Source organism: Nicotiana tabacum, chromosome 4, assembly GCF_000715075.1.
Source record: "Nicotiana tabacum cultivar K326 chromosome 4, ASM71507v2, whole genome shotgun sequence".
Taxonomy (NCBI): Eukaryota; Viridiplantae; Streptophyta; class Magnoliopsida; order Solanales; family Solanaceae; genus Nicotiana; species Nicotiana tabacum.
Genome location: NC_134083.1, coordinates 51,525,785 through 51,597,873, shown reverse-complemented (window position 1 = coordinate 51,597,873; position 72,089 = coordinate 51,525,785). Strand labels below are relative to the sequence as shown.

General features: G+C 37.3%; 3 protein-coding genes across 8 annotated transcripts in view; 2 read left to right on the top strand and 1 right to left on the bottom strand.

Annotated features, from left to right (window-relative positions):
* The first annotated feature begins 34,994 nt into the window (after nt 1–34,994).
* Nucleotides 34,995–43,424, top strand: LOC107823040 (uncharacterized). Of its 5 annotated transcripts, none has more exons than XM_016649627.2 (14): nt 35,000–35,198; nt 35,306–35,363; nt 35,446–35,538; nt 36,810–36,907; nt 38,679–38,762; nt 38,872–39,005; nt 39,230–39,302; nt 39,380–39,425; nt 39,697–39,806; nt 40,058–40,165; nt 40,237–40,280; nt 41,237–41,326; nt 42,581–42,890; nt 43,091–43,424. In XM_016649627.2, exons 1-14 carry the CDS (start codon nt 35,130–35,132, stop codon nt 43,298–43,300), a joined length of 1,527 nt encoding a protein of 508 aa, XP_016505113.1. In that variant the 5' UTR covers nt 35,000–35,129; the 3' UTR covers nt 43,301–43,424. The 5 variants fall into 5 exon arrangements, with proteins under 5 accessions (XP_075107946.1, XP_016505113.1, XP_016505112.1 ...); XM_016649626.2 differs by having other exon boundaries at nt 35,437–35,538; XM_016649628.2 differs by having other exon boundaries at nt 35,437–35,538; nt 40,237–40,296; nt 41,237–41,298.
* Nucleotides 43,425–43,548: 124 nt separating this feature from the next.
* Nucleotides 43,549–46,023, bottom strand: LOC107823043 (mitochondrial phosphate carrier protein 3, mitochondrial). Its single transcript, XM_075250810.1, has 7 exons — nt 45,449–46,023; nt 45,373–45,388; nt 44,771–45,132; nt 44,641–44,684; nt 44,124–44,338; nt 43,923–44,047; nt 43,549–43,808 (listed from the first exon to the last, which is right to left on the bottom strand). Exons 1-7 carry the CDS (start codon nt 45,712–45,714, stop codon nt 43,769–43,771), a joined length of 1,068 nt encoding a protein of 355 aa, XP_075106911.1. The 5' UTR covers nt 45,715–46,023; the 3' UTR covers nt 43,549–43,768.
* Nucleotides 46,024–70,257: 24,234 nt separating this feature from the next.
* LOC107804484 (pentatricopeptide repeat-containing protein At5g16860-like) overlaps nt 70,258–72,089 on the top strand; it is a 4,507-nt gene continuing 2,675 nt past the window's right edge. For both annotated transcript variants that reach the window (XM_016628386.2, XM_016628385.2), the window contains exon 1: nt 70,258–72,089. This exon is cut by the window's right edge. In XM_016628386.2, coding sequence (XP_016483872.1) covers nt 70,388–72,089 — 1,702 coding nt within the window. In that variant the 5' untranslated portion in view covers nt 70,258–70,387.

The following is a 72,089-nucleotide window of genomic DNA, read 5'->3' as shown; positions in this document are numbered from 1 at the left end:
GATAGCACAACTTGCACCTGCCTACTCCATGGCGTGTTATTTGTACTAGTCCAGGAGCATGAGAATCATAATTCATTTATCATATACATGTGTACTTATTTGATCGCTCATGTATGATATGCTTGGGCTGGAGGCTTGTGACCATGCCCCACGGATTATATTATTGGCACGTGAATTGTCTGTGTGGATCCATATACTGATATTATTGGCACGTGAGTTGTCCGTACGGGTCCAGATATTGATATTATAGCACGTGAGTTGTCCGTGCGAGTGATGATAATGTGAGCTCTAGAAGAGCTGGCTACTCTTATTAAATTCGTGTGTCTTGGTTCTACTATATATAATGAGCTTATAGCATTGCAGTTGTGGTGGTGCTTGTTGAACTTGCAATACGGTTTTCTACTTTGAGACATCTTCCATTTTGGATACAAGGTTGCGCAATTGTGGCTTGAGTTGTATTGGTGTAGCATGTCAGTGGGATAGTTGTGTTTAATAATATATGGTCATTGGACCTAGAATGGGTACTATCAGATTTTATTACGGTATATTGGGAGAATAATATTAAAAGTCATCTTAGAAGGACACTATGATTCTGGTTAGGGTAAGAAAGCTCCATGACTTGTTGATTTAATAAGGGGTTATGAGATACCACGTGTTTCTTTCATTATCAACAGTGTACGAAGGTTTTGGAATGAGGTTTGGCTTAGTATAGTGTTAAATACTATTACCGAGTTAGTTTGGAGTAGTTACTGTGATCGAAAGTGGTGTTGCAAATATGCGAGTTGTGTAGTATGTTAAGGGATTATATCTGGGTCTATGGTTATGGCTTGATACAGCTTGTTCAGACTCATACAGCGTGTTGATGTGAGATCCAGGTCTTGAAAAGAAATTCTGAATGTTGGAAATTGAATTCCAACGTTTATGGGCTAAGGTTGAAGTTGTGTTGTCAGGTCTATACAATTTACACAGAATAGGGTGCCGTGGGATCAGCCCCGGGTATGTGAGTGGTAAAGAGAATAGTGATGTGATGGCTTGGAAACAACTCTTCGCACATTCGAGGACGAACATATGTTTAAGTGGAGAAGAATGTAACGACTCAACCAGTTATTTTGAGTATTATAACCCCGTTCTCCCATTTACAGCTCAAGTTATTCTTTACATTTGTTTTATAACTTACCGGGTTAGTTGGTTCGGGTCCGTATGGATTTCAAAGTGAAATGAGACACTTTGTCTCATAATTAAAAACTTAAGTTCGAAAAATTGACCAGATATTGACTTATGCGTAAACGATCTCGGATTCGAATTCTGATGAATCCAATAACTCCGTATGGTGATTTTGGACTTAGGACCGTGTCCGGAAAATATTTTGGAAGTCGTAGTGGAATTTGACCGGGGAGTTAACTTTTTGATATCGGGATCGAAATCCGATTCTGAAAATTTTAATAGGTCTCTTATGTCATTTATGACTTGTGTGCAAAATTTGAGATCAATCGGACTGGATTTGATAGGTTCCGGTGTCGTTTGTGGAAACTTGAAATTTCAAAGTTCATTAGGCTTGAATTGATGTATGATTCGTGGTTCTAGCGTTGTTTGGCGTAATTTGAAGTTTCGACTAAGTTCGTATGATGTTTTAGGACTTGTTGGTATGATTTGACGGGTCCCGAGGGGCTTGGGTGTATTTTTTTGGATCATTGGTTGAGAAACTAGTAAAGTTAAGAAATTTGGGAGTTTGACCATGGTCAATATCGGGTCAAGACGACCTCTTTTCAGTATTTTTCAGGTCCGTAGCGTGTTTTATGATTGAAATTCATATATGGCTTTTGTCCGGGAGGTTTCGGGTGAGTTTCGGATGGTTAACGGATAAAAATTTGGACTTAAACAGCTGCTGGAAATTTCTGCTGCTGGAAAAATATAGGTCATGAAAATCGAGGTCATGAAAAATAGAAGTCATGAAAATCAAGGTCATGAAAATCGAGGCCAGGAAATCAAGGTTATGAAAATCGAGGCTAGGCCTCGGCAGAAACTTTAAGTTACAAAACGGGGGTTTCGTCCCATTTTTTCCATTTTTTGACAAATTAGAGCTTGGGGAGAGGCGATATTTGAGAGATTTTCAAGGGAAAACATCGAGGGTAAATGATTCTAACTCGGATTTGGTTAATATACACGAATATATCAATATTTTCAGAATTTTATTAGTGTTTTGAGATGGAAATTTGGGAAAAATGAACAAGAATTTTTGGGCTAGAATTTTGAGGTTTTGAATGGGATTTTGTTATTGAATTTGAGTAAATTTGGTATGGTTAGACTCGTGAGTGAATGAGCTTTCGGGTTTTGTGACTTTTGTTGGATTTCGAGACGTGGGCCCGGGGGCCAGGTTTGAGCTGATTTCGGATTTTTGGCTATAACTTCATATTTTCTTATGGAATTGATTCCTTTAGCCTATATTGATTGTATTGTACTGCTTGTGGCTAGATTCGGGACGTTTGGAGACCAATTTAAGAGGCAAAGGCATTTTGGAGTAGAGTTTTACTCGGATTAAGGTAAGTAACACTTCTAAACTTGGTTCTGAGGGTATGAATCCCCGAATTGGTGTTATATAAATTGTTTGGAAGTAACGCACACGATAGTTGACGAGCGTGTGGACGTGCACCATTGAAATTGTGACTTGAATAAATTATGTGGAGTTGAAAAATTAAAGAATCATGTTACTATCTGAACATTTCCCCACGTGTTCGAGAAATTGAGATGAGTCTCTTATTAAAGATCATGTTTAGGCTACGTGCCAATATTTTGGGACCCATGGGGTCGTGTTGCTGTTGAATTAATTAATTTAAAAATGTTCATTTCACACTTAGTCATATTCGTCCATTGTGAGGATATTTATGGGATCGAGTTGCGCGTCGCAGCAGGCCAAAATGGCTTTATACATTATTATTGTTCTGGATCGGGGCTGCCCGCCTGCAACAGACCTTATTGGTTTTACTATTTTATGGATCGGGGATGCCCGCCTGCAGCAGGCCTTATAGGCTTTATTATTATACGGATCGGGACTGCCCGCCTGTAGTAGGCTATAAAGGCTTTATATCACGCTTGGGTTGAAGGAGCCCCTCCGGAGTCTGTACACACCCCTAGTGAGCGTAGATGATTATACATATTCGGGATGGATTTTCCAAGGCATGGACTTGCCGTACTTATTTATATTATAATGAATTTACTTGGACATGGATCTTGTCCGTATCATTTACATCTGGGGATAAATTAGCCCAGGGCTGGATTGGCCTTATACGGTACTGAGTAACTGACTGACTGTCGATGTGTATTTATATACGGGTTGGAACACCCCTAGGCTGGATTGTCCATAAACTATACCGAGTGACCGAATAATTTGTGACCAGTATTTACATGAGGTCTTTCTACTAAGATGTCATATTCCTCATATTATGCAGTATTGATCTATTTCACTTGTACTGAGTTTTACTGTTGAACTTGAAAGCATGGCTATATTTTTATACCATTATTTATACTAGACTGTACTTGCGGAGCTCGTCACTGCTTACATCCCAGAGGTTGGTCTTGTTACTTATTGAGTTGGTTGTACTCATACTACATTCTACACCTTGTGTGCAGATCCAGGTGTTTCCGGACACGGCGGCTGTTAGACCTCAGTGTGATACCAGTTGGAGACTATCAAGATAGCTGCCTGGCATCCGCTGACCTTGTCTCTCTTTCCTTCAGTTATTGTACTGTTCTATACTTTCAGACAGTGGTTTTTTTTATCAGTCAAACATTGTATTCATATTAGATGCTCATGTACTCCGTTTCACCAGGTTTTGGGAGTGTTATATTTGTATTTGTGAGATTTCTTCCGCTGAATTTAATTATTTTGTTTTCAAATTTAATAGATATGGTGGTTTATTAAGATTGTGGGCTTGCCTAGTATTGAGATAGGCGTCATCACGACTGGTGAGATTTTGGGTCGTGACACTTTGGTCACCAATTGTTACTTGGCCACCAAGACTAGTTACTTGGTCACCAAACAACTCTCTTATTAATAGAAGACTCCCCTACTCATTTATATATAATATCATCAAGAAAAGTTTATTAATTATCTCCCTCTAAATTCCTCTTGTTTTACTTTATTTCATAACAAAAACCCATAAATTTTAAATTTTAATTGTGCCTCATGCGTTTATTAGGTTCATTTGGCTTCTTTCCTTAGCATCTTAACTCAACCGATCAGAGACCCGTGAAGGATTGCGCTACGACTATAAACTAGCGCTGAGAAATAACAACGGGAGATATGCAAATTAGGTTCAATAAATTGTCGGTCAATTTTCTTAGCTATTTTTTGAAAATTCTCCGAGGATCACAAATGAAGTACTGGAATACTCTTTTTCAATTTTAAAAGAGAATACTAAAATGATAAGTTCCATAAATTTACATTGTACTTTTATAAATAATAGAAATTCAGAATTGAACAACATATTGTAGAAAAATACTTCATGACCTGCCTGGTATAGGTTGAAGTTTCATGTACTATCCATATGGAGGATTTTCGCAAATCCCATGTCTAAATTAAAGGTAATTAAATCTCTCATTTTAACCTTTTCCAAGATCTGGTTCTAGAGTCAAAGAAGCATATAAAAACTATAACGTTAATCAAGCTATAAGGAGCACAATCAACTCATTTATTGACTATATTTAGTGATTATATATAAACAAAACATGGTATAAAAATAGATTTGTCCATTTAGCTGAAACTGAAATAGAGATGCGAGTATTTTTCAAAAATCAATATACTTTATTCCTTATTATTATATTTACCTCTCCTTTTGCAATATTCGGATTTAAATTTGTTTTGGTAATACCAAATAAACAACTTGAGAAGACGAGGACAAGAGAATTTATAGGGGGTAAACATGCACCAAACTGAAATAACGTTCTGTATTTACGCAAAACGACGCAATCAAAATCTAAAAAGAAAATCTCCATTCACGCCCATTAATTATCTACTGGTCGCCAAAATCTGCGCCTTCCAAATCCAAATACACGTACGTCAACTTCAAAAGGTCTCCTTTTTCTTCACATTTTCCTCTGGGAATGGACGGACTACGAGGAGAGAATAGAAAGGTCTATTTTATGAGTCTTACAAATATTCTTTTAGTTATATGATTTTTCCATTGGAGATCTCTAAAATATCACGCAAGAGATTTATAAATAATATACATGAGATTTTTTTAGAATCATTTCTTTCTATTCAATGCTAACTAGCTAGCTAGTAATAGGAGATCATTTCTTTCCGAGAACATTTACCTACTTTAAAATTTTAATTGCAAAATATGTACTTTTTGTTGCTATTCACGAATAGGGATAATGTTGGGACTACGATAAGAAGATTTTGAGTCATAACCGTCCACCCTTCTATATATGCAAGTAAAGATAAAAATTGATAGAGAAATCAGAATAAAATTCTACAACATAACGAGACAAATAATGACGGGGGAAAACAATGAAGCTATCGGTTTGATGTGGAATAAACCTCGCCCTTATTGACGCTCAACAGTATATGTTCCTCCTTTATTCGGGTTTAAGTCCGAATAATGGATATATGCACAGCAAGTTTATTACCCGTGTTTGAGCTATTTTATCTCTTCACATGACGAAAGTTGTCTCTACAAAAAATAAAAGAATTAAATTTTGAGTCTATATACAGAGTTTACGTCTGTATTACTGTTATGTATATGCAGAAATGAGTAGCACCGAGAGTATAGGTCAAGATATGGAACAACTACTTGTTAGTAATCTCTATTTGTAAAATAATTCTGGAAACAGAAATAAGAAATGTAGAAGAAACATAAATTAATCCAAGCCCACTGAATTCACAGTGTTTCTTATGGAACTTAATCCTCTCCTAGTACCCGATGTTATGGATTATTTCCTTTCAAGATAGAACATATTACACACTAGTGTATCGGTACTTCAAACCCCAATGTTTCAGCGAACACAAATGGCGGTGGCAATCACACTAAGGGAATGGCCTGATATTTATATCCAACCGGTTGGGTTCAAATGAAGAAGTGCAACTCTTCCAGATGATTGTTCGCGTAAAATGGTTACGCAAACGGTTGTTTGGATTAAGAATATTAATTTAAATTTACTATTTAACAAATAAATTGAATCCAAAAACTTAATCAATCAAATTATTATTTGATGGAAACAAGAGCCGAGCCAAATGACGTCGAAGCAAGACTTGCCTTCTTCTCGGTTCTTTAAGAGCTAGAAGAAGTATATATGCTTTTATCCTCCAATATAAGACAATATTCAAAATCAAAATTTTATTTTCCCTTCCATCTCAATTTTAACTAAAAACCCAACACTACTACTAGTTGTTTTCATGAGAAACTTCAATCCACATCCTTCTAATTTTGTTACAGTTGATCTCTTCTGATATATATATAAAGAAACAAACTAAACGGAAATTTCCACTATTAGCGTTTCTTCTGAACTACGAAATTCTACAAAACCATGCAAAAGCAACAGCTCTGATAATCAAGTTTTCTTCAAGAGGTCAAACCATATTTGAACACTCCGATCCGTAGGAATCACTTTCATATACTTATCCATTTACGCGGAGATTAATTAAAGCGTGACTCCAAATTGCATGCAAACATACAAAAACGCGCAGAAACCATAAAGAAATGTCAATTTTGTGTCTGATATGTCTCATCGATGAGGTGAAAGAAAGAAAGATTTAATCATCAAAACTCAAAAGTAGTGTCTCAAGGGAAAAAAACACAAAAAGGGATTGCCGTGATTTTGTAAGAGTACTAAGAGCACGTTTGGACATAATAATTTTTTTCTTTTTTTTAAAGAAAAAATTCAAAACAATGTTTGATTATAAAAATTTTACATTTTTTCAAATCCAACTTGAAAATGCATTTTCGAATTTGAAAAAATTGTTGAGAACCAGTTTTTCAATTGAAAAATTGGAAAGTTAGTATTTTAAGTTTTACAAATTTATCATATATTTCTGAAATTTATAAAAGGACCTCAATCGGTTATTAAACCTAGGTAACAACTACAACTACACACCATTTGATTGAGTGGTCTTGAATTATATTTTGATATCAACGGTTGAGATCTACAATTTATAATTTTACCTAAAGGAGTCTCTACAACTTCTATTTGAAATTGTTCGTACAGTTAAACAATCTGCATGTTTGATTGTTTGTTTCAAGTAGGATAATCAAGTCGGGGTGGTTTTGATATTTTTTACAAATTGTGGGGTATAAATTATGTTTCAGGATTTTGAAAAAAGTACATCCAAATATGTTGCAAAAATTATAACCAAACACAAATTAAACTTCATCTTCAAATCAAATTTTAGTGAAATTCCAATTTTGAAAAAAAAATCTTGGAATTTATGTCCAAACGCCTAGTAAGTTTCCAAAACGAATAGCGACTACTATATATCTGTCATATAATATTGGACAAATGAAGAGGTCTCCATCATTACTGTTGTAGGTTTCTGCACTGAGAAATTACAATTGAGAGAGACAGTAGCAGCTCAAAATTGCAGTACAGTTACGTACTTCATTTGTTTATCAGCTGGATCGGAGCATGATGTTGAGCTAGCTGCTTGTAATAAATTAATTAGCTGCTAGTTGATGTGAAGTAAGCTTTTTCTTCAATTAGTAATGCCGTGATAAGGTTGAAGTCTTTGCTATTTACTCAACTAGGGCAGTGTTTTGTGGATACATATATTTTATAAAGTGGAGTGTAAATGCGAATGTGACTTTATAAGAAATTGAAAAAGATAGTACTACTAGTTCCCTTAAGTCTTACTCCGTTAACAAACAAAATCCATCTTTCTATGGTGTCTTTCCAGCTGCCATACTTGCACTTGTTTTATGAATCAAAACAATAAAATAACAATTACTATATCTCAATCTCAAATTAGTTGGGTTATTTGGTCATACGAATTGCCTTTATTATCATAGTATATTCACCAAGATAGATAAAAGAAAGAGATATTCACCATTGAAATTGTTTGCTTTTAAGACTAGGAAAAAGGAGAAGAAAAATTACATCCACATCAAACACATACACTGTATTTATCATTCGTAGTTATACTTTCAAAAAATTTACAATTTGTAGCTATATTTGAATTTTATAGCAAACTCATATGTAGTACTGAAATAAGAGATCAAATGATTTGAATTGAGACAAGAGAGCAATAAGCTTTCATAGCTCAGTTGGTTAGAGCGCTCGCTTAGTAAGGAGGTTTTGAGTTCAACTCAATAAGAACATTCTATTTTTCTGTATTTTATCTTTATTGTATTCGTTGCGCGGACGAATACAAATATAGCTACTAGAGTTTAAAATTCCTCAATAAATATTGGTGAATTTAATCGTCTCATCTTATCTTAGGCGTATACCACGTATAGGCAAACTTCTACAGTACTACTTTTCAACAATGTAAAGAATGTGAAAATGTGAAATGGAAACACCGATGAGTATTCGTTGGACGGACTTCCTTTTAAGGCCATATATTTAGGAGGAAGACCGGAACCATTATTTCTGAACTGGCTTGCGTAAAGCCCAACTATGAAAACCCAACTAATCATATTTGGGATTGTTACACAAATAGCCGACCAGATTTAATCTTTATTTTTTCTAGTCGGTATACGTACATAAGCTGTACATTGATTATACATAGATATACATATATTTTACATGAATTATACATATATTATATATCTGTTGGCTATTTTAAGTTTAAGAGATTAGGTAGACGGCTATTTGGGTTAAATCTTCATCATATTTTAGTGAAAATAGTACAGGCTAGCCAGTTTCGATCGGACTGGTAATTGCAAAATAGTCAACATTTGTAAAGTCATTGAAAAATAACCAATATTTTGATGTAACACGGAAAGTTTCAGCATAATATACTAGAGATTGGTGCACTTGTGTATGAACTTCTAGCATATTATGCTGAAATTTCAGCACACGGAAAGTTCCAGCATAATATACTGGAGATTGGAACACATGTGTATGAACTTCCAGCATATTATACTGGAACCCCAGTATATTATGTTGGAACTCCAGTATATTATACTGGAACTCCAGTATATTATGTTGGAAGTTTACATGTAAAAAATTCGAACTCCAATATATTATGCTAGAATATTTTCCGAATTTTGAACAGTGTTTTCATTCAGATTTATCTTTACATGAAAAGTAGCTAAATTTTAATTACTTTTAAAATTACGGCTATTTTTCAATTACCACTTGTAAATCTGACTATTTTTGAATTTCACTCCATATTTTATTGATTTTGGGCTTTGGCAATGGAAATGGAGAAATGATGGGAAATTATGTACGCAAGTCTCAATCTGAATGCGGCGGTGCATTGTTTAATTTTTTGAGATCCATGAATTTTCTGTTTCCTTTATCATTTAGTATTACATTGAGAAACTGTGTTTGAGTTATTAAATTGCTTCTGATTATTTAAGATTTGGAGAACTAATTAATAATTAGTTTAACAAGGATAAGCAGTTAATAATTAGCTCTAGAAATTAATCTCTTAGATAGAAACAATACTTGTGAATATAAAAAATACTTTAATCATAAAATTGGTTGAATCAGATTAAACAACTCAAACCAAACAGTTACAACATCAATAAAACTCGCATGATACAACAACAAATATGCCTCAACTCCAAATAAAATCGAGACCGACAATATGAATTCTCACTTCTTTCTTTAAGCTTAACTAATATCATTATCATGCCAAACTCGTATAATACAAGTATCTTTAATTCTCATAACGAGTTGAAGTTGAATGAGAGAAATGATAAGGGGCCTACTATGAGAGGCATGAGGGGGAAGTGCGCAATTAGCCACTAATTAGAGTTGTATTTACTCTTAAGTCATCATTTAAAATGTATTTACTCTTTAACTACTACTTTAATAAACTTTTACCCATTCGGACGAAAATACCCCTGTGCTAGACATGGTGTCCTTGACTTCATAAGTGTTGTGTAAATATTAAGGATAAAGCGTCCTGAATTAGCACCTTCTGTTTTAAACTTTAGGACATCTTGTCCTTAACTTCATATGTGCAATATAAATGTTAAGGACACAGTGTCCTTAACTTCATGAGTGATGTGTAAATATTAAGGACATGGTATCCTTAACTTCATGAGTGTTGTGTAAATATTAAGGACAAAGCGTCATGTATTTGCACCTTTTGTTGTTAAACTTTAGGACATCATGTCCTTAACTTCATATGTGCAAACTGCAGTATAAATGTTAAGGACATGGTGTCCTTAACTTTATGTGTGCAGTGTAAATGTTAAGGACGTAATGTCCTTAACTTCATGAGTATTGTATAAATATTAAGGATATGATGTCCTTAACTTCATGAGTGTTGTGTAAATATTAAGGACAAAGTATTTTGTATTTGCACATTCTCTTGTTAAACTTTAGGATATCATGTACTTAACTTCATGAGTGTTGTGTAAATATTAAGGATAAAATATCCTTAATAGTTACAAAACACTCATGAAGTTAAGGACACCATGTCCTTAATATTTACACACACTCATGAAGGAAGAGTAAAACCATCTTTTCGTATTAATTTTAATAGAGTAGTGGCTACTTGTGCTTAGCATTGAAAATGCTGGATAAAAATTAAATACCACATTAAAAAATGGCTACCCCACGCCATTTCTACGAGGGAAGTGCACAGTTAGCCACTAATTAGAGATGCCACTATTTAAAGTGTATTTATTCTTTTTAATAATTTTTTACCCGTCCGGACGAAAATACCCCTGTGCTAGACATGGTATCCTTAACTTCATGAGTGTTGTATAAATATTAAGGACAAAGTGTTCTGAATTAGCACCTTTTTGTTTCAAACTTTAGGACATCATGTCCTTAACTTCATATGTGCAGAGTAAATATTAAGGACATGGTGTCCTTAACTTTATGAGTGGTGTGTAAATATTAAGGACATGGTGTCCTTATCTTCATGAGTGATATGTAAATATTAAGGACAAAGTGTCATGTATTTGCACCTTATGTTGTTAAACTTTAGGACATCTTATCCTTAACTTCATATGTGTAGTGTAAATGTTAAGGACATGGTGTCCTTAACTTCATATGTGTTGTGTAAAAACTAAATACATTGTGTCCTTAACTTCATGAGAATTGTGTAAATATCTACACAACACTCATGAAGTTAAGGACACCATGTCCTTAATATTTACACAACACTCATGAAGAAAGGGTAAACCAATCTATTCGTATTAATTTTAATAGAGTAGTGTCTATTTTTGCTTAGCATTAAAAATGTTGGATAAAAACTAAATACCACATTAAAAAATGGATACCCCGCGCTATTTTTACGAGGCCTGAGGCTTCGGCCCAGCCCTGTATATCCAAAAAGCCCAATCATTTGATGTAGAAATGGCATGGGATAGCCACTTTTTAATGTGGTATTTAATTTTTATATAGCATTTTTAATGCTGAGCAAAAATAGCCACTACTCTATTAAAATTAATACAAAAAGATGATTTTACCCTTTCTTCATGAGTGTTGTGTAAATATTAAGGACATAGTGTCCTTAATATTTACACAACACTCATGAAGTTAAGGACGTGGTGTCCTAAAGTTTAACAATAGAAGATGCAAATACAGGAAACTTTGTCCTTAATATTTATAAAGCACTCATGAAGTTAAGGACACCATGTCCTTAATTTTTACACAACACTCATGAAGTTAAGGACGTTATATCCTTGATATTTACACTACACATATGAATTTAAGGATACCATGTCCTTAACATTTACACTGCACATATGAAGTTAAGGACATGATGTCCTAAAGTTTTAACAACAGAAGGTGCAAATACAAGACACTTTGTCGTTAATATTTACACAGCACTCATGAAGTTAAGAATACCATGTCCTTAACATTTACACTACACATATGAAGTTAAAGACAAGATGTTCTAAAGTTTAAAACAGAAGGTGTTAATTCAGGACACTTTGTCCTTAATATTTACACAACACTCATGAAGTTAAGGACACCGTGTCAAGCATATGAGTATTTTTGTCCGGGTGAATAAAAAATTATTAAAGCAGTGGCTAAAGAATAAATATATTTTAAACAGTGGTTTAAGAGTAAATACAACTCTAATTAGTGGCTAATCGTGCACTTCCCCTCATTTGAATAGAGGACTTGACACTGTTTAACAATGCTTAACTATAATTGGCATTATATTGGCCTTAAATTACTTTGGCAGTAGTAGCCCAAAAAAATTGGCATTAAATAGCCTAATCCCAACAGACACGATTATATAACCCCCTCAAATATAGGGGGGATTTTTAAAATTCTGTCCACCCTTCATGCTTGCAAGATGTATCCCTTCAGAAGCGTTACTACCCAGTCGACCCAAATAAAATCAAATGCATAAACTATATTTCTTTCACAAATCAAAAGGAGTGCGAAGTTTTTTTAACAATCATGGCAGCTGAATATCAATTTTCAGAATTCAGATTCAATAACTAGTGCTTTCTTCAAGAACAAAATTCTTTATTTTTGTAGTTTAAAGAAATCGGTTGAAGAAGGTTTTCAATCTCTCTATATAGAAGAACATATTCAATGACTACTTTGCCGATTTTGATACAGCATGGTGGATACTGGGATAGCAATAATCGATTTGTGGATTACTCAGTTGAAGGCGTGGTGATTAGTACAGATATTAAATTTGGTGATTTTATTTCTAGAATTTCAAAACAATTGATGGTTGATACCACAATTAATTTGCTTGAAATCAAGTACAAATGCGATGATGATTCACCACCAATGATGATACACAATGATATGGGATTGCGTGTATATATCGAGTTGAAGAAGAAAAATTATGCATTTAATGTATATCCATTGTGTTTAACAGTGAAAGAGAGAGATATGCACGCTTTTAATCGAAATGAGAAAAATACATCTGTCTGCCTACAAATTGCCGGTACATATGATGTACAAAACGGTAATACACTGCAGTTGATTGGGTTTGATAACGTAGATGATCCTGAAGTTGTAGATTTTGATAAAACTCTAATAATAGATGGTCCTCTAAATAGTACTGTTGCGGAAGGCCAACTTTACAAGGACAAGGAGACACCAATGATTGTGTTGAAAAACTACGCTATTCGAAAACAATTTAAGTTTAAGGTTGGTCGGTCAAGTCCATGAAGGTATGAATGTATATCTAACTTTAATAATTGTATACAATCATGAATTTTTTATATTAATGATGCATGATAGTTTATCTAAATTTAATTAATATTGTGTAAATTTAGATATTGTTAGATACTTTCTGGTATGTGTCAATAACCGTTGCGCGTGGTTTTTCAAGTCTTCGTCTCTAAACAAGTCCAAAATATTTAGGATTAGAAAATTCAGTAAGGATCACACATGTTCGGCGAGAGATAGATTGTTTACACAACGTGTATCTATTGCTCTTGTTATTGAAAGAATTATTTGTGATAAATATGCTGATCCTAAAATAATATACACTGCAAAGGACTTAATGAAAGACGTGAAAAAATATTATGGTATTGACTTAAGCTACTAGAAGGCAAATAGGTCAAAGCAAAAGGCACTTCAGTTTTTGAGAGGAGACCCAAGTGAGTCGTATGCAAAGTTGCCGAGCTACTTATATATATATTGATACATTCCAACCCCAGGTCAGTTTTGAGTTTGAGAAAATCGGATGAAGGATACTTCATGTATGCTTTTATCGCATTATATGCATCAATTAAGGAATGAGAATTTTACAAACCTATTGTTGTGGTTGATGGAAGCTTTCTTAAAGCAACATACAGAGAAATGTTACTCACAACTTGCTCGCAAGATGCTGGAGGTTTGTTTTAGAAAAACTCTATTGTATTTCATTATCATATTCATGTATATCCATGTATTCCATTATATATTAGAGTCTCCTTATATGTGTCAAAATATATAAAAGTAAACATATAGAAAATTAAGGGGAGTCAATACATAATATATATACATATCGATTACGGTGAGTAGTTAAATATTTTGAACAGTAAATTACAAAATGTTAGATATTGCATACTGATGTGTGCATATACTAGACACTTAATAAATAGTATATATTTATAATAAGCACTTTGTTGAATAAATATAATTAATACATTGTAAACAGGCAAGATTTTACCCACTTGCATATGTAATTGTTGATTCGGAGAATGATGCCTCATGGGGGTGGTTCTTCGAAAGGTTCAAAGAAGCGTTCAGTGACAGAGATGACATGTGCATTGTATCGGACAAGAATGAGAGCATAGCGAAGGCAGCTTCAATAGTGTATCCACAAGTTTCTCATTGTGTTTGTATATGACATCTATGGAATAACATAAAAGACAGATATAAGAGGAGCCAAGAAGAGCTAAGAGAGATGTTTTTTGCTACGACATGAGCATATACGATTCAAGAGTTTAATCACCATATGACAAAGATAGAACAAATAGATGGAAGAGTGAATGATTACTTATTTGATATTGGGTGTCACAGGTGGTGTAGAACGCATGCAAAAGCCAACAGAACAATGACAATGACTTCCAATATTGCAGAGTCATTAAATTCAACAACTAAGGAAGCGAGGGAACTTCCTGTACAACAATTACTGGAAGAAATTCAAATTTTGATCAAGAGGTGAAACTACACAAATCGAAACACTACACAAGTGACATTTACAAAGCTTACCATAAAATACAATGCTATACTAGATAAAAATCTTGATGCATCACAACATATGATCGTATGTTTATATTATATAACATGTTCCTTATTTCATATTTATGTTTGTCTACAAACACACTCAACAAGCTATTGGGTTAATCTTTTGTATTAGTTACATAAAGTTTTAACTAATATTGCTTTTCTACAAAATATAGGTGAGGCCATCAACTGAAAACTTACATTCAGTTATTGACAATGAGAGGTTGTTCATTGTTTGCCTTAGGGAAAGGACATGTAGTTGTAGAAGGTTTTAGTTAGATCAAATACCGTGTCCGCATGCGTGGGCAGTGTTGAGGTCAAAACACTTAGAGGGTGAATATTACTGCTCTATGTACTACAACTGTCACGACCCAAAATTTCAACTTGTCGTGATGGCGCCTATCTCGATACTAGGCAAGCCGAAAATCTCGATAAACCACAATTTTTCTTAAGTTTGAAAATATAATAATTTAATACAATATAAAATCTCACAAATACTAACATGAACACTCCCCAAAACCTTGTGTCACTGAGTACATGAGCATCTAATATGGATACAAATCTGGAACTTAAGGTCTATAATAGTATAAGACCAAAATACAGTAAACAGGGAGATAGGGAAAGAGAGACAAGGTTTGCGAAACATGGCAGCTACCTCTGAATCTCCTGAAAATCAATTGCACGAAATAATCAACACCCGCTATGTCCGAAAATACCTGGATCTGCACACGAAGTGCAGGGTGTAGTATGAGTACAACCAACTCAGGAAGTAATAATAATAACTAAGGAAGTGAAGATAATGACGAGCTACACAGTTTTAGTTCACTTTCAATAATTCCTGCAAAGAATAGACATACTTTCAAATCCGGCAATTAAGTCAAATCAATTTTATACAGTTCAATTTCATATAATCCGGATATAAAATCTTTCAGAGAATTTCACAACAATGACAGATAGCAATTAAGTGCAACAACAAATCAAAGCAAGTGCAACCTCTCAGGCAACAATCACTCAACTCATCACCACAACTCAACCACTCGGCTCTCATCCCTCAACACTCACACTCAATGGGTACCCACGCTCACTGGGGGTGTGTGCAGACTCCGGAGGGGCTCCTACAGCCCAAGCGCCATAATCTACACGGACAAGTCAAGTGCTGCACGGACAACTCACGTGCTATAATATCCTGCACAGACAACTCATGTGCAATAATATCCTTACCTCACCTGACAGGCCCTCGGCCTTACTCAGTCCTCAACCTCTCTAGTCTCTCGGGCTCTCAAAAATCACAAAGATCAGCCCAAACAAAGATAACATAGTGTATCAACAAATATCAAGAAAGACTGAGGTATAATACGCAAGGAAAATCACGACTGAGTACAAGACAAAAATTAGCAAATAATTCAACAAGTACATGACCTCTGCGGGTCCCAACAGTACTATAACATAGCCTAAGCATGATTTGTAACACGATTTAGAGTCAAATTTCTTCAACACATAGAGAGCATATAGCTAACAATAAATTATTCAACTATACAGTCTCCACGGGACAGACCAAGTCACAATCCCCTCGGTGCACGCCCATACGCCTGTCACCTAGCATGTGCGTCACCTCCAAAATAATCACATGACACAAAATTCTGGGGTTTCATACCCTCAGGACCAGATTTATAACTGTTACTTACCTCAAAACGTGAAATTCTTTACTCTGCTATGACTTTGCCTCGCAAATCGGCCTCCGAATGCCTTGAATCTAGTCACAAATAATTCGTTTCAGTCAATAAAAATTGTTAGAATTAATTCCATAAGAAAATACTAATTTTTCATAAATATTTAAAATTTAGCTCAAAAATTGCCTGTGGGACCCACGTTTCGGAACCCGACAAAAGTTACAAAATCCGGAAGCCCATTCAACCACGAGTCTAACCATACCAATTTTACCAAAATCCGACCCCAACTCAATCCTCAAATCTACAAATCTTATTTCCAAATTTCTAAGTTCCAATCTCCGATTTACACCTCAAAATCATGTAATCTAGTTGGATTATTCAGTGATAATTCAATATTATGGAGTAGAAATGATCACAAGGTACTTACCTCAAGTTTTCCTTGAAAAATCTTTCAAAAATCGCCTCTTCTCAAGCTCCAATTTATCAAAAATGGTGAATGGGACGAAGTCCCTGTTTTTATAATTCTGCCCAGACTGCCTCGGTTCTGCCTCGATTTTGGCCTTCGATCTTGGACTTCGATCTCGGCCTTCGATCGAGGTCCTCGATCCTGGCCCTCGATCATGGCCCTCGACCCTGGCCTTCGATCATGTCTTCGGCCCTAGTCTTCGACCCTGCCTTCGATCATGGCCCTCGTCCCTGGGATCGATCGTGGCTTCGATCCTGATCCTCGACCATGCCTTCGATCGTGGCCCTAGACCCTGGGCTCGGTCATGGCTTGATTCTGGGCTCGCATCTGGGCTCGATTCTGGCAGAAGAAATTTCCAACATAAGGAAATTGCAGCAACTGTTGTAGTTTAATTTTTTGATCTGTTAACCATCCGAAACTCACCTGAGTCCCTTGGGACCTCAACCAAATATACCAACAAGTCCTAAAACATCATACGAACTTAGTTGAATCCCCAAATTACCTCAAACAATGCTAAACCCATGAATTACACCACAATTCAAGCCTAATAAACTTTGAAATCTCTAATTTCTACAAATGATTCCGGAACCTATCAAATCACGTCCGATTGACCTCAAATTTTGCACACAAGTCATAAATGACATAACAGAGGTATTCTAATTTTCATAATTGTATTCCGACCCCGATATCAAAAAGTCACCCCCCCCCCCCGATCAAACTTCTCAAAAATTTAACTTTCGGCATTTCAAGCCTAATTCCACTACGGACCTCTAAATAATTTTCTGGACACGCTCCTAGGTCCAAAATCACCATACGGAGCTATTAGGATCATCAAAATTAAAATCCGAGGTCGTTTACACATAGGTCCATATCCGATCCACTTTTCTAACTTAAATTTCAAATTATGAGACTAAGTGTCTCATTTCACTTCGAATTCTTTTCGTACCCGAACCCACTAACCCGGTAAGTCATAAAACAATAATAAAGCATAAATTGAGCAGTAAATAGGGGAAAGAGATTATAATACTCAAAACGACCGGCCGGGTCGTTACATTCTCCCCCTCTTAAACTAACGTTCGTTCTCAAATGGGTTTAGAATAATACCTGGAGTCTCAATTAAGTGTGGATATTTTCTCCGCATCTCCTGCTCAATCTCCCAAGTAGATTCTCCGGCGGGCTGGCCTCTCCACTGCACCTTTAATGATGTTATGTTCTTTGACCTCACCTTTCGAACTTGCCGGTCTAAAATAGCCACCGGCTCCACATCATAAGTCAAATTACCGTCCAACTGTATTGTACTGAAATACAAAATGTGAGACGGATCCCCGACATACTTTCGGAGCATGGATACATGGAACACTGGATGAACACCTGATAGACTAGGTGGCAAAGCAAGTTCATAAGCCACCTCCCCAATTTTCTTAAGTGTCTCAAAAGGCCCAATATACCGAGGGCTCAACTTGCCTTTATTCCCGAACCTCAACACACCCTTCATGAGTGAAATCTTGAGCAGAACCTTCTCCCCAACCATGTGAACAATATCACGAACCTTCCTGTCAGCATAACTCTTCTGTCTAGACTGTGCTGTGCGAAGCCGTTCTTGAATTACTTTGACCTTCTCTAAAGAATCCTGAACCAAGTCAGTACCCAATAGTCGAACCTCACCCAACTCAAACCAACCCACCGGAAACCGACACCGACTCCCATATAAAGCTTCATACGGAGCCATCTGAATGCTTGACTGGTAGCTATTATTGTAAGCAAACTTCGCGAGGGGTAAAAATTGATCCCAAGAACCCCCAAAATCAATGAGACAAGCGCGTAGCATATCCTCCAATATCTAAATAGTACGCTCGGACTGTCCGTTCGTCTGAGGGTGAAATGTTGTACTCAACTGAACCTGTGTGCACAATTCTCGCTGCACTGCCCTCCAAAACTATGAGGTAAACTGCGTACCCCAATCTGAAATAATAGATACCGACACAACGTGTAGGTGAACAATCTCGCGAATATAAATCCCAGCCAACCGCTCCGAAGAATAATTAGTACCAACTAGAATAAAATGTGCGGACTTGGTTAACCGATCTACAATCACCCAAATAGCATCAAACTTTCTCAAGGTCCGTGGGAGCCCAACTACGAAGTCCATGGTAATACGCTCCCACTTCCACTCCGGAATTTCAAGTCTCTGAAGCAATCCTCCTAGCCTCTGATGTTCATACTTTACCTGTTGACAATTTAAACACCGAGATACAAACCCAACTATATCTTTCTTCATCCGTCTCCACCAATTGTGCTGCCTCAAATCCTGATACATCTTTGCGGCGCCTGGATGAATAGAGTATCGTGAACTGTGAGCTTCCTGGAGAATCATCTCACGCAAACAACCTACATTAGGCGCATATAGCATGTCATGCATACGTAATATACCGCCATCTCCAGTAGTGACTTCCTTGGCATCATTGTGCTAAATCGTGTCCTTAAGGACAAGGAGATGTGGATCATCATACTGGCATTCTCTGATGCGATCATATAAAGAAGATCGAGCTACCACACAGGCCAAAACTCGATTCGGCCCGAAAACATCCAATCTAATAAACCGATTAGCCAAGGCCTGAACATCCAAGGCTAAAGACCTCTCTGCTACCGGTAAGTATGCTAAGCTGCCCAAACTCTCCGCCTTACGACTCAAGGCATCGGCCACCACATTGGCTTTTCCGGGATGATAGAGAATGGTGATATCATAATCCTTAAGCAACTCCAATCATCTTCGCTGCCGCAAGTTAAGATCCTTCTATTTAAACAAATGTTGTAGACTCTGATGATCGGTATATACCTCATACTGGACACCGTATAAGTAATGCCGCCAAATTTTCAAGGCATGAATAATAGCTGCTAACTCAAGATCGTGGACTGGATAATTCTTCTCATGTACCTTTAATTGGCTGGACGCATAAGCAATCACCCTACTGCTTTGCATCAGCACTGCGCCGAGACCAATATGCGACGCGTCACAATACATAGTATAAGACTCTGAACATGTAGGAAACACCAATACTGGAGCTGTAGTCAAAGCTGTCTTGAGCTTCTGCAAGCTCTCTTCACATTCATCCGACCACCTGAACGGAGCACCTTTCTGGGTTAATTTAGTCATAGGCGATGCAATAGATGAGAATTCCTCCACAAAGCGACGATAATAACCGGCCAAGCCAAGAAAACTTTGAATCTTAGTAACTGAAGATGGTCTGGGCCAATTCTGAACTGCCTCTATTTTCTTCGGATCCATCTTAATTCCTTCACTGGACACTATATATCCCAAGAATGCCACTGAACTAAGCCAGAACTCACACTTAGAGAATTTGGCATAAAGTTTCTCCTCCCTCGGCCTCTGTAATACAATACCCAAGTGTTGCGCATGTTCCTCCTGGCTACGTGAGTACACCAGAATATCATCAATAAATACCACTACAAATAAATCAAGATATGACTGGAATACACTATTCATCAAATGCATAAATGTTGTTGGGGTATTGGTTAGCCCAAAAGACATTACAAGAAATTCGTAGTGGCCATAACGAGTTCTGAATGTCATCTTCAGAATATCTGAATCCCGAATCTTCAACTGGTGATACCCAGATATCAAATCAATTTTGGAGAACACCCTCGCTCCCTAAAGCTGGTCAAATAAATCATCAATACGTGGCAAGGAATATTTATTTTTGATTGTAACTTTGTTCAACTGCCTATAATCGATGCACATCCTCATAGTGCCATCTTTCATTTTCACAAACAAAATCGGTGCACCCCAAGGTGACACACTAGGCCTAATTAAACCCTTTTCAAGGAGTTCCTAAAGTTGTTCTTTCAATTCTTTTAACTCAGCTGGTGCCATACGATACGGAGGAATAGAAATAGGCTGAGTACCCTGCACCAAGTCAATACTGAAATCAATATCCCTGTCGGGTGGCATACCCGGCAGGTCTGCAGGAAATACATCCGGAAAGTCTCACACGACCGGTACTGAATAAATAATAGGAGTATCAACATCAACATCTCTCACAAATGCCAAATATTACAGACATCACTTTCCAACCATACGTTGGGCCTTCAAATAAGAAATTACCCTGCTAGGAAAAACATTTAGAGAACCTCTCAATTAAACCTTTGGCAACTCCGACATCGTCAATATCATAATTTTTACGTGACAGTCCAGAATAGCATGACATGGAGACAACCAATCCATACCCAAGATTATATCAAAATCAACCATACCGAGTAATAAGAGATCAAATCTGGTCTCCAGTTCCCCAATAGTTACCACACATGACCGATACACACGATCCATAATAATAATATCGCCCACCGGTGTAGATACACAAACAGGTGAAACTAAGGACTCACGGGGCATATCCAGATAATGAGCAAAATATGATGATACATATGAATAAGTGGAACCAGGGTCAAATAATATAGAAGCCTCCATGTGGCACACTGAAACAATACTTGTGATAACTGCATCTGAGGCAACAACATCTCGCTTGGCAGGAAAAGCATAGAATTGAGCCTGCCCGCCACTTGATCGGCCCCCCTCTTGGGCGACCCCTAGCTGCTTGACCCCCACCCCGAGCTAGCTGGGCAGGTGATGTAACTGATGGTGTTGGTGCTGTTGGTCGAGAACTCTGCTGTGGAGCCCCACTCAATAACCTAGGACAATCTCTCTTGAAATGACCCAATTCTCCGCACTCGAAACAACCCCTCCTCTGACGGAACTACTGCTCATGATAACCCGAAGAATTACATGTAGAAGCCTGAGCGGATGAGGCATGATGAGAACTCTGCGCTGATAGTGCACTGAGTGAAGACTCGCCTGAGTGAGCACCGTAAGAACCATGGCTAGCTGATGCACCATGATGAGCTGGACGACCCGCCTGAGCGTGTATGTAAGAACGGCCCCTACTGCGGTAAAACTGACCCCCTGAAGGAACACCGCTGAAATCACCGGAACCCCGAGGCCTCTTAGCCTCCCTCTCAACCTACTCCTGGCTGCGGACTATCTCAATCTGACGAGCAATGTCAACAACCTCATCGAAAGTATCACCACACACTCTCTCTCTAGTCATGAGTAACCGCAGCTGAAAAGTGAGGCCATCTATGAATCTCCTCATCCTTTCCCCGTCTGTGGGACCAACCAGATAGCATGACGGGCCAATTCTAAAAATCTCATCTCATACTGTGTCGCGGACATATCGCCCTGACGAAGCTGCTCGAACTGCCTGCGCAACTCTTCTCTGCGAGACTGAGGCACAAACTTCTCCAGGAATAGACCGGAGAACTGCTGCCAGGTAAGGGGTGCTGCACCGACCGGCATACACCTCACGTAAGACTCTCATCATCTGAAGGCATCCCCAGAAAAACTAAAAAAGTAGTGAATGAGACCCCATTGATCTCTAGAATACCCGTTGTCCAAAGCATCTGCTGACACTTATCCAAAAATCCCTAGGCATCCTCTGACTCAGCACCACTAAAAGGTGGAGGTCGAAGCCTCTCAAATCTCTCAAGTCTCCTCTGCTCATCATCTGCCATAACAGGAACTACCGGGGCCTGAGCAGCTGCAGCCGCCTGGGCTGGTAGTGCTCCCGGTATATGAAGTTCCTGTGCTACCTGATTTGGAGTACGGGCGACAAGGGTATGAGTACTTCCCCCGGCCTGAGAAGTGGCAGGTGCGGACTGAGCCGAAACCACCTGAGCAAGACCAGTGCAGGCTGCCAATATCTGGGCCAAAGTCTCCTGAAGGCCTGGAATCTCAATGGGCATAGCTGGTGCCTGAGCTGATCCTGTCGGCTCAGCTATATCCGGAATCTGCTTCTGAGCTGGAGCAACTGGTGGTACTACAGGTGCTGGCTCAACTGTGGTACGAGCTACACCTCTACCTCTACCTCACCCCCGGCCTCTACCACGACCTCGGCCTATCGCCACCCTAACTAGTGGCACTGGTGGTTGACCGTCCGATCCGGTAGTACGTGTTCTCACTATCTGTGAGAGAAAAGAATAGCAGAAATTTAGTTTCCAAAATCAACAAATTCGCACGATAGAATACAAGAATGTGAAATTTTCCTAAGGGTTCTGCAGCCTCTCGAAAATAAGTACAGATGTCTTTGTACCGATCCTAAGACTCTACTAAACCTACTCATGACTCGTGAGACCTATGTAACCTAGGCTCTGATACTAACTTATCACGACCCAAAATCTCAACCTTTCGTGATGGCGCCTATCTCGATACTAGGTAAGCCGAAAATCTCGATAAACCACAATTTTTATTAAGTTTGAAAATATAATAATTTAATACAATACAAAATCTCACAAATACTGACATGAACACTCCCCAAAACCTGGTGTCACTGAGTACATGAGCATCTAATATGGATACAAATCTAGAACTTAAGGTCTATAATAGTCTAAGACCAAAATACAGTAAACACAGAGATAGGGAAAGAGAGACAAGGTCTGCGAAATACGGCAGCTACCTCTGAATCTCCTGAAAATCAACTACGCGAAATAATCAACACCCGCTATGTCCGAAAACACCTGAATCTGCACACGAAGTGTAGAGTGTAGTATGAGTACAACCAACTCAGCAAGTAATAATAATAACTAAGGAACTGAAGATAATGACGAGCTACACAGTTATAGTTCACTTTCAGTAATTCCGGCAAAGAATAGACATGCATTTAAATCCGGCAATTTAAGTCAAATGAATTTTATACAGTTCAATTTCATGTAATCCGGATATAAAATCTTTTAGAGAATTTCACAACTATGACAGATAGCAATTAAGTGCAACAACAAATAAAAGCAAGTACAACCTCTCAGACAACAATCACTCAACTCATCACCACAACTCAACCACTCATCTCTCAGCCCTCAACACTCACACTCAATAGGTACCCACGCTCACTGGGGATGTGTTCAGACTCCGGAGGGGCTCCTACAGCCCAAGCACCATAATCTGCACGGACAACTCACGTGTTACACGGACAACTCACGTGCTATAATATCCTGCACGGGCAACTCACGTGTCATAATATCCTTACCTCACCTGACAGGCCCTCGGCCTTACTCAGTCCTCAACCTCTCTAGTCTCTCGGGCTCTCAGAAATCACAAAGATCAGCCGAAACAAAGATAACATAGTGTATCAACAAATATCAAGAAAGACTGAGGTATAATACGCAAGGAAAATCATGACTGAGTACAAGACAACAATTAGCAAATAATTCAACAAGTACATGACCTCTGCGGGTCCTAATAGTACTATAACATAGCCTAAGCATGATTTCTAACATGATTTAGAGTCAAATTTCTTCAACACATAGAGAGCATATAGCTAACAATAAATTATTCAACTATACAGTTTCCACGGGAAGGACCAAGTCACAATCCCCTCGGTGCACGCCCACACGCCCGTCACCTCCAAAATAATCACATGACACAAAATTCCGAAGTTTCATACCCTCAGGACCAGATTTATAACTGTTACTTACCTCAAAACGTGAAATTCTTTACTCTGTTGTGCCTTAGCCTCACAAATCGGCCTCTGAATGCCTCGAATCTAGTCACAAATAATTTGTTTCAGTCAATAAAAATTATTGGAATTAATTCCATAAGAAAATACTAATTTTTCATAAAAATCCGAAATTTGGTTCAAAAATCGCCCGTGAGACCCATGTCTCAGAACCCGACAAAAGTTACAAAATCTGGAAGCCCATTCAACGACGAGTCTAACCATATCAATTTTACCAAAATCTGACCTCAACTCAACCCTCAAATCTACAAATCTTTTTTCCAAATTTCTAAGTTTCAATCTCCGATTTACACCTCAAAATCATGTAATCTAGTCGGATTATTCAGTGATAATTCAATATTATGGAGTAGAAATGATCACAAGGGACTTACCTCAAGTTTTCCTTGAAAAATCTATCAAAAATCGCCTCTCCCCAAGCTCCAATTTGTCAAAAATGGCGAATGGGACGAAGTCCATGGTTTTATAATTCTGCCTAGACTGCCTCGGTTCTGCTTCGATCTTGGCCTTCGATCGGGGTCCTCAATCCTGGGCCTCGATCCTGGCCCTCGACCCTTGTCTTCGATCATGTCTTCGACCCTGCCTTCGATCGTGGCCCTCATCCATGGGCTCGATCGTGGTTTCGATCCTGATCCTCGACCTTGCCTTCGATCGTGGACCTAGACCCTGGGCTCGATCGTGGCTTGATTCTGGGCTTGATTTTTTGGGCTCGATTCTGGGCTCGCATCTGGGCTCGATTCTAGCAGAAGAAATTTCCAATATAAGGAAATTGCAGCAGCTGTTGTAGTTTAAATTTTTGATCTGTTAACCATTCGAAACTCACCTGAGGCCCTCAGGACCTCAACCAAATATACCAATAAGTCCTAAAATATCATACGAACTTAGTCGAATCCTCAAATCACCTCAAACAACGCTAAACCCATAAATTACACCACAATTCAAGCATAATAAACTTTTAAATTTTTAATTTCTAGAAATGACTCCGGAACCTATCAAATCACGTCCGATTGACGTCAAATTTTGCACACAAGTCATAAATGACATAACGGAGGTATTCCAATTTTCAGAATCGGATTCCGACCCCGATATCAAAAAGTCAACCCCCCGGTGAAACTTCCCAAAAATTTAACTTTCGGCATTTCAAGCCTAATTCCACTACGGACCTCCAAATAATTTTTTGGATACGGTCCTAAGTCTAAAATTATCATACGGAGCTATTAGGATCATCAAAATTAAAATCCGAGGTCATTTACACATAGATCCATATCTGGTCCACTTTTCTAACTTAAATTTCCAATTATGAGAGTAAGTGTCTCATTTCACTCTGAATTCCTTCCAGACCCGAACCCACTAACTCGGTAAGTCATAAAATAACTATAAAGCATAAGTTGAGCAGTAAATGGGGGAATGGGGTTATAATACTCAAAACGACCGTCTGGATCGTTACAACAATATTGAATACATATTGAAAGCATACGACATTCCAATTTATCCTCTTCCAAATGGAAGTACATGGACAATACCTATAGAGGTATTAGAACAAGTTATGTTTCCACCAGTCGGTAATAAGATGCCTGGAAGACCTAAGAAGGTGAGAGACAAAAAGGTTTCAAAATCACAAGCTAAGAGGCCAAAGAGTTCATGTGGACAATGTGAATGTGAGGGCCACAATATGAGAACATGTAGAAATATACCTAATCACCACTGTACATATTATAGGAATTATTAGTTTATATTAAAGGCAGGCCTTAAATATAAATGATTGATGTATATATCAAGTTTATTACTAATGAAATATTATTCAGTTCAAGTGAAACTCCAGTTATTTGAATTTTGCACTTGTATATTCAATTTTTAATTTATTAGAGGTTGCATTTTTGCATGTATATCAAAATATATCATATAATTTTGTTGTTCGAGATCAATACATTAAGTTGTGTAGGACATGTATATCATCATTGTAACGACCCGGACGATCGTTTCGAGAATTGTAGCCCTGTTTCCCTATTTTTTACTCCGTTTATATTCTAAAGCTATTATATGACTTATCGAGTTAGTTGGTTTGGGTCCGGAGAAAATTCAGAGTAAATTGAGACACTTAGTCTCTTAATTGAAAGCTTAAGTTGAAAAAGTCGACCGGATATCGACTTATGTGTAAACGATCTCGGATTGGATTTTTTAATGGTTCCGTTATCTCCGTTGGGTGATTCTAGAATTAGGAGCATGTCCGGATTGTGACTTAGAGGTCGAGAGTAGAATTAGGCTTGAAATGGCGAAAGTTGGAAATTGGAAAGTTTGACCGGGAGTGGAATTTTTGATATCGGGGTCGGATTGGATTTCCGAAAGTTGGAGTAGGTTTCGTGGTGTCATTTATGACTTGTGTGTAAATTTTGAGGTCAATCGGACGTGATTTGATAGGTTTCGATGTCGTTTGTAGAATTTAGAAATTTCAAAGTTCATTACGCTTGAATCCGTGTGGAATTCGTATTTTTGATATTGTTTGAGGTAATTTGAGGGTCCGACTAAGTCCGTATTGGGTTATAAGACTTGTTGGTACATTTGGTTGAGGCCCCGGGGGCCTCAGGTTGAATTCGTGTGGTTAACGGACTTGGAAGTAAGTTGAGGAAGCAGCTGAAGTTTTGATGTTGCTAGTGTAATGGCACCTGCGGAGTAGGAACCGCAAGTGCGAGCCCGCAAAAATGGGGAGGGAGCCACAGAAGCAGACAAGAAGGATTTGGGCATACGCCGTAGATGCGGGCATGTGGGCGCAGGAGCGGATGGACGTGCGTAGGTGCAGACAGACGCGCAGGTGCGATGGATTTTTTGGACCTGCAAAGGCGCATATGCGGTCCAAGGCTCGCAGAAGCGTAGGCAGCTGGGCTAAGTGACTTCCGCAGATGCAGAGTTTTTACCACAGAAGCGGGACCGCAGATGCAGCAATATGGACGCAGGTACGAAAGGGGTCTGGGCATAATGTTTAAAAACGAGGGTTTCACGATTTTGGCTTCATTTCAACATTCTGAGCTCGGATTTTGGAGATTTTGAGAGGGCTTTTCAAGGGAAATTCTTGAGGTAAGATCCTTGCGTCCATTTTCTTCAATGATTACATTTCCCCCACTAATTTTACACCTAGTTGGTGAGTTTTTGAGGTAAAATTTGGGGGTTTGAGGCTAGGGATTTGGAAAGTTAATTTTTGGGAATTGAATGGCCATTTGATGTCGGATTTTGATAAATTTGGTATGGTTAGACTCGTGAGTGAATGGGCTTTCGAATTTTGTGACTTTTGTCGGATTTCGAGACGTGGGCCCGGGGGCCGGGTTTGAGCCAATTTCAGATTTTGGCTTATAGTTCATATTTTTCTTATGGAATTGATTTCTTTAGCTTGTATTGGTTGTATTGTATTGCTTGTGGCTAGATTCGGGATGTTTGGAGGCCGATTCGCGAGGCAAGGGAATTTTGGAGTAAAGTTTTGGCTCGGATTGAGTTAAGTAACAGTCTTAAATCTGGTCCTGAGGGTATGAAACCCCAGATTTTGTTGTTATAAAATTATTTTGGAGGTGAAGTACATGCTAGGTGACAGGCGTGTGGGCATGCACCGTAGGAACTGTGACTTGGTCCATTCCGTAGAACTGTAAAGTGAATAACTTATTGTTATCTATATGCTCTCTCTATATTATAGAAATTTGACTGCAAATCATGTTAGGAGTCATGCTTAGGCTATGTGATTATACTGTTGGGACCCGCAAAGGTCGTGTACTTGTTGAATTATTTGCTAATTACTGTTTTGTACTCAGTCACGGTTTACTTGCGTATCATATCTTAGACTCTTCTTGTTTCTTGTTGATACATTATATTATCTTTGTTTGGGCTGATTTTTATGATTACTGAGAGCCCGAGAGACTGGAGAGGTTGGTGACTAAGTTAGGGCCTGAGTGCCGAGTTGTGAGCTATATGTATATATATAGATCGGGTTGCACGCCACAACGGGCCTGAGGGCTGTATGTTTATGGATCGGACACACACACACACACACACACACACACACACACACACACACACACACACACACACACACACACACACACACACACACACACACACACACATATATATATATATATATATATATATATATATATATATATATATATATATATATATATATATATATATATATATATATATATATAGGGTTGCACGCCGCAATGAGCCTTATGGCTATTTATATGGGATCGGGCTGCACGCCGCAGCGATATAGCGTTTGGTCTAAAAGAGCCCCTCCGGAGTCTGTACACCCCAGTGAGCGCAGATACCTATTTCGCGTGAGTATTGAGGGCTGAGAACCGAGTGATGAGCTATTGAGAAAAGACTGAGTGATTGTTGCCCTGAGAGGCGGTATTTGTTTTCATTGTTGTTGCGCATAACTGCTATATGTCATTGTTTTGAAACTTTTGAGAGATACTATATCCAGATTTTACTTGAACTTGGCAAGTACAAACTGATTCGACTTAAATTGCCGGATTTTGAAGCAGGTCTACTTTCTTGTTGAGATCACTGAAAATAAACTATAACTGCGTAGTTCGTCACTATCTTCTAGTTCCTTATTTATTATTGTTACTTACTGAGTTGGTTGTACTCACGCTACACCCTGCACTTCGTGTGCAGATCCAGGTGTTCCTGGTCATAGCGGGTGTTGATATTTGAGCAGCTGATAAATCAAAATTTGACATCGAAATTTGATAAATTTTGTATGGTTGGACTCGTATCGGAACGGGTGTTAGGATTTCATAAATTTTTTCGAGATTTAATATGTGGGTCCCACTGTCGAATATTTTAATGAATTATATATTTTTAATCTGAAAAATTAGTAAATTCATATGGAATTAATTCCTATTATTTGTATTAAATATATCGAATTGTTTGTGAATAGATTTGAAGCTTTTGGAGACAAATTTAAAAAGAAAAGTTATGGTCGAGTAATTGATTGGAATTTGCAAAGCGAGGTAAGTGTCGTGGTTAACCTTGACTTGAGGGAATAGAACCCTTAAATTATTTGTTATGTGAAATGCATGTGAACGACGTATAGGCGAGGTGACGAGTGTCTATACGTCGTCAAATTAATTATTTGCATAATTATTTGAAAATCATAAATTATTCTAAGACACGAATTAATTATTATAATAATTATTTCTTTCCTATTCCTTGACAAATATTAATTCTTGAATTCCTGCATTAATTGTTATATGCTATTTGAATTATGTGCCTTAATTGTTATTTGACATTTAGTATATTAAATATTAAACTGCATATTCTCTCTCTGATTTCCATAATAATTTGCTATTTGCCTTTGTTTGTTTCATAATTAAATCATAATTATTGTATGCTTGTTGTCTTATAATTTTATATTAATTATTGTATTTATGGGAAAAATTTCTTCTATAAGAATTGGTAAATGAATATGTTGGAGGAGCGGGTTGCACGCCACAACAGAATTAATTATGATGAATATATTGGAGGATCGGGTTGCACGCCGCAACAGACTTATTAAAAGTCTATATTAGAGGATCGAGTTGCACGCCGCAACAGACTTATTAAAAGTCTATATTGGAGGATCGGGTTGCACGCCGCAATAGAACTGAATGTGAATATATTGTGAGAGCGGGTTGTACGCTGCAACAAAATTTAATGTGAATATATTGTGAGAGCGGGTTGCACGCTGCAACATAATTGATGGAAATGATAATTGGTTATGACTGCTGAGTTGGCTTCAATTATTATAAATGAGTTACCTGATTTATTTCTATTATTGTTGTTGTTACTAATATTGCGTACAAGTAATGTAAGTGACCCGCCTTAGCCTCGTCACTACTTCGTCGAGGTTAGGCTCAGCACTTACCAGTACATGGGGTCGGTTGTACCGATACTACACTCTGCACTTCTTGTGCAGATTTTGGAGTTGGTCCCAGCGGCGTACCATAGACTTGCTCGGATTTCAGCTACTCAGAGGAGACTTGAGGTATAACTGCATGGCGTCCGCAGTTCTGAAGTCCCATTCTATTTTACTTCAGTTGTGTGCTTATTTCCAGACAACTTTATTTTATTCATACTTTTATTTGTATTTATTCTAGAAGCTCGTGCACTTGTGACACCAATTCTGGGATGGTATTTAGACACCGTTGCATTTATGGATTATTTCACTATATTTTAAAATTTGCTTCCGCTTTTGTTTCCTTGATTATTAATAATGTAAAGATTGTTTAAAATTTGGTTAATATTATTCTAACGTTGGCTTGCCTAGCAAGTGAAATGTTAGGCGCCATCACGGTCCGAAGGTGGGAATTTCGGGTCGTGACAAAAAGATGCCATATATACACCACAATCACTAAACAGAGTGAAGAGAAGTTAGCAGGATTCAACACCCTTTTATAATATATTATTATTTTCAGAAATAAAATAGATTGAAACTTAACATACGCGTGTTCTTGTTGTGGCAAATCATCAATCATGTGAATAGCTAACGGATTAGCAAGTGGTCTGTCTCTGTAGAGTTCATTGGTCAAATCAATATCATGTCTCTTCCTGTAAAAGCATGTACTAGATAAGAAACGAGCAAGCCTGTACTAGCCAAGAAATGAGCAATCAACACTGCATATGGTTCAACAGCCTCGCGAATTTTAACATCATGTCTCGCTCCACTGATGGAATCATACACGTGTATGCACCTATCCTTAAAAGTCAACAAACCCAAAATTCAATGCCATTCATCCTCAAGCCTATAGGAATTAGTACATGATCGACGGTGTGCCACGGAACATTGCAAGGCATGTATGAGCCTCACATATACTCAGCTATTTCATGATCTTTAGGGATGACATCATAGTCCCTATTGCTCGCAAGAAATTGATCATACAATGATTTTCCCTTAACACAAAATAAAAAATTTGTTGTGGTGAAGGACTTTGGAATGTTAGCATCATACTTTATTTTTTTCCTTATATAGTAGAAGATGACATCAATATGCTGCCACAAAAAAAAAATATATTTCATTCAATAAATATAACAAGTAAATATTTTTTAAAAAAACTAAGTACGTAAGCAAAGACAGATGTGTTTCAAGTTAAATATTATATGATATACAATTAATGTCTTGATATACACGAAATAAATGAATATAAACATATAGTTATGTGTTTTACTATTAGATATACATGTCAGGATATACATTTCAGAAATATACATGTCAATACATGAGAAATACATCAACATACAAGACATACATGTAGTTAAAAAATTTTGTGTTTAATATACATGTAGATATACACAATATCCATACCGTTGAGTGTTTTAATATACATATAATTATTCAAGTCAGTTATACAATTAATTTTATGATGTATATGTGGTTATAAATGACAATACTACTATTAGTTACATATATACATAGAGTTATCTAAAAAATAATACTAGAAAACATAGGTATCAAATTGCAGAAACTTTAATTTGTAATGCATCACAAAGTAAAACACCAAATAAGGGCATGCATAACTAGCAAAAAATCAAGATTCTAAAACTTCCCTCCGGAGACATCGATATAATAAGTATTATACACAATGGGATAAAAATATCAGAATTTTTCACTAGACAACGGAACATACATCCGCACAAAAGAATGACTCTAGAGTGATTACTTTGGCATAAGGAGGCACGCAGATAATCTTCAATTATACCACAAATTCAGCCTATCATACTGTGCATTACCTAATGTAAGGAGAGATGTTATCAATTTAGTTCATGTGATATCTCAGCTCCTTAAAATCAAAAATAGAAAAATTAACTTTGTAAGCTTGATATTCACCATAAGCATAAAACATACAGTAGTTATCCAAAGTGTAACCACTCAAATAATCCACGGTAGTAAGACAATTAAGTGAGGGATCACTAGAACATACTGATATACAAGTTAGTTTATGATATGTATAGCATTATACATGTCAGTTACACAATTAATTTCATGATGTACATATGGTTGTAAAACGACAACAATACTATTAATTACAGATATGCATAGAGTTATACATGTTAGTTATATAAGTCATTATATAATATACATGGCGTTATACATGTTAGTTTAAAATTAACATGTATAACAGAACATACATTGTGATTTAACTTCATATATATACATATATACAATGATATAATCTAATGTACAAGGAGTACACAAATCATATTGTGTCGTCCAAAGCTCGACCACTGTAATTCAAAGTGTGAAACCATTCTTTCTTGACAAAATGATGATCTTCAAAGACATAAAGCTGAATCCGATCTTTTCCCTTTTTATAGATCGCACCCACTCAAGAAAAATAAAAAAATACATATCAATAAATAAATAAATTATTAAAATAATAAAATTTAAGCTAAATATTAAAAATCAGCTTACTTGGGTTTCTTATACGTCCCCGCATCGACAAATTGACCAAAAGCCCAACGCAAGGCAAGATCAGGTTCAACCCCAATATCAACGTTAAAAGGATGCTTAAGGTTAAAATATTACTTAGGCACTTGTACTGCATAACTGCAATCTCCTGAATGAAGTGACATATATGGAGACTTTTTATATTTTCCAATATGTCTTATTCTTGGGGATGGTTTTGGCATTGGGTAATTTGGCACCTCAAGAACTTTTTGCACAACAGTTTGTTCAAGTATAACAATTTGAGACTCCCTTTGAATCGGATAATCACCACCATCAAACGTAGGAAAATCTTTCTGACATTCACCAACACACCTTAGACCAAATATAATTGTAAATTCTCTAATCCCAAAACACAAGGGTACTATGATTGATCTTGACGTAAAACTTATGATCACTATCTCGAAACAACCTTTGGCATTAAGAATAGTATGACTTGATTCTGAACCATAACAGGAGGCAAATCGAGAAAATAGCCGAAATAATTTTTCATAAATATTTGAATATGCTCATCCGTCAATTTCAACTTTAACTCATCAACAACCTCAACATTGATATATGAGCTCCAACGAGAAGTGGATAATTTTGTATCCAATGCGACATAAAATCTCATTTCTACATTAAAAAAATATTAATTATACTAAGCCATATATGTAGAAAGTGAACATCATTAAATTCTCTGCAACTACACGTCTTCAGAAAGGATAATTCAATACCTTTTCATAAATCTCAAAGCTGCTGCATTTAAACAGAATTCAAATATAAAAGAAAAGATACTAATACTAAATAAAAAAGGATTTAAGAAAAATATACAGTTAAGTATGGGGGTTCTATCAATACATAAATATTTTGTATTAAACATGAAAGGAAAAGAGGAAAGTTTAGTTTTAAAATTCACTCTGAACAAGGTGGGCAATATAAGTTGATTATTTGTCAATTCCTAGACCACGATATGAAACTAAAACACCCAAAGCCATTATGTAAACACGATATGAAGCTAACTATGCGAAAGGTATAACATTCACTCAAGTACTAGTAAGGAAAAATCTAATTTTTCTATTCTTACTGAAAATTCAAAAGAATTAACAAGAATTGGTAGCAAAAAAATGGTGCCCAACCATTTATTTCAACTTCTATATTCATATAACATCTAAGTATACATTAAGCAAGGATGCTAATCCTCAAATACGCTTTGCACGAAATCACAACTTTAGCTGATAACTTTATTTAAGCAGTAGAAACGATCCCGACCTAATTCTTCAAGCGACACCCAACAAAGAAAAGAACTATAGCTAACATTATGTAAAGGATAAATCGGATAAAATACATTAAATCAATTGAGATTAAAAAATACCTTCAAAAGATGTTTATCACATTGAACTTCCTCCGTGCTAACGCGCTTTCTCTTTTTGGGTTTAACAACAATATTTTGTTGATACAAGATGCATTTGTGATTTTTTTCCTTTGTCTTTTGTATACATTGCATCAACCCATTTTTTCTTTGGGTTGTCCTTCGAACGGCTATTGCATGTGATAAATTCGACCCCTTTAACACCGTAACTTCGAATTCAAAGTCATAATCAACATGAAGAGATGAAGATTTGACCATTGTTGCTTTAAATTTTAATTTCTCAGCGGTTGAATTTTTACCCATTTTTCAACTTGACAAGAATGCTGATTTTATCGTCGAAATTCTACAAAAAACTCTTAATTTAGTGAAATAGTTAAGAAAAAGATTAAGAACAAACCATAAGAGAGTATTCATCGAAGAAAAATAGAGAGATTTGGGAGATTTAAAAAATATAAAATTTGGGGAAGATAGAGAAGAATAGCGTTAAAGAAGGAGAGAGGGGATGTGCTGAACGTTACTTTTGATTTTGAATAAAAATAAATTTGGCTATTATATACCAATTAAAAGAATGAAAAACTTAAAATTGGACTATAGGGTGCCAATATCTAAAACTAGGGCTTTTTTATGCCAATTCTCTTAATAGGTTGTTATACCATTACATTTTTTCATTTGAATAAGACCAAGCCCAACCCGATTCCAAAATCATCACCGCTTCTTCTCTTGTGCTAAAACCCTATGAAAACCCCAAGTTCATTGTTGCAGAAACATAGCTTTAGAACGAACCATGGCCATTTCCAGTGGTTTCGCATTTTCTTGTCGTCCGCATTTTCCCCTCTCTCATGGCATGCGAAAGGTGCCTCTTTTGTTCTTTCTTTACTCATGAAAATGCACATGCCTATTTTCGTTTATTTATTGTAGAGTTGGAATATCATTTGAAGCACTCTTTAATTCTTTCTGCAGGTATTTATTAGCTGTGCCGCAGCAATTGAAGCAATTGAAGAGACCGACAGTGGCAAAGGTAGTTGAATTTCGACAAATTTAAATTCTTATTAAACTCAAAAAAAGGCGATAACATCCTAGTGGCATTACAGAACCAGCAGAATGGAAGAGGTTCAATTCCAAGGAATTAGGAATTAGCAGTTCGATGATCGCAAAGCCTACAAGAGTTGTTCTTAATGGTCTCAAAAGTAAAGGTACTAAATAATGCGCACTTGATTACAATTTGTTGCTTTTATGTTTTTAGTTTAATTTTGTTTTGGATTATTAAATTATAAAGATTGGTTGGTAGTACTTGTTCTAGCTATGGAAATTAATTGCTTGTTAGCTATTTGGGCAAATGTAATGAATGGGACTAGTCTTCATTGTTCATGTTACTCTGCTTTGTCCTTTACTGTCATCAGCAGTAATGCAAAGAGTGAAAGGTGAATATTTATGGCGATAAACATGTGTAAAACAAGAATAAAGGAGGGTTTAAGCTTTGCCTGAGAGTTCCTCAAGGGTGTCGGTGTTTATTCCTTATTTATGATTACATACTTGAGGTCCATGCTTCTTTTAAGAGAAATGCAATGTATGTAGGATTTGCCATTTGGGACGTGGATTATTATTATGTTAAAATTTTTCGAGCTGCTTTAGGTGATAACTATGATGGGATTGATTTCTATTTTTATTTAAAAACTTTCCTGTTGCCTATTTTTCTGTGTTTAGCAATGAATCATCTACCATGTGCATTGGATTCCTTCGGATCTAGGGAATGTGACGCTAGGTCAGGGTTTGGTGAACCAACTGGTAGTTCCTCTAGTTGAAGTATCATACCCCTTTTCGTTGCCTAGGTTATTGACAAGAGATGTGTAACTTCACAGGAGTAGAATCAGGCTCCCCATAAAAGAAATCCGCTACCCGCACACCCAAACAGGGGACCTTCAATTAGTCCCTGTGAAGAGATTTCTCTTTATTCTTTAAACAAAGGCTTGTTTGAAGATCCAAATTTCCAAACTCCTTTACAGTAAAAACATGATGAACGAATCCTGGAGCACTCATGGAGCAATAAAAAACAGAGAGGAACTGCAACCACTGAGACCTAGAGTTTCCCCATTTAACAGCTACCAAATACTTGGCATAATATTCCCCCCCCAAAAAAAGTGATGTAATACTCCATATGTAATTGCTTCTTGGTCTTTCAATTCTTATTGCTCAAGATGTAAGATGGTTAGGAGCCCAATCATCTAGAGCTAGTAATGATTATATTGTGGATAATTATTGTAGCATAACGTGCAGCTGATGGTGGATAACTATTAGATATTGATTTTGTGGTGAAGTTTTCCTATTTACTTGATAAATTGTTGTCTAATGCTTTAGCTCTACGGGGTGCGAGTAATCTCTTAGTGTTCTCTTTTCCACGTGTCATCAGTTCAATGTCTTCTCAGAATTCCGATTCCATGTAAAATTCTTTCCATCTATCTTGTAGGATTTGAAGTTTACCTTGTGGGGGGCTGTGTTCGGGATCTTATTTTAAAACGAACACCCAAAGACTTTGACATTATAACTACAGCTGAACTTAAAGAGGTTAGTCTTGGGTCTCAATTGTGTACTGGTCGTTCTTCTGCATGTGCAGTGCTAGGGACATGGTAGATTTTGTTGTGAATCATCTTCGACAAGATTTCATAGTAGATAGTAACACTATAGATATCTTTACTGCCTAAAAACCTACCCCAACAACTTCAAAGCCCCTTCCTACTATGCGTTGTCCTTGCTTCTTGCTGTGAAGCTCATATAATGTTATGGAGCTTATTTAATTAATTTTCTCACTATTATCTCCGCAACCATTCCTTCCATTCTGTCCCACTCAGAGTGTAATCTCAGCTCGGCAGTTGAAGGAATTTAAAACACACAAGTTCGGATGCGTCGCCTGATTTAACGGGAAATATACCTTAATGGTTTTATGTTTAAATCTTTATTGAGTATTCAGCTGCTTGGAAAATTGTCTTTGGTGTATTACAAATTAGAGACAATTGTGAAGGCATTAGTTTTATTAGCTGAACTTTGTTCTCCTGTAACGTGCGATGGTAACATCAATGCCATTATATATTAGGTGAAACTTTACAATTAAAAAAGAAATATAAGCTGAACTTTCTTTTTCTTTCAACGTGGGATTGACACATCGCTGTGTTATAGCTCGAGTTACGAATCACTTAATTCACTTGATAAAAATATTATAATAAAATCTCAACTTCGACTTGTATTTCTCTTAAGAATAATTGCTTGTTGCTAAAACAACTATAATTTTCTCACTAAGAAATAATTAATTAATAACACTCCATGAGGCTATGTAAACTATATGATATATTACTACTGATGATTAAACCAAAATAATTTTCTATCCAGAATTGTGTTGAAAGCTAGTAAACCTCTTGCAATTATTTTTACTATAAATCAATAATTTTTTCTGCAACAATTCCTCCATGGGAATTAAAACGGAAGTAAGCAAGATTACAGGCTTGGAATGGTAGATTAATAAAAATTATTCTCAATCCACTACCCATTAGTTATCATATATTTTGTTTGCTTACGTGAAAATTACAAAATTAATATAAGAATAACTTATAGATAGATGTAATATTTAAACTTAAATAAAAACAACCATTCCAGCACAATATGGAAATTTCAGATCAAGCTTGTATTATAACTGAGGTAAATGTTATTAACTCCAGTATGAACTATGAAGTAAGAAAAGCGAAGTAGGAATTTAAAAGACTAAAAATATTTAAAAGAATAAAGAAATATTTCTGCTACAAGAAAAAGCCAAGAAAGAGACCGAGACTAGTTCTTGTGTTTTGCCAAAAAGACTTGATTCTTTTACAAAGTGAGCTTGTTCTTTATAGCAACAAATGGGTCTTGGTTACTTCCCACTTTGGCCAAAATGAGATATATCAATATGGAATCTATATTGGCCAATGTGGCTTCTCTCTCCCATTCCGCACATGATATATTGACCAAAGATGACACTTTTCTTCAGAGCTGGAAATCTTTCAAGATGTTTTGGCCAATATGAGAGTTATATTGGCCAAAGTGTCTTTCTTCCTTTTTTGTCTTCTAGCTTCTTCTTTTCTCCTTTTCCAAGTATTCTTCTTCTTGCAATATTTGTTAGAAAAATGTGAGAATAGGATATCATTGTTCATGTTATTTTTTTTAATTAGTAAGATATTATTATTATTCATGTTTTATTTTAAAATCTTATTTCTATATATTGAAAATACATGAATAATTTATATCCGTGGCCGTGGCAAATATACATTTGACCTTAACGGCCTATTATTATTATCAATTGTATTTGCAGGTGAGGAGAACATTTTCACGTTGTGAGATAGTTGGAAGACGGTTTCCGATCTGCCATGTGCATGTTGATAATGAAGTTGTGGAGGTTTGCCATGATCTTTTTCACTTTTCTCCAATCTAGATGCAAAGATCATTATGCGCTCTCCAAATTAATATTATTTGCTTATGACACACATCTTATTTTTATTAATTAGGTTTCAAGCTTTCACACCTCAGGAATAAGGTCTGAGAGGGGCTTGAGTTTATCTTTTGAGAAGCCAGTTGACTGTGATGAGAAGGACCACTTTCGATGGAGAAATTGTTTGCATAGAGATTTTACAATAAATGGGTTGCATATCTGATCCTAGTACCTTCTTGACTTTGCATTTATCATTGTCCCACATTGGCCAACCACTTCCATTAATGTTGTGCTGTACTGAATTTTTTGGTTTTTATACGTAGTTTATTATGGGTTGGAGATGTTTCAGTAGACTTTTAAACTTTATCTAAAAACTCCTGAAACCTCATATTGTCTACTGGCGATTGTAAATTATCCTCTTTGTTGTTGCTCAGGTTGATGTTTGACCCTTATTCAAAATTCGTCTATGATTACATGGGAGGAGTGGATGATATCAGGAAAGCTAAAGTGTGCATATAAACTTTGATGAGGTCTAATTGTTACCCTAACTCCTCTCCATTCTGATCTGATCACTTGTGCTACAGGTACGAACAATCGGTCCTGCTAGTTTCTCACTCATAGAGGATTGTGGTGAGTTCCCTTTCATTCCCCGTTCCTTTAGTGAAGTTTGACTCTTAAATGATAGATAGTTAAGTCCTCTGTATCTGTTCGGGCATTTAGCGGCTTTTGTGTATAATCTTGCTTGAATGACTTGCTCTCTCTATTTACTATACACAAGAGTGCTTAAAATTGCCAACTTCTTTGCTCTTTTTCTTTCTTCTAAAGCAACTTCATCGCTTTATTGTAATTGTTTAACTTATATTTGTTATGTAACAAAAATATCTTTACTTTACTTTTGCAGCTCGAATCCTTCGTGCAATTAGAATTGCTGCCAGACTAGGATTTCGATTTGGAAGGGAGACAGCTCTTTCTATCAAAAACTTATCATCTTCAGTCCTGAGGCTTGATAGGGTACTTGGATCTCTCTCTCTCTCTCTCTCTCTCTCTCTCTCTCTCTCTATATATATATATATATATATATATATATATATATATATATATATATATATATATATATATATATGTTTTATATTTTTGCGTGTAATGTTTATATGGATACCTTATGTATGTTGGTCTACCAACAAAGCACTAGACCTATTATTTTGATTAATCAAAGCACTAAAACTACTTCAAAATGTTCTATTCGGCTTTATTTTTTTCAGGGAAGGCTCCTCATGGAAATGAATTACATGTTAGCTTATGGCTCTGCTGAGGCTTCACTAAGATTGTTGTGGAAATTTGGTTTTCTAGAAATACTTTTGCCAGTTCAGGTTAATGTATTCTGAATCTCTGTTGCACCTTATGGTTAACTTAATTATTTCTGATATAGCTTAATTTGCAGGCAGCATATTTTGTTCGTTACGGTTTTAGAAGACGCGATAAGAGGTCTAACATGCTTTTGGTAATTCTTTTGTATAAATCTTGCTCGGAATGCTAGGTGTTTCATTTCTTCTTTTTTGGGTCCACCATAGACTCTTGTCCTCGATAAGGTACATGGGGGTGAAAAAATTTTCCCCTCAAAAAGTAGTACATATTGGCCTTGAGGTGATGGGAAACATAGGTGGTTATAAGTTATTATGCTTAGTCATAGCTGCATTATTGGCTAAAAAGTGATTAACGCCGTGACATGGTGGATTTTGGACCATAACATTCAATGAAAATCTGATGATCACAGACTCAAATTCTCCTAAAGCAGCCAATAAGAGAAAAGAAAACAAGAAACTACAGTTTTTGTCGGTTTGCAATTAACTTGGTGTTGATCTAAAGGAGAATCATTAGGTTGTTGATCTCATACTGGGACCATTTTCATTAGAATCAATGCTCTTGTAAATGCAAATAATGAATTTGAGAATAGCACTGGCTGAAGAAGCAATAATTTTTAAATTTAGCAAAGAGTTGCTCATGATTGTCTTAATGTGCCATAAAGATTACATTGTTATGCGTGATTATTAAGTAATTTTTAAGACAGCAATACCAAATCTAGTGCATGTGCATTCTTAGAATATACATGTGGTCCTGCTTATTTTTATTTTTTTCTTTTGCATTAGATGGCCTATACTACAATGAAGATAAATCATGGTTTCTCTAGCATCCTATTTGTGCAATCATCAATTACCAACATCCAAATGCGGATTCTATTCTGATTCCCTATCTTTTTGTTGATGGACCGTTTTAATACCATGAATATAATCGTCACATATCTCCTTTAGTTGTCAAATGCAAGTTTTGACATGCTAGAAATTTTGCATATCTCATCTCTTGAACCCATTTTATGTTGATTTTGGTTTGATGAGTAAGAAGTCAAAGCTATAATGATTAACTTGTTTCTGCTTCCTTTGCAGTCTCTGTTTTCCAACCTCGATAAGTTACTGGCCCCTGATAGGCCATGCCACAGTAGCTTATGGTAAGATTCTTTGCACAGGCTTCAGCAAGTAAGATGGTTTGTAAGTTGTTCTATGAATCAATTTCATTTTCAGTTTATGGGATATTCACTGGATTGCGTAGTATTATTCCTATTTCTGCATGATAATTCTCTTGTGTCTGGCACCAGGACCTTTCCTCTAAAAAGTTGGTTAAAGGACTGTTAAAGGTATTACTAGACTGAAAGGAAAACTGAAGAACAAAATTCTCATATATGTATATAAAGGACCATTGTAAATACTAGATAGAAATGGGAACCTAAATGACAAATCAAATATGTTTGTGTGTGATGTTTGACTTCATCAAAAAATCTATGCACCCCTAAAAAAATAATTTTGACAGAAGTTGCTGCTCTTAACTTTTTAATATCTAAAATGTCCTACGCGATTCTCCCAGTCAGTTTGACTGGGCTTGTTTACTGGTCCAAATGTGCAAATGTTCCATATATGATAGAATAGCAAACCCTCGGGTTCTTCAGTGTAATTCTTTCAACAGATTTCTCAGTCAGATAAATGCAAGCAAACAATATTTTTGGCAAGTAATTGAAAATTTGCAAGTACAGATTTTTTTATAATATGTTTTAATAATGTTAGTATGTTTACTGCTAAGACCTATGCTTTCTTGGAGTTTTTTAGCCTTATTAGAGATTCTTATGCCCTTAGCAAATATAGAGAACTTTTAGTGCTTTTTACTTTTACTTTTTTTTGTTTTGTATGATGTTTGCCTGAGATGAATTTAAATGGAGAAACATGGTTAGTGAGGATTTGTATAAGGCGAGACCTACTTGTTTGGGTCTAAGGTGTAGTTGTTGTCATTGTTGTAATTGAGAACATGCAAGTGAACAATCTTACTGAGAAATCTGGCGCATTTGTTGGCCTCAAAGTGACAAATTCTATTGTATGTTTGGAGCTAACTCATCTTGCTTTACATACCTATAATTTCAAGTGATTGGAGCTGCACAATCTGCACTTTTTCTTTGATCAGTAATTGCAACTGAAGTCTGCCTAGTTATGTGCATATATTCTCTCTGTCATTCATGATTCCTAGCCGAAGAACTAATAATTCTAAAAGAATGTGAGTAATTGGGTGAAGGTGTATGTTAACATGCCAAAAAGTTTTTCATACACATTTTTCTCTTTCAGTTTTGTTCCCAAAAATGTAGATGCAGAATCCTCTTTTCAAATTCAAATTGCATCAAAATGCTAAGAAGCTAATGTCCTTGTTGGATCAATTAGCCAAGCTTATCTGAATTCTTTATGTTCTAGGGTTGCAATTTTGGCTTTCCATAAAGCAATCTCAGATCAGCCAAGGGACCCTTTGGTGGTTGCAGCATTTGGCCTTGGTATCCATAACGGAGGCGATCTGTCAGAAGCTTTAAGTATAGCTAAAAGGATCTCCACACAACATGATGGAAGCTTTCATGAGTTGGAGTCTCAGGATCTGGACTTGGCAGCTTTGAAAGAGGAAGTTGTGGAACTGGCAACTTCTGTTCAAAGGGCATTAACTAATATGACAGATGAGTATTTTGTCTCACGAGCAATGACCAACTACCCTAAAGCGCCGTACTCAGATCTAGTAAGCTGATTTCCCTAATATTCTTTCGTTCTTGATTTGCTATTCTTCGAGACTAGACCTTTCTTTCCTGTCCTGGTTGTTTGACCTTGTATTGAATGTCTCTTCATATTTTTGGCATACAGCTATAAACTAAAAGAAAGTTGATATTATCTGCCAAAGAAAAGAGGCAAGTTAATCTCTCCTTTTTCATTCTTTTGCAGGTATTTATTCCACTAGCACTGTATTTAACAACGTGCAAGGTTTTCCAATGCGTTAGAATGGGAAAGGAGAAGGGATTTGTAGCTAAGCAAGGTAGCAAGATAGACTATGAGTTGTTAGCTTTGGGTAGCCTACAGGAAGTTCGACATGTCTTTGCAAGGATCGTCTTTGATACCATATATCCATTAAACATTGGCGAGGATGATACCTAGAATTTTGTTAGCGGAAGTCATGTATTTTTTCCAGTAGAATGTATTATCAGTTGCAGGAAAAGCTGTTAAGTGTAAGGAAATAGCTTGATCCAATAAAAACAGTTGTCGTGTTTGCCTTGAAAAATATTGTGTATACTCTTATCATCTGGTTGCTGGTTTTTCGTGAAGGTCTTTCGTTTGTGGTGTTGGATACACAATGTATAATGAATCGAGATAAGGAATATCATCTCATCACATGAGAACCATGATAATTGTGAAGTGGAGAAGCAACATATTTCTCATTATAAATTTGACATTATTTAAAGTCCAAAAATCGTGGTTACAGACTAAGGTGGTACTTCAAGTCCAATGAAGCCCAGTGATGTATCCTTCGAAAGATAGGGATGTAACTGCACACCTTGAAAGAATGCAAAACTAATGCTACCTTATATCTTTCTAGTACTAGAGGAAAACAAGAAGATATCAGGTTCACTTGTGGGCAGGAGGAGCCACACCACCGGTGGTTGGCCTGCAAGGTGAGGAATCTAAGCATCAGTTCAAGATATTATAAATACTACATCACAAGATTATCTCTTGCTTGATTCAACAATAGCAAATGAAAGATAAGGAAGAAGAAGCCTACAGGCCAACGAAAACTTTGAAAGAATCATAGATTCCCCATTGTGCTCCAGTGAGTGTGCCAATCATGAATATACGAAGGGGAAGACCACGAGTACAGATACCCCATAGGCCTAGCTTATTCACAGCCTGACAAAAGGGAAAAATTGTTAGGCATATTGCAACAAAATATTAGTATAGAGGATTCAGTTTAATGTATGCTCACATCGCCAACAGTTGCTCCCTTGGCATTGTTGAGGAAAGAAACTAGGTTATCAGCAGGGTGTGATACAACAGCGCAGAGAATACCAGCCAAATATCCACCAGCAAAACTCACACCAAGCTGTGTAGTATTGCTGCACTGGTCTTTTGGTGTCGGAATGACATGTTTATAGAGTTGTTCCACTATGGTTTCAAATGATGCAAACTTCATCATCGTGTCTGTAAAATAACCCATGTTGGACTCAGTCAACCTATGCAGTTTCCATTTTCCACAGCAATGGAACATTCAATAAAGAGCAAACAGATGCCACGCACTTCAACCAATATAAGGTTAAGAATTTGAGATATATTTATTTACACTATTATCCTATGATAGTAAGTCAGTTACCACTTTTACTAGGTTACCAATTACTAATGTTTATTAAAGTTATACAGATTGTTTTTCCAATAAATAGGAAAACTAATTAAAACCATAATTGATGGAAAATTCAGAGAACATATATATATATATGTATGCTTACATGGAATTTGTCGTCCCCAGAGAGGAACAATCCCCTTATAAAGCCTGTAAGAAAAATTCAAAGGCACTCAATATTGATCAAACCCCACAACAAAAAAATTAACAAGTTATATAATAGAACAAGCATATACCCAGCAGCGCCTTCAGCTTTGACAAATTTGGGAAGTCCATCAGACAAGCCTCTGGCAAAACCAGGTTGAGTTTGGACACGAACTTTGACAGCCTCAAATGGGCAGAGTGCAACATCAGCAATAACTTCAGCAGAAGCAGAACCAGCTAGATATATCAAAGTCTTGTACTTGACGGCATTCTCAGGGCCAGCAACGTCTGAGTAGTACTTCTTGAAATATTCGTACAATCCATATTTGCATGCTCCCTGTGCGCTGTAACCAAGTAAAGTAGGTGCCCAACCCCTAAAGAAACCTCTAATACCCTGCTCTTTAAGCAGAACTCCGAAACCAGAGGAAATGCTCTTGTACTTTGCAGGATCAATCTGACAAAATCAAACAAGTCAATTTAATGCAAAGTCTAAGCATCAGCTTTTCATGATCGTTTTTTTCAACGATAAGGTTAAGAGTCTAAAGGTGTGGCTATAAAAAGGATAAAATTAAAAATTTAAGTTAGATTATTTTCAAATTTAGAGAGGGGTGATTCTTTTTGAATGGACAAAAAAACAAATTACATAAACTGGTGCAGAGGGAGTTTATCAATATTTATTATAAAGATTAATTGCTAATAGAATAAAGCATCTGCTTCATAGTCCTTTTTTGAAACCAGTAGGACTGTAAGAACTGAATTTTCACTTTCACGTTTTAATGGTGCAGCTCAGAATACCACCGATTGTACTGGCAGCGTAAAACGCCGGTGTATACATTTCTACTTTATACCCTGAACCCGAACCCTCCTTTGGTGCCGCAACCAAGAAATTCTTGGTTGATGATGACGGAAAAATGGACGGCTGAGATGAGCTATCTATTTTGCCATGATGATCCAAAGTAGTGAGATTAGAAGAACGTCCCCTGTAAAGAAAACTGGGGATCAAAGATTTTCGAGTCGAGCTATCTGGAAACGCCATTGCTCAAAAGAACTTTGGATCAGAGTAATGTGTGAGAGAATGGAAATGAAATTAACTCTCCAACGAAGGAGAAGAGTCGAAGATGGCTACGTTTTATGCAAGGCTAGCTGTTATTGTAATTGGCTTTTTTAGCGTGGCTTTTGGACCAATTTATAAATCAAAGGTTGGTCTGCGTTGAATTTTATTGAAGCATTGACCTTTCTTTCATTGCTTTTGTCTTTTTAATTTTCAAAACTTTTTTCTTCAAATAGTAAACAGGAGGAAAGACCTGGTTGTCATTTTATTTTTCTGGTTTGGAGGCCCTATTTAATGGGGAAAGAACACAAAGGGATATATAGAGCCAGGGACATATTTGGCTTCTCTTTTCTTTTTTTGAGTTTTAATTTAGGCCAGTTGCAAAGTAACCGATTACGCAAAGTCATTGGTAATTCAGGTTATGGCAAGAGAATCATACTATTAAATTTTATTCTAATTAGAATAGTCAACGTAAATCTAGAAGGAACAGCTTTACTACTACTTGGAAGAATTCTGAGAACTCATGCTAATTGCCTCCCTTGTGATTAATGCGAATTGCCTTAATTAGTAGCTAAAACTTTGCACTTTTCCAATTTCCAAAAGGTATGTGCGGACGTAATAGACCCCAATATTTGACCAACGACTAATAACCTTTTTAATTAGTTTCGAAACTTCTTTTCTCCTTCCTCCAGACTCCCTCCTAAATTCCCAACTTTTGGTACTAATACTCATTCAAGTGTCTTTCTGATAGCGTGTTCCAATTTCGTTTCTGTTTTGCAGGAGAATTTGGTCAATCGTACCTGGAATATAAAATTAGAAGAACTACAAGTATTATACTATTGAAATATGAGATTTTTTTATTAAAAACTATGAATAAGTCGTGCAAGTCAGATATATATAGTTTATAAAAGGGAATATATTGAAGTTTAATGGTTGCAATTTCACCTTACACCACAAATAATTTGGAGTGAGAACAATCCATTAAAGGCTTCTCTTCTACTATATTTCGCTCTTACCGTTCACAGGTCCATGCCTCTCGACCAACAATAATAATAAATCCAGTGTAATTCTACAAGTAGGGTCTGAGAAAGGTAATTTATATGCATATCTTATCCCACCTTGTGAAGGTGGAGAGATTATTTTCGATAAACCCTCAACTCAAGGAACAGTGAAAAAAATCAACCACCAATAACAACAACAAGAAAAAATAAATACACAAAGTATAATAATAAAGATCTAAAGATAAAAAATGGACAAGAATAATACTAATTATACTACTAGTAAGAGCCATGCATCTCAGCGGGGAAAAATAATAGTTATCTATAGTTTTCTAGAAACTTGGCCAAAATAAGCTTTTCCTCGGGATAGTAATAAGTAGGAGAATAGAGTATCAATTTTAAATCTGTAACACTACATTTAGAAACATTAGCTTTTATCAATGACTTATCTCTATAGTCTTTAGACGGCGTGTTTTTCCATTTTGATGAGTGAAAGAAGTACCTTTATTAAATGCCATGCTAGAAAGTTAGTTTAGAGAACCTTCCACTTGTTGATTAGGCTCACATACCGTGTTTATACTAAAAAACCTAAATACATGTATGTGTATTATTTTGCTCAAACTTCTATAATGATAACTAAGATGTGTTTTTCTCGTACTATTAAAATAAGAATCTAAGAAATTTAACATGATTTTTTAAATTGATCCGTTAAAATAAAGTAATGAAGAACAAAATGATTAAAATAAAGAAAATTGAAGAAAAGACAAACCTAAGCTTCAGAATATTCTCACCGGAATCAAGAATAATTAGAAAATCTCGGCAATACTTATGTAAAGTTTGAGAGAAAGAATACTAGTCTTTTGCTATCAATATTTCTTAATGTTTTACAATAGAATGTAAGCATCTATTTATACTATTATGCCCCATTGATTACAAATATTAATGCTACAATAAAAGATAATAAAAAGGTAATAAAAGGTAATAAAGCCTAATAAAGGCTAACAAAGACGGGAGGAATCTTAGGGTCTTCTGTAACGGTCATATCTTGAACTGTTTCTTATCCGACCACAGATTTGTATCTGGTATTAATATCTTATCCGGTCATAGATTTATATCCGATGTGAATATGGTTGAATCACTGTTGATTGGTCATCCTTGACATGCGTTGCTTCCTAATTTACTCATCTTCTGAGACCGGTTTTTACCATATATAGATAGTCCCCCCACTTTTCGGTTACTCACCGTGATGTGACCGGGAAGTGGAAGTTTTCCATCCTCGTTACTGCCTCATTAAAAATCTTGTCGGAAAAACTAATTAGGGACAAAAATCGGGCGAAGAAAAAAAGAGTGCAGAACTTAGGGATTCAGATGACAACTCCACCACTTATTATTCTTACGTCGATGATTGATTGGCGCTGAAGGGGTACCACAAAAAATTTTATCTCGAATTTTTAGTACTCACCTAGAACTTTTGAGTTTTTCACTCTTGGGTTTTAAGCTGCACCCAAAATCTTTTCTAACCTCCCAGCCTTTGAGACCGAGGATATTAATGACCATGAATTTTATACTTCTGGTTTTGATAAGGTCCGAAAATTTAATGCTTCCAGTTAACTTTATGATCGGAAAACAAGACATCCGACCTTTAGCCATTTGATTGAATAGCTTCATAAGAGATGGCCCTTGTGTTTACAGTGCTTATGAAGAGGACGTCTCATGTTCATCCGGGCACAAATGTTCGGATTTGTAATCCTTTTTTACTTCTAAGTATGAGCAAATATTAAGAATGATTTTGTTCATTCAAATTTTCAAATGTATACAAGAATATTTTTAGAAAGTGCAAGTTTTGCCTCGTTCCATTCCTTGACAGTACATAAGTATTTACAATTTTGTATATACGATAGTTTATAGGAAATGAACAAAAAATCATTGCAAGAGAATTGGGACCGGGCTGACATTTATTGGGTCTAGCTGATTCTTGATTCTGATTTCTTCCATTTCTTTTTTCTCGAGGCTGACCTGGTAGTCCCTAGTCCTTTATCTCGCATTCCCCAGTTCCTTTCTTTATTTTAGAGCCAGTTTGGGCTATCTCTGGTATCCTGTACGGATTGTGCCGAAGCCATCTTCAGATGCTTCCGGTACTTATTATATCGGTTTCTGCTTCTCTAATGCAACAGTCCCCAACATTTGTAGACATTATTGTCTTTCATTGAAGTTACTTTCTGGTGACTCGCTTCGGGTACTCCCCTACCTCATGTCAGCACAAGATCCTGACGGGTATGGTTCAAACCGATGTCTGGAATATCTCCAATCAAAGTTCAATTGACCTTGATTCCGGGTCATAGAAGATGTCTATTTAATTACCTGATCATCTTTTATGCGAATCTTTGACTCGTACCTGTTATGAACACCTGCCCAAGTTGTTGGTTGAAATTCTAACAATCGCTCATTCAACTTCCTTGAGGCATCAAAGATTTAGGGATTAAGACCCTTGGCAAATGCTTCTGCTGCCCATTCATCCGGTACCGTTGGCAACAACATGCGTTCTCTTTGGAACCTTATCACGAACTCTCGCAACAACTATGAGTCTCCTTGAGTAATTCTGAAAATATTTGCTTTCCTAACTTGAACTTTCCTCGTTCCAGCGTGGGTTTTGATGAAAGAATCTGCAAGCATTTCAAAAGAATCAATTGAGTATTCAGGTAAAAGTGAATACCATGTTAAATCCCCTTTTTTTAGGGTTTCGCCAAATTTCTTTAGTAAAACTTATTCGATCTCATAGCCAAATCATTTTCCTTCACAGTTGTGGTGTAGGTTGTGCTGTGCTCATGCGGATCCGATGTTCCATCATATTTTGGAATATTCGGTATCTTAAATCTCTTTGGAATCAACTCCGGAGCTGCATTGGGTTTCAACGGTAACTGTATATACTTCTTTGAGTCTGGCCCTTTAGGGTCGGAGGTGCTCCCGAAATCTAATCTATCCGATCATGAAATTTTTTAGCATTTTGATCCATTCGAGCATTTGTTTCCCTCATAAACCTCATGAGTTCAGATTTGAAAGAATCGTTTGCGTTATTTTCATTTTCAGATCTACTATCGGCACCACCTGCTTGATTGTTGTTTCTTCTGAACTTCACCAAGTGATGTTACCGGTTCTCAGTACCGTTTGATTTATAGGGACACTGGGAGGGACTCGAATTCCACCATTTGAATTATTTGAAGCCCCCGGTATTGCTTGTTGAAGCTCAAACATTATTCGGTCTTGTCTTGAGAAATCGTACATAATTTTTCGTTATTGTGCTCTCAACATCTTCTCAGTAACAACCACCGGCTCACCATCTATATTATTAGGGGTAGGACTCCTCTCATGTCGAATCTTTCTTTCCACCCAATTAGGAGTTGACTCATTCCCATCGATACGGGTTTCACTAGTTGAACCATCATGTTGGTTTCATGGAGATTGTCCACGGGCTCGTCGTTGTAGTTTATTCCAATATTGAGCGAGTTGTTGATATCATTAAATGCCATAACTTGAGTATGCTTAAAACTGAAAAAAAACCTTTAAAGCACATTAGAATAAGATGAACAAATCAAAATAATACCACAATTGTCTATGCCCCATGGTTGGTGCCAAACTGTTTCCCCGTAAAAACAGTATAATTGAATTTGTATAGTGGTTTATAGACACGTGGATTAAATTGATCTGATAAATAAAGTAATAAAGAATAAAGCGATTAAAATAAAGAGAATTGAAGAAAAGACAAGCCTAAGCTTCAGAATGTTCCCACTGGAATCAAGAATAATTAGAAAATCTCGGCAATACTTGTGTAAAGCTTGAGAGAAAGAATACTAGTCTTTTGCTATCAGTATTTCTTGATGTTTACAATAGAATGTAAGCCTCTATTTATACTAGAGCTATTACGCCCCATTTATTATCAATATCAATGCTATGATAAAAGATAATAAAAAGTAATAATCATAATAAGGTTAATAAAGACGGGAGGAATCCTATAGTCTGTTTGGCCAAGCTACAAAAATCAGCTTATTTTGAGAAGTATTTTTTCTCAAAATTGCTTTTCTCAAAAGTACTTTTGGTGAGAAGTAGTTTGTGTTTGACTAATTAATTTGAAAAGCACTTCTGAGCAGCAATTAGTGTTTGGCCAAACTTTTAAAAACTGTTTCTAAGTGTATTTTTATCAAAAATGCTTTTGGAGAGAAGCTACTTTTTTCTGATTCTCCAAAATTGCTTTTGCTTCTCTTCAAAAGCACTTTTTCTTCTTCCAAAAACTTGGCAAAATACTTCAACTTTGAAACAAAAGCACTTTTCTTTGAAAAAAATACCTTTATGATTGGAGAAGCTTGGCCAAAAAGGCTATTAAAGTCTTCTGTCTGTAACGGTCATATCTTGAATTGCTTCTTATCCGGTCACAGATTTGTATCCGGTATCAAAATCTTTTCCGGACATAGGCTTGTATCCGATGTGAAAATGGTCTAATCAATGCTGATCGGTCATCTTTGACACATGTTGTTTACTAATTCACTCATCTTCTGATGCCGGTTTTCACCGTATACAAAGGTTATCTTACGTAACGTTCATTAGCTTGCTCTTATAAGCCATCTAAAATATTAACATCGCGTATCGTTCATAAAAATATGGAAAAGTGACAACTTTCAAAATATTAAGAACTTAAAAAGACGATCAAGGTATGAATTTTCCACATATATCCATAATCCCTTGTAACCCTTCCTCTCCGACCCTTTGTAGTGGGGTGGTATTTGTATCTATTTTTTCTCCTCTCTATAAGTGGCTTAACCAGAATAAACAGACCAGATTGAAGAAAAAATATGCATCTTACCTAGTAAATTTAGCCATTTCAGATTATGATTTGTAATGTAAGATGAAGACTTGGTTAAAACAGATTTTGTAACTAATTGCATTGATTTATCCAAGAAAATATTGAGAGCTAGCTAGGAAAGGCTGAAAAATGCTATGTGGTCCTCTACTTAGAGGAGACAGTAATATTGGCCATAAATCAAGACTTAATCATCAAATCTATAGATATGTGTGGTGGAATACTTGAAATTGAATTGCGTTGTACTATAGATAAACATCCAATAGATGTTGAGAACTATGATTTCGTGTTCTGTTAACTTCTAGTTCAGTACTCATGATTTCAAATTTGCAGTTCAAAAATTAAATACTTTTTTTGTAGGTTGAGTTTTGTTGTTCTAACAAACTCTTATGTCTATGCAATAGGGACCGGACAACATAGAAATGTATCTACGATTTTACATGTTTGTACATCAATCTAATATAGTAAGAACAACAAAACATTTTAGATGATATATCTAATGATGACATACCGAAAAATGTACACTCCTTAAGAAATCTTGTTTTCATGATTTAAATCTAACTCTTGAGAAATACGAACTAAACTGACAAATACTACTACATGCAATACATGATATAAATAGGATTATTGACACCCAACGATACTTATTGTTAGAGTCTTCACTTCATTTATTTTTCATTTCATATTTAGCAACTAACGCCCAATTAATCTAGTTTCCTCGTAATCATGGAATTTTATGTGCCTTATTCTCATGGGCAAAGTATTCCATTTTTCTTTTGAAAAATATACTTCTGAGTTTATCACATTCAAAAGTCAGTGCGATGCACTTATTTTCATCAGTTGGTCTTCCCCTCATCTTAGGTTTATCAAGATCAAAACGAATAGAAATTTCATATTTAATTAAGGATTGGTCAGATTTGGAGGTATTGCATAAGATGACAAGGGAATGGGGCTAGGCGGATTTTATGGACGACCCAGTATGAAAGCAACATCAATTCCTATACCGGAATCAGACACTATACATGTTGTCTAACCCCAACCAAAAATTACGACTTGAAGGAGTTAACATTGAACCGACTCGAGTGATGCTCTCTGATGCTACTAATTAAGCATGAGATATATCATCGAAACACTCTGATCATGATGTGATAGAAGAATGTAGGTGTCTCAGGTCCGAACTTGAGATTCCTCTAGTTTACATGTTGAAACAAGGTAATAACTGTGTGGATCACTTGGCAAAATTGTGAAGAATGCAAAATCAAAATTTTGTAATATTACCTCGTGTATCACCTTAATTCTATACAATGATTGCTTCTTACGGACATGACTCACGTAGCATATGTTGGATACCAAAGCATGTAATGTGATGTGGAATAGAGGAAAAATGTGAAGCAGTAGCAATTGTAACTATTGAGAAGAATTTATCAACATTAAGATATTATTTTCTTAATGTTTGAAGATCATAACTATCTATCTTTATCTTCTCTGTTTAGTTTTCTTATCATTTTCTATACTCAATAACATTCTTTATTTATTTATTCTGGCCGGCGATACTATGAATTGTTTACACAAGTAAATATTTAATATTTTATGGTGAAAAAATAAATATTTAATATTTTATTAGAGTAGCATAATAAGTTTGTTAATCTTTTATTATATCATTATGTTAATTAGAAGTCAAATATAAGTGGACAAAAGTTAAATTAGATAGCAAATCAAAATCAGGTCTCTTTTATTTGTTAAATCAATCCAAAGACACTCATAAGATAGTATGGTATTGTCTTGGGTCAAGTCTGTACGATTTTTACTAAAGGCCGCACACCATTAAGAGTATCAATATATTTTATATATAGATTTTGTTGGATTATGGGTCATGGGTCGCTCCATGTGGACTGATCTGATCCGGTTAGGAGAGATAAGTAAGAGAGATTAAGAGAAGTTACCACGCAATCACAAACTCCCACTAAAGTAAACGTGCAAAAAGGCGTGTTGAGTTATCTTCCTTTAACTGCTATTACTTTATCTATTTATGTTAAAGAGAAAACACAGAACTTCTCAAGCGTAGGAATTTTCTATCTGACTAATCATCTCTACATGAAAAACACACACAAGTTAGGACATTTAATTGGTGAAAGATTAGCTTTGTTTCCTAGTGATTCAAAGTAGATTTGGGAGCAATTTTCTTGGTAGCAATTACAACGATTTTTGCTGCGCGTAACAAGGTACACACAATTTGTTGTTCTTGCTCCCTAATTTAGATTAACATTGGCATCAGAGGGGTGATTGTGTGTTCTTTCAAAATGAATACACATTGATTCTGTATTTTTTCCTGAGTTTCTGTGTCGTTGGCTATACTCTCACTGTTATCTTTCGGATGAATTTGATATAAATAACAAGTTGGTGGCGTGAAAGAGAACCCACAAATAAATAACACATAATATCAATATCATAAAATAGAAGCCTAATTTTCTTGATCCATGCGCCTCTAGTATGTAAAAGTGAGACAATTGTGTGTTAATGCAATTTGGCCCATGAGAATAAATCACTGCTACAATATATTCTTTATCTATTATCTCAATGAATAATGATTATTGTGGTTTCTTTACTTGCAAAAATAAATACAATGAAATCTTTTATATTTTGATAATTTACATGATATTCAGACTTGAAAAAGTGAATATTTCATATAATAGCGGAAACTATATAGTAATGATTATATCTATTAGGCAAAGTAAAAAGTTGAGAATCAATTAGACAAAAGGATTAAGACCTTAAGAATCGATAGAGGGCGTGAATATCTATCAAAAGAATTTGAAGAATTATGTAATGAAAAGGGTATCGCCATACATTTAACTATTCCTTACACACCTCAATAAAATGGTGTAGTAGAAAGGAGGAATAGAATACTACTGGACATGATAAGGTCCATGATAAATTTACCTATTTCCTTTTGGGGAGATGCGTTATTGACTGCAACCTACATATTGAACAACGTGCCTTCTAAATCAGTTTTTTCACTCCTTATGAGCTATGGACTGGTCAATCTACATTGAATGATATTGGCTGAACTTCCTAGGTCCACCAAAACACGTTTAATTTTAAAATCTAAAATATTAAGAGAAATTACTAGGGCATTGTTGTACGACAGTAGGTGTCACGCCCCGAACCTAGGAGCGAGACAAGCACCCGGTGCCTCACCTAACCTGGCGTACCAAATTGCGACTAAGGGACTCTGAACACATAATGTCATACTTTGGCCATGGGGCCACCTTGCAAGACAATTTGCGAAGCAAAATATAAAACTGAATGGAAACTAGCGCTAACTAAACATCAATATAAAGCTAGGCTGAAAAGGCCGTCATAGCTACTACAGCTGACAAACCACCAAATTATACATACCAGGCCTACAAACCCAATATACTGCACTAACCAACAGGATATGTCTACAAGCCTCTACTGATAGATATATTGTGATCGGAACAGGGCCCCGACCTACCCATATTATATATATAAATACATACATAAGATGCACACAAAAACCTAGACCCGATAACTCCGAAGGTTGTGGAGCTTACCGATCAGGCTAAACTCTGGAAACACCTACTGAGGAGGTCTACTCGTCTGTCTATCTGAACCTGCATGCATGAAATGCAGCGTCCCCGGAAAAGGGACGTCAGTACGAAATAATGTACCGAGTATGTAAGGCAATAACATAACTGAAAATCGAAACTGAACTGATAATATAATAACTGGAAGTAACTGGGAGTCAAAGATGATCTGGAGATATACTTACCTGCTGATAGTGACTAAACTCCTTCAATATAGTAAGTAAAATAATTGTACGGCCTTATAAGGCTCGGTATATATAACTGCTCTGCCATAGTAGGCTCGTTCATAGGCGCTCGGCCATACTAGGCTATGTATCTCGACCATGCTGGGCTCGCTCATAGGCGCTCGGCCACAGTAGGCTCGGTATATAACTTTCCATCTGATCAGAGGTTGCCCAATAGGGGCCTGCCCATCGATTATAGCTCGATGGTAATGAAAATACTGTAATACTGTATATATAGGCTTGCTGCTCTCTTGACTGGAAGAAGACAATACTAAAATTGAATATAGAGTCTCGATAGGTAATAATATTGTAACTTATGAGACTAGAATAGTGTGAATAAATTCATGAATATGAACTTCTCTTTTTGTCTCATTACTAACACATGTAGCTACGAGATCATGCCAAAATGAAGGAAGGCTTAGCCTTAACATACCTTATCACAATCTTTCCAATCACCAAGTTGAACTCACCTCTTCGCACCTTAATCTACAAGAATGATAATAATACTATCGTTAAGTTACGAAAGTTACAACTATCGCACAACGAACGACAAACTTATTTTGTATTAAAACGGGCAGCATCTCCCCTATAATCCTTACTTCCTCCAAATTCAAGATAACACCAACAATACAAGAACAGAACAATGACAACATATATACATCATTTTCCAGCCCTATATCCACCATCAAATACTACAAAATAGCCCAACACACCCCAATCTCTTCATACACAAAATGACCACCGTAGTAGTGTCAAACGACCCGAAAATGTTATGACGAACGACCAGCCAACCACCCTACATTTATATGGTGTTTCTACACCCCCTTCCTCCTCCAAAATTCCACAAAACAGTAGTAAAACACGCAGCCCAACAGCAACACAAAACAGTCCGCTACAAGTGAATAACTCGAACTCACGGCTTCCGATCACCGTCCCGTGAGTTCTCACAAGTATAGAACGACTTACCATGAATTTATAGAAGAAAAACTGGATGAAAGGGAGCAGTAAACTCACCTTATTTGTTGGATAACTCAGCTCCTATCTTGGTTCTTCAAACTCTAGGTTTTACCTCCAATTAGAACTTGAAAGGGAGAGAAAATCAATTAGGGTTTGTGGGAAATTTTTGGGAGGATTCTTTGCAGAGCTTATGTCTGGTTATTATGCTCTATTTTAAGTCTAATATATGAAGAAAATAGGCCTTTAAAAGGCCTCCTTGGACGACCCGAAATGGCCCATTTTTGGGCTTTCATTTAAGCAAGTAGGTGACACACCTACTTGTCACCTAGCAGCTTGCGCAGTATCGCAAAAATGCCCATATCTCATTACTCCGATGTCATATTGACAAACGGTTTAATGCATTGGAAACTAGACTCATAGATCTTTAATTTGATGGGTGTAACACCCCATAACTCTAAGTATATTGGGAGAAAATTGCAGTTACATTTGACCCAAAGTTTCAGTAAAACTTATGAGTGTAACTTGTGATGACTTTCATCGACTTTTGTTCCACAACTCGCTTGACATTAAAACATAACACACGGATGTCATACGACTAATATAAATCATAACATAATCTCCTTATCATGTTAATCACCCTAGTCTCACCCCAAAGGTACATGTTATAACATTCCCAACTTGTCGACTTTCGACGAAACATTGTTTTATACAATTGCTTTAGCTTCTGAACTGTCCAACCCTCTTTGTACTTGTTGTTCATGATCTTCAATATTTTTAACCTCAGAGGTAACATGATTAAATTACTTTATATACTTTTAAAAATTATCTCATTTTTGGTCCTACATTAGTTTGCTTACGATGCATTTTTACGTACGAAAATATAGAGTGTAACATCATTCCCCCCTTGGAAACATTCATCCTCGAATGTTTACTCTTAGAGACTTTGGAAACTTTTGCCAGAGTATCCTTCGTACACTAGGTTAAAACCAACCTGTACGTAGCCAGAAAACATACTATGCATGCCACACATGGCCAATGTTTATAAATAGCAACACTTTGCCTCACCAACCGTAAATCATAAATACTAAAAGTGAAAAATAAAAGCTTACCTGATGACCTGCTAGCCTGAATAGAGCTGTGTTGTAGCATCCCATCTCGAGCCATATCTTCAGTTTGAAATAGGTGGGGGTATTTAGACTTCATTTCTTCCTCCGATTCCCACGTCATCTCTTCTACATTCTTGCTCCTCCATAAAACCTTTACGGAACCTACCTCCTTATTTCGTAGATTGCGGATTTGTCGGTCTAGGATGGCAACTGGAATTTCCTCGTATGACAAGTCCTCTGTAATCTGTACATCATCCGTGGGCACCACTCGGGTAGGATCGCCAATGCACTTCCGTAGCATAGATACGTGAAAAACCGGATGGACAGACTCCAATTCTGAGGGCAACTCTAACTCATAAGCTACTTGGCCCACTCTCCGAATGATCCTATAAGGCCCAATATACCGTGGGCTAAGCTTGCCTTTCTTGCCAAACCTCATCACGCCCTTCATAGGTGATACCTTTAAGAATACCCAGTCGTTAATCCTGAACTCTAAGTCTCGTCGCCGCACGTCAGAATATGACTTCTGACGACTCTGAGCTGTCAACAGTCGCTCCCGGATAAGCTTTACTTTCTCTATGGCCTGTTGAACCAGGTCTGGCCCATATAACCTAGATTCCCCAGCATCAAACCACCCTATAGGAGATCTGCACTTACGCCCATACAAAGCCTCGTACGGAGCCATCTGAATACTGGAGTGGTAACTGTTATTATATGCAAACTCGACAAGAGGTAGATGTTCATCCCAACTTCTTTTAAAATCCAACACACATACTCGTAACATATCCTCGAGCGTTTGAATTGTGCGCTCGGTTTGTCCATCAGTCTGTGGATGAAAAGCTGTGCTGAGATTCACCTGAGTCCCTAGACCTCTCTGAAATGACCTCCAAAAATGTGCTGTAAACTGAGCCCCACGGTCAGATATAATAGAAACTGGTACTCCGTGTAGCTGCACTATCTCCTTAATATATAACTTTGCATAATCTTCTGCTGTATATGTAGATCTGACCGGTAGGAAGTGAGCTGATTTCGTGAGCCTATCGACTATCACCCATATGGAATCGAACTTACGATTAGAACGAGGTAAACCCGTGATAAAGTCCATGTTTATCGCCTCCCATTTCCATGTCGGGATCTCTATAGTCTGCATTAGCCCTCCAGGCTTCTGGTGCTCTACCTTCACTTGCTGGCAACTAGTACATTGGGCGACAAACTCAGCAATGTTCTTCTTCATATCATTCCACCAGTACACATCCTTAATGTCATGATACATCTTCGTCGACCCAGGATGGATGGAATACCATGAATAATGTGCCTCTGACATAATCCTGTCTCGTAGCCCTGCTACATCTGGAACACACAAACGACCCCTATATCTGAGAACCCCATCTCCCTTTAGCTCTAACAGTGGCTTCTTCTGCTGCGGAACTCGCTCTCTCAGCTCGACCAACTCTGGGTCCTCGTACTGCCTTTCCTTGACTTCCGCTATGAGGGATGATTTTGTAGTGTTTTGGAGTAAAACTCCGCCATCCTCAGAATCTACTAACCGAACCCCCAACGAAGACAATTGATGAATCTCTCTAGCTAATTGTCTTTTCTCGGGATCTACATGTGCTAAGCTACCCATAGATCGGCGACTTAATGCATCTGCTACAACATTAGCTTTCCCTGGATGGTAGAGAATGTTAACATCGTAATCTTTTAATAACTCAAGCCATCGCCTCTGTCGCAAATTCAACTCTTTCTGCTTGAAGATATATTGTAGGCTTTTATGATCAGTAAATACATCAACATGAACACCATATAAATAATGCCGCCATATCTTAAGTGCATGGACAACCGCAGCTAACTCGAGGTCGTGGGTCGGATAATTCCTCTCGTGCTTCCTCAACTGCCTTGAAGCATACGCAATTACCTTCCCATGTTGCATCAGGACACATCCTAACCCGACACCTGATGCATCACAATACACGGCATAACCCTCTAGACCCTCTGGAAGTGTTAGAACTGGAGCTGAGGTCAACCTGTTCTTAAGCTCTTGGAAACTCCGCTCACAAGCCTCTGTCCATTGAAACTTAGTTTCTTTCTGTGTCAATTTCGTCAATGGTGTCGAAAGGGAAGAAAAACCCTCTACGAACCTCCGATAGTATCCTGCTAAGCCTAGAAAGCTACGAACCTCTGTCGGAGTGATAGGTCTAGGCCAAGATTTCACGGCCTCAATCTTCTTAGTGTCCACCTTTATCCCTTCATCTGATACAATATGCCCCAAGAATGCTACATACTTCAACTAGAACTCACATTTAGAAAACTTAGCATACAACTTACGATCATGGAGGGTTTGCAGTACCGCTCGCAGGTGGTCCGCATGCTCATCCTCTAAACGGGAATAAACCAGAATATCATCAATAAATACTATCACGAACAGATCTAAAAATGGCCGGAATAGGCTATTCATCTAGTCCATAAATACAGCGGGTGCATTAGTCAACCCGAAGGACATGACAAGGAACTCGAAGTGGCCATATCGGGTCCGGAAGGCTGTCTTCGGAATATCTTTTTCCCGAACTCTGACCTGGTGGTACCCCGACCTCAAATCTATCTTTGAAAAGCATCTAGCCCCTGCAACTGATCAAACAAGTCATCGATCCTTGGAAGTGGATACTTATTCTTAATAGTTACCTTGTTCAGCTGCCTATAATCGATACACATCCTCAGCGAGCCATTTTTCTTCCGCACAAATAGTACTGGTGCACCCCAAGGTGAGGTACTGGGCCTGATGTAACCTTTCTCCAACAAATCTTTTAACTGCTCCTTCAACTCCTTCAATTCGCCAGGTGCCATTCTATACGGAGGGACGGATATTGGTTGAGTTCCTGGAAGCAAATCGATGCTAAAATCAATCTCTCGCTCTGGAGGAATACCTGGAAGCTCATCTGGAAACACATCTGCATACTCTTTGACTACGGGAATAGACTGAAGTGTAGGTATCTCAGCATCTGCATCTCTAACTCGCACAATATGATAAATGCACCCTTTTGCGATCATTTTCCTCGCCTTCAGATAGGAAATAAACCTACCTCTGGGTGTTGGTGTATTACCTACCCATTCAAGGACTGGCTCACCCAGAAATTGAAATCTGGCTGCCTTTGCTCGGCAATCAACTGTGGCATAGCAAGCTGCCAACCAGTCCATGCCCATGATAGCATCAAAATCCATCATCTCTAGCTCAACTAGGTCAGCTGAGGTCTGACGACTACAAATTGTCACCGTACAACCTCGGTAAACCCGTCTAGCAATAATCGATTCTCCGACAGGTGTAGATACCGCAAAAGGATCACTTAGTATTTCAGGCACTATACCAAACTTCCTCGCAACAAATGGGGTAATATACGATAAAGTAGATCCTGGGTCTATCAAAGCATAAGCATCGTGAGAGCAAATGGTTAATATACCTGTCACAATGTCTGGTGAAGACTCCTGGTCCTGTCGACCTGCTAAAGCATAGATACGGTTCTGATTACCACTTGAACTGGAACCTCTACCTCTGCCCTGACCTCTACCAGCCGAAGACTGAGACTCGCGCCCTGAAGGATGCACGGACATAGATGATCCTGTTGCTGAACTCGCTGGTTGTGCCATTCCCCCCGAATCTCTATTTGGGCAATCCCGCATCATATGCCCTGGACGCCCACATGTATAACAAGCATCAGAACCTGCTCGGCATTGGCCCAAGTGTCCTCTACCATAGATGTCACACCATGGAGGAAATGACCATGTCTGCGCAGATCCTCACTGTCGCTGCAAACCCGACGCCTGTGAGCTCTCACCTGGTCCTGACTGAGTATAGCAGTCATACCTGTAACCCTGTAACTGAGGTGGCGGAGGCCTAGGTGGCCGTCCGAAGTACTGGGTCCTATAACTACCCTGATATTTCTCCTGAGACCTGGGAAATCTCATCCTCTTACGTTGCCCTTGCTCAGCCCTCTCTGTACCCTGCTGCCGATGCCTACCCCTTTCTATATTCTGGGCGAATGCCTGAATCCGGGAGATATCCATACTATCCTGCAATGCAGTGGTGGCACATGCCTCGGTTAACTCTGGGGCTAACCCTGCTATAAACTTGTGAATCCTGTCCCGCATAGTAGCAACTATGGATGGTGCATATCTGGCCAATGAGTCAAAACGGAGACTATACTCTCGAACACTCATATTACCCTGCTTGAGGGCTAGAAACTGATCGACTCGAGCCTGTCGGATCTCCCGTGGTAAGTACTGGTCAAGGAAGGCATCTGAAAAATTCTCCCAAATAGCTGGAGGTGCATCACGTCCCCTGGACCTCTCCCATCCCTCGTACCAAAGGATGGCTATATCTCGGAGTCGAAAAGCTGCTAGCTCAACTGCCTCTTTCTCCGTGGCATGCATAACACGAAAGATCCTGTGAAGCTGATCTATGAATCCTGCGGGTCCTCCCTCTGATCTGTCCCCGACCTGCTCGAGGCCTAAAATCATACCTAACAACGTCGAAATGATGAATCGCACCACAATTCCAACCTGAAGAACTTTGAACTTTTCAACTTCCAAAAGTCGTGTCGAAAACTCTGGGGGACTCAAAGCAATAAACTCTCGGACCCTTGAACTCCCAGACCCCTCAGAAGTTCCTGCACTAGCTGATGCCCTAGCCTGTTGCTGGGTAGCTACCAACTGTGTCAACAAATGCACCGCACTCCTCAAGTCCTGATCTGATGGAAGTGGAGGGGGAACTGGATGTGCGGTTTCCCTAGGAATCTCCGTAGTTGGTGGAGGAGCCGGTAATGGCTGAGTAGGGGTCTCGCCTTGAGCCTCAGACTGGGCCCCATCTACTGGGGGTACCCTGCTGGTCCCCTCACCTACTGCTGTATCTCTCCTCTGGCTAGCCGTAGTCTTCCTAGTCACCGTCATCTGTGCATGCAAACACCAACACATAAGTTCAATTCAAATTTCCTATAACTCAGTTCTATAGCACGAGTTAGATTTCAAAGAAGGGTAACCAACTCCTAAATGCCCTGTAGTTCCCTGCTTATATAATGTGGTGCACAACACATCTATAAACAAGACCCTACTAGACACGGCTTGTAGACTTCCTAGGACAGAACTGCTCTGATACCAAGTTTGTCACGCCCCGAACCTAGGAGCGAGACAAGCACCCGGTGCCTCACCTAACCTGGCGTACCAAATTGCGACTAAGGGACTCTGAACACATAATGTCATACTTCGGCCATGGGGCCACCTTGCAAGACAATTTGCGAAGAAAAATATAAAACTGAATGGAAACTAGTGCTAACTAAACATCAATATAAAGCTAGGCTGAAAAGGCCGTCATAGCTACTACAGCTGACAAACCACCAAATTATACATACCAGGCCTACAAACCCAACATACTGCACTAACCAACAGGATATGTCTACAAGCCTCTACTGATAGATATATTGTGATCGGAACAGGGCCCCGACCTACCCATATTATATATATAAATACATACATAAGATGCACACAAAAACCTAGACCCGATAACTCCGAAGGTTGTGGAGCTTACCGATCAGGCTAAACTCTGGAAACACCTACTGAGGAGGTCTACTCGTCTGTCTATCTGAACCTGCATGCATGAAATGCAGCGTCCCCGGAAAAGGGACGTCAGTACGAAATAATGTACCGAGTATGTAAGGCAATAACATAACTGAAAATCGAAACTGAACTGATAATATAATAACTGGAAGTAACTGGGAGTCAAAGATGATCTGGAGATATACTTACCTGCTGATAGTGACTAAACTCCTTCAATATAGTAAGTAAAATAATTGTACGGCCTTATAAGGCTCGGTATATATAACTGCTCTGCCATAGTAGGCTCGCTCATAGGCGCTCGGCCATACTAGGCTATGTATCTCGACCATACTGGGCTCGCTCATAGGCGCTCGGCCACAGTAGGCTCGGTATATAACTTTCCATCTGATCAGAGGTTGCCCAATAGGGGCCTGCCCATCGATTATAGCTCGATGGTAATGAAAATACTGTAATACTGTATATATAGGCTTGCTGCTCTCTTGACTGGAAGAAGACAATACTAAAATTGAATATAGAGTCTCGATAAGGAATAATATTGTAACTTATGAGACTAGAATAGTGTGAATAAATTCATGAATATGAACTTCTCTTTTTGTCTCATTACTAACACATGTAGCTACGAGATCATGCCAAAATGAAGGAAGGCTTAGCCTTAACATACCTTATCACAATCTTTCCAATCACCAAGTTGAACTCACCTCTTCGCACCTTAATCTACAAGAATGATAATAATACTATCGTTAAGTTACGAAAGTTACAACTATCGCACACCGAATGACAAACTTATTTTGTATTAAAACGGGCAGCATCTCCCCTATAATCCTTACTTCCTCCAAATTCAAGATAACACCAACAATACAAGAACAGAACAATGACAACATAAACACATCATTTTCCAGCCCTATATACACCATCAAATACTACAAAACAACCCAACACACCCCAATCTCTTCATACACAAAACGACCACCGTAGTAGTGTCAAACGACCCGAAAATGTTATGACGAACGACCAGCCAACCACCCTACATTTATATGGTGTTTCTACACCCCCTTCCTCCTCCAAAACTCCACAAAATAGTAGTAAAACACGCAGCCCAACAGCAACACAAAATAGTCTGCTACAAGTGAATAACTTGAACTCACGGCTTCCGATCACCGTCCCGTGAGTTCTCACAAGTATAGAACGACTTACCATGAATTTATAGAAGAAAAACTGGATGAAAGGGAGCAGTAAACTCACCTTATTTTTTGGATAACTCAGCTCCTATCTTGGTTCTTCAAACTCTAGGTTTTACCTCCAATTAGAACTTGAAAGGGAGAGAAAATCAATTAGGGTTTGTGGGAAATTTTTGGGAGGATTCTTTGCAGAGCTTATGTCTGGTTATTATGCTCTATTTTAAGTCTAATATATGAAAAAAATAGGCCTTTAAAAGGCCTCCTTGGACGACCCGAAATGGCCCATTTTTGGGCTTTCATTTAAGCAAGTAGGTGACACACCTACTTGTCACCTAGCAGCTTGCGCAGTATCGCAAAAATACCCATATCTCATTACTCCGATGTCATATTGACAAACGGTTTAATGCATTGGAAAATAGACTCATAGATCTTTAATTGGATAGGTGGAACACCCCATAACTCTAAGTATATTGGGAGAAAATTGCAGTTACATTTGACCCAAAGTTTCAGTAAAACTTATGAGTGTAACTTGTGATGACTTTCATCGACTTTTGTTCCACAACTCCCTTGACATTAAAACATAACACACGGATGTCATACGACTAATATAAATCATAACATAATCTCCTTATCATGTTAATCACCCTAGTCTCACCCCAAAGGTACATGTTATAACATTCCCAACTTGTCGACTTTCGACGAAACATTATTTTATACAATTGCTTTAGCTTCTGAACTGTCCAACCCTCTTTGTACTTGTTGTTCATGATCTTCAATATTTGTAACCTCATAGGTAACATGATTAACTTACTTTATATACTTTTAAAAATTATCTCATTTTTGGTCCTACATTAGTTTGCTTACGATGCATTTTTACGTACGAAAATATAGGGTGTAACAATAAGATATTCAGAACACTCCAAAGGGTATGTGTTCATTAGTGAATTAGATGATGGAAGTGTTATTGAGATTGAATCACGAGATATCATATTTCTAAAAAATAATTTTCCAAAGAAGCGCGAGGTAAAGAATGGAGAGCCTCTTTATGAAATGTTGAATTCAGATAGTCATCAAGTGTCTTCTCACACAGTTAATAATCAACTTGATCAAGATCTTATTCTTGACCCGAGTGGGAGTGGGAACTCTCAATCCCAAAATTCTTCTAACGAACCTGAATTTCAACTACAAAAGAGTACCAAGAAAAATATACCCAAACGTACTTATGAGATTGAAGATTCCGTTTTCTTGGTATTTCCTACAGAAATGGATGAGCCAAAGTCTTTGATTGAGGCTTTATCGAGCCCTGGAAAATATGAGTGAATGAAAGCAATGAAAGAAGAATTAGATTTCATGAAAACAAATAAAGTGTGGGATCTAGTTGACCTTCCGCCTGGGCGTAGAGCCATTGGAAACAAATAGGTTCTCAAAGTTAAACACAAAGCGGATGGGTCAATAGAAAGATACAAAGTGCGATTGGTGGCAAAAGGCTTTACTCAAGAATTTGGAATAGATTATGAGGAAACATTTTCACCAGTTGTGAAATTTACCTCAACTCGCTTACTTTTAGCTATTGTTGCACGTTTGGATTTGGAATTACATCAAATGGACGTGAAAACAACTTTTCTCAATGGAGAACTAAACGAATAAATTTACATGGAACAACATGTAGGCTTCATCGTTAAAGGCCAATAAAAGAAGGTCTGTAAATTGAAAAGATCTATTTATGGCCTGAAGCAATCTTCAAGGCAATGGTATTTGAGATTTCACAAGCATGTGATCTCGTATGATTTCACCATGATCAATGAAGTCATTGCATTTATGTGAAGAAGTCCAATGGGATGTTTGTAATTCTTTCTCTTTATGTGGACGATATTTTATTGGCCAGAAACAATTTGGAGTATTTGAAAACTATCAAGTCATGACTTTCAAAGTCATTTGACATGAAAGATATGAGTGAGGCAGACTATATCCTTGGAGTTAAGATCCGAAGAGATCATTCCAAAAAGTTATTGAGTCTATCTTAAGAAACTTATATAAACAAAATTTTGGAGAATTTTCGCATGAATAGTTGCAAATCCATGGATACTCCTATAGCGAGAGGTGAAACATTAAGCCTTGAAATGTGTCCCAAGACTGAAAATGAAAAGAAAGACATGTCTCGAGTTCCGTATTCAAGTGATGTCGGGAGCTTGATGTACGCTATGATGTGTACTCGTCCGGACATTTGTTATGTTGTAGGTCTAGTTAGCAGGTATCAATCTAATCCTGGAAGAGAACATTAGAAAGTTGTGAAGAGAATTTTTAGATACCTGAAAGAAAATGCTGATTATTCACTATGTTATAGTGGAAATAATTTATACTTGAGAGGATATACAAATGTTGATTGGGCTGGTGATCAGAATGATAGAAAATCAACATCCGCTTATGTTTTCTTACTTAATGGTGGTGTTATTTCATGAAAAAGTAAGAAACAAACATGTACAACTCTTTCGACGATGGAAGTTGAGTTCCTGGCTAGTGCATCTGCAGTACAAGAAGTTGTTTGGTTGAAGAGATTCTTTGAGCATTTGGATATTACAAAGGACTCTTAGGGTCCCATGACTCTATATTGTGATAGTCAAGCGGCTATTGCATACACAAAAGATCCTAAGTATCACAGTAAGACCAAACACATTGACATCAAGTATAACTCTGTGAGAGACATGGTAGCAAGCAGAGAGATAAATTTACAGTACATTCCTACGCGAAATATGATAATTGATCCTTTTACAAGGCGATAACTAGAGACCTATTTGAGAAACATGTTATGACTCTAGGTTTGCGAAGAATATGACCATGATTATGTATTGTAAAATAACTTGATTATTTTAATATGCTCATCAATATTTTATTGTTGATTTTATGTTCATATCTTGTATGCATGTGATGATATTTTGTTGGCAAAGTGTGTTGAACAGGTCGGAAGATTGACTCTCTCACACGAGTAATTTCCTCTTACGTTGAGAATCATGAAGAGATGAGACCTTATAGAACCTTGAATAGTGTGAGGTCATATTTCACTTGTAAAGGTCGGTCCTGACAACTAGTTAGAGTTACGAATTCCACCATTCAATTATGCCTTATTTTGTAAGCCAGATGCGAGTTTCTCTAAGAAGATAGATTGAAGATTATTGAAGTGAGAAATTCGGGTTAATACATTTGTAGGTGTCTAGACCAAGATCTGTACGGTGTTGAATGAGTAAAACAATTAGACACATGCACTGATATATGGTGAGAATACCGTAACATGTGTTTCATACCATGTGTGCTGTCAACCAATGTGATATGAAAGAATTGATCCATACTTCTTTATTGTGTGAGATCCCCAAAAGTTATATTAACTTTTATTGGAATACCTTTTGACCTTTTACTGTTTCTTGAAGTGCCGATCGATGTTGCTACTTTAGCATGTCACTAATAGCCATGAGTGATTCGGCAATGTAGTGCATGTTTAAGAAAGCAGTTGATCTGAGATGGATAGTTTCGAGTAGAAAGGGAAGACAACTAAAATAAATAATATAACTTGTATTCATAGGTCGACCATTGCACTTACCATAGTGTAACAAGGGAAATTATGGATAAAGTTATACATTAACTCGAGTTCACCTCTTTTCGAGGATGAGGATCGGATAACAAGCTATAGGAGTAGCGAATGATGTCTAGGGTATTGCGAGTAATAAGATCCTCATGCTAGTAGTTAATCCTTTCCGTATGTGATTGGATTTTTACATAAAGCTTTAGTACAACCTTTAATTGGTTTTGGAATGTTATAACTCTTTGTGCTCGTAGGTCGCACCAACTATTTACCAGTATGAATTGTGTATCAAACATCGATCTAGCCCACTATGAACGAAGTGGGAGATGTTAGATTATGGGTCGTGGGTCGCTCCATGGGGCTGACCCGACCCAGTTAGGAGAGATAAGTAAGAGAGATTAAGAGAAGTTACCACACAATCACAAACTCCCACTAAAGTAAACGTGCAAAAGGGAGTGGTGAGTTATCTTCCTTAACTGCTATTACTCTGCCTATTTATGTTAAAGAGAAAACTTAGAACTTCTCAAGCGTAGGAATTTTCTCTCTGACAAATCATCTCTACACGAAAAAACACACACAAGTTAGGACATTTAATTGGTGAAAGATTAACTATATTTCCTAGTGATTCAAAGTAGATTTGGGACCAATTTTCTTGGTAGCAACTACAACGACTTCCGTTGCGCGTAACAAGGTACACACAATTTGTTGTTCTTTCTCCATAATTTAGATTAACAGATTCTTTTTTATCAACTTTTAATGTGTACTTTGTTTGACACTAACACTCTTTGGAATACATGTCCCCACCTTTACAGGGTCATACTATACCTGTTAATCGGGCTGGTCTGACCCGTTTACAACCCGGTTCAGCCCGTGGGGGGCGGGCTGGGACGGATTGGGCGGGGAGCGGGTTTCAAATGAATATTTTTTTGATACCGGTGTATCGGAATCCGCTAAGTCCGTTAACCCGTTAACGGGTTTTTAACGGGTTACAACCCGTTTTTTAATATTTTTTTTGGACCGTTGCCAACGGTCAAATTCAAATATTGTAAATTATCCTACTATTACAAATGGTTTAGTTCATATTGCTGAAATTTCTCTTTTACTACATAATTTGAAGAAGAAAAAAGGATATACTTTTGTTGTTGAATCTATGCTAGATAAGTTTAAAAAATATTTCTACCCAATTCCCCCTATTTACCTAATTGATGCTATTTTAAACCCTTCTATCAAAATAATCACTTGTCGCCAATATATCACTGCTTTATATTCTTATATGGATATTGGACCAACTGAAACTCCTGATATTGACACTTATATTTCTGATCTACACAAACATTTAGAAATATTATATAATTATTATGCTAACATTGTTGATGCTTCTTCTACTATAGATGCAAATATTCCTTCAAGTTCAGTTTCAACATCTGGGACCAGTGCTTTGGATGATAATGATGGTGTTGAAGATTATTTGATTTGGTCTACACTAGGGGAGCATCAACAAACCAGTAGCAGGAATATTGATGAACTTCAATTCTACTTGCAAAAGTCAGCAGATCCCCGCACAAAGGAATTTCTATCACTGGGTTGGTGGAGGAGCAACTCAAATCAATTTCTTGTTCTTTCGGCCATGGCTCGAGACGTGCTAAATGTGCCGATTTCAACAGTCGCATAAAAAAAGAACCTTACATATTGGTTTATGGTTCTGATTCAACCAATGCCGGAAACCAAGAACTTCATGTTGACACGGATGAACTTACAAAAATGATGCAAAGCAGGTGATGTACTATTTTTTTTTTATAATTGTTGTAAACTTTTAATTTGCAAGTTCAAAAATAACAAAATCAAAAAAGAACTTGCAACTTAATTTGAAGTATTATATATTATTCAATAAAAATATCAAATGAAAGTCTTCGGAGCTTGATCCTTACATATTGCCTATTGGTCTTATTAAATAATTTTTTGTAGCCACTTACTTTCAAATTTCAATTTTAAAATTGTAAAATTCAAATTTAAAATTTAAAACTTTAAACTTCAAAGTTTAATTCTAAGCCTTAAAAGTTTGCAAACACTTAAGTATCAATAACATTGAATAAGAAAAATAAAACTTACTTAAAAAAAAAATTGCACGGCCCGGTCCAGCCCGCTAAGCCCGAACCCGGACGGACAAAAAAAAACCAAAAAATGTACAGCCCGCTAACTCAGCCCACAACATTAAACGGACGGGCTGATTTTTTTTGTGTCCAGCCCGTTAAACACCCATAGGTCATACCGTCACAAATTCTTACTGACGGGGTTATTTTTCTCCAAGCTATAATTTTGTGCTTGTGGTGAGAGGTGAGTTCATGTATGAAAAACCTTCTTTCGTATTATAATAGAACACCTTACTACTCATAGCATTGATTCGTAATGAAATTCGCCTAGATTTATGTGTTAAATTAGTAATTTCCTCATGCTTTTTGGTATATGCAATTCTTTTTTAAAAGCTACTAGTAAAAAGTGGAAGCCGCTGGTTGCCCGCTTAAAATGACCAAGTTTGCGTTTATCAACTTTGAAGTACAGTATGCTTGTTCCCTCGTCATTGCCTCCAAAACTTTCAGAAACAACCCTACTTTACTTTCCCTTCAAAACCACCACCTTCTTCGCTTCCATCTCTTCTTCAACATTACTCCTCAGAGCATCAGTTCCTTCCTCTTTCGTTTACCTTCTCAGACAATGCAAGTCTTGTATCAAAGCCAAACTCGTTGTTACGGGCGCCTTTTCACCTTCAGCAGACCCTACAACATGGTCATCCCAGGTAGTGTTCTGGTGGAACAACCTTATCAAACGCAGCGTTATTATCCGACATCACGTAACTGCCCTTGCCCTCTTCCGGGAAATGTTAAGACTTAATTGGAACCCTGATGGTTATACATACCCTTATGTCCTCAAAGCATGCGGCGAGCTTCAGTCCCTCCTTTGCGGTGAATCCGTACATGCCCTTATTTTAACATCTGGGTTAGACTCCAATGTGTTTGTATGCAATGGTCTAATTGCTATGTATGGGAAATGTGGGATGTTGGGTCATGCACGCCAGGAGTTTGATGAAACGGTTGTGAGAGGAATTACTGATGTTATTTCTTGGAATTCGATGGCGGCAGCTTATTTACAGAAGGATGAGGATAGGAAAGTTTTGGACTTGTTTGATTCGATGGTTTCGTCTAATAATTTTGAGCTGCGTCCTGACGCTGTTAGTTTAGTTAATGTGCTTCCAGCTTGTGCTTCTTTGGGGGTGTGGAAACGAGGAAAACAACTTCATGGTTATGCGATTCGGAGATGTTTGTATGAGGATGTTTTTGTAGGGAATGCGATTGTGGATATGTACGCCAAGTGCAAGCGTTTGGATGATGCTAACAAGGTTTTCGAGCGAATGGAGGTGAAAGATGTGGTTTCTTGGAACGCATTGGTAACTGGGTACTCTCAGATAGGACAATTTGATGAGGCTTTGGGGTTGTTTAAGAGAATGAGGGAGGAAGAGATTGAATTGAATGTTGTAACATGGAGTGCTGTGATTGCAGGGTATGCACAGAGGGATTTAGGCTATGAGGCTCTTGATGTATTTAAGGAGATGATGCTTTCTGGGGCAGAGCCAAATGTTATCACTCTTGTTTCTGTGCTTTCAGGTTGTGCTGCTATTGGGGCACTGCTTCAAGGGAAGGAAACTCATTGCTATGCCATTAAGAGAATGTTGAGTTTGGAAGGAAGGAATCCTGAGGAGGATCTCATGGTGATTAATGCTCTGATTGACATGTATGCAAAGTGCAAGGAGATGAAAATTGCTCAGACCATGTTTGATAGTATTGACAGGAGAGATAGGAATGTTGTTACGTGGACAGTCATGATTGGTGGATATGCTCAACATGGGGATGCCAATGATGCTTTAGAACTTTTTTTGGCCATGCTGAAGGATGAGTATTTTGTAATCCCAAATGCATATACCATATCTTGTGCTCTGGTAGCTTGCGCTCGTCTGTCTAGTCTTAGGATTGGTAGACAAATTCATGCATATGTGCTACGACAAGGATATGAACCTACAATGGTTTTTGTGGCTAACTGTCTTATTGACATGTATGCCAAATCTGGAGATGCTGATGCAGCTCGAGCTGTGTTTGATAACATGAGCCATAGGAATACGGTCTCATGGACATCCTTGATGACTGGCTATGGGATGCATGGTCGTGGAGCGGAGGCTCTCCAAATTTTTAACGAGATGAGAGGAGCAGGTT

Bases quoted from the DNA above. Each gene is read 5' to 3' on its own strand.
- LOC107823043 (XM_075250810.1), bottom strand. From the start codon at position 45,714: ATGGCGTTTCCAGATAGCTCGACTCGAAAATCTTTGATCCCCAGTTTT. The intron at 44,339-44,640 runs GTAAGCATACAT...GTTATTTTACAG, and splicing joins CTGGGGACGACAAATTCCAT to ACACGATGATGAAGTTTGCA. The intron at 44,048-44,123 runs GTGAGCATACAT...CCCTTTTGTCAG, and splicing joins AGGGAGCAACTGTTGGCGAT to GCTGTGAATAAGCTAGGCCT.
- LOC107823040 (XM_016649626.2), top strand. From the start codon at position 35,130: ATGGCCATTTCCAGTGGTTTCGCATTTTCTTGTCGTCCGCATTTTCCC. The intron at 39,006-39,229 runs GTTGCATATCTG...GTTGTTGCTCAG, and splicing joins AGAGATTTTACAATAAATGG to GTTGATGTTTGACCCTTATT. The intron at 40,166-40,236 runs GTTAATGTATTC...CTTAATTTGCAG, and splicing joins AAATACTTTTGCCAGTTCAG to GCAGCATATTTTGTTCGTTA.